This window comes from Nicotiana attenuata, unplaced genomic scaffold (genome assembly GCF_001879085.1).
Source record: "Nicotiana attenuata strain UT unplaced genomic scaffold, NIATTr2, whole genome shotgun sequence".
Classification (NCBI taxonomy): domain Eukaryota; kingdom Viridiplantae; phylum Streptophyta; class Magnoliopsida; order Solanales; family Solanaceae; genus Nicotiana; species Nicotiana attenuata.
This window is the reverse complement of record NW_017670273.1, coordinates 142,343-199,072: the sequence shown is the minus strand read 5'-3', so window position 1 is coordinate 199,072 and position 56,730 is coordinate 142,343. Positions and strand designations below refer to the sequence as shown.

The 56,730-nt window shown below is 40.3% G+C and overlaps 1 protein-coding gene and 1 long non-coding RNA gene across 3 annotated transcripts; one reads left to right on the top strand and one right to left on the bottom strand.

Annotated features, from left to right (window-relative positions):
* Positions 1 to 13,061: 13,061 nt before the first annotated feature.
* Positions 13,062 to 42,116, top strand: LOC109237088. The gene is made up of 3 exons (XR_002069596.1): positions 13,062 to 13,272; positions 30,643 to 30,683; positions 41,815 to 42,116. It is a non-coding gene; the product is annotated as an uncharacterized LOC109237088 (long non-coding RNA).
* A 9,811-nt stretch (positions 42,117 to 51,927) lies between these two features.
* Positions 51,928 to 55,078, bottom strand: LOC109237087. Of its 2 annotated transcripts, none has more exons than XM_019403345.1 (4): positions 54,885 to 55,074; positions 54,461 to 54,596; positions 53,946 to 54,010; positions 51,928 to 52,254 (listed from the first exon to the last, which is right to left on the bottom strand). In XM_019403345.1, exons 1-4 carry the CDS (start codon positions 55,023 to 55,025, stop codon positions 52,129 to 52,131), a joined length of 468 nt encoding a protein of 155 aa, XP_019258890.1. In that variant the 5' UTR covers positions 55,026 to 55,074; the 3' UTR covers positions 51,928 to 52,128. The 2 variants fall into 2 exon arrangements, with proteins under 2 accessions (XP_019258890.1, XP_019258889.1); XM_019403344.1 differs by lacking the exon at positions 51,928 to 52,254 and adding an exon at positions 53,340 to 53,859 and having other exon boundaries at positions 54,885 to 55,078.
* Between the last annotated feature and the right edge of the window lie 1,652 nt (positions 55,079 to 56,730).

The following is a 56,730-nucleotide window of genomic DNA, read 5'->3' as shown; positions in this document are numbered from 1 at the left end:
ACACCACTTGGCTCAGGCAGGTGCTCCCTTCGCTGCAGCCACATCCCAGGCCGGGGGAGGGAGTACAGACTCCCGCCGCCCGCACTCCTGAGCAGCGAGTGTAGGTTGAGCAGGCCCCAGAGGTTATACCTTCGCCGCCTGCAGTACCAGTTCAGCCCGAGGATAGGGCAGCGACTTCAGAGGATGAGCAGCGGAGACTTGAGAGGTTCAAGAAGTATCATCCTCCGATATTCAGTGGGTTAGCATCAGAGGATGCCTTGGGATTTCTGGAGGAGTGCTACCATATTCTCCGCACTATGGGCATCTCAGGATCGAGCGGGGTTTCCTTCACTACTTTTCAACTTCGAGGAGTCGGCTATCAGTGGTGGCGTGCTTATGAGTTAGACAGTCCGGACGAGGCAGCTTCCCTGACTTGGGCTCAGTTTTCAGACATGTTCACGAGGGAGTATGTTCCCTAGAGTCTTAGGGACGCTTGGCGTGTGGAGTTTGAGCGATTGCGCCAGGGTACTATGACTGTCTCGGAGTATGCTATCCACTACATTGACTTGGCTAGACATGCCCCAGCTTTGGTTTCTTCAGTCTGCGAGAAGGTTCGCCTGTTCATTGAGGGGCTTATTCACAGCATCAGATCTAGCATGGCTCGTGAGTTAGAGACGGATGTGTCTTATCAGCAGGCGGTGAGCATTGCTAGGAGGATTGAGGGTATGCATGCTAGGGACAGGGAGGAGAGGGAGGCCAAGAGGTCTCGAGAGTCGAGCCATTTTTCTGGTGCCCGTGCCCCAACTGCAGGTCGTCATGGTAGGGGTCATATGGGTCGCCCCGTTCATTCAGCTCTTCCAGCAGCCAGTGATATTCCAGCTCCACCTAGGCCTCAGGAGCCTTATTATGCATCTCCAGTCTCTAGTACGCCTCCTACACGGGGTGCTTCCAGTGGTCAGTCCAGGAGACCTGGCCCGCGCCAGTCACAACCGCCACGTCCTCCCAGAGCTTGTTTTGAGTATGGTGACACACGCCATGTGGTGAGGGATTTCCCCAGACTCAGGAGGGGTGCACCTTCGCAGACCCCTCAGCCACAGCAGGCCCCGCAGAGCTCTCAAGCTATGGTTCCAGCACCGGTTGCTACTCCACCGGCCCAGCCAGCCAGAGGTGGAGGTCAGGGAGGTAGAGGTCGCCCTCGAGGGGGAGGCCAGGACAAATATTATGCTCTTCCAGGACGTACTGAGGCCGCCGCCTCCAATTCTGTCATCACAGGTACCATCTTGGTTTGCCACAGAGATGCATCGGTTCTATTCGATCCAGGCTCCACATACTCTTATGTGTCTTCTTACTTTGCTCCGTATTTGGGGGTACCTCGGGATTCTTTGAGTTCCCCAGTTTATGTTTCTACTCCTGTGGGAGATTCTCTTGTTGTGGACCGCGTTTACCGGTCGTGTTTGGTTATTCTTGGTGGTTTTGAGACCAGGGCTGACTTATTATTACTCAGCATGGTTGATTTTGATATTATTTTGGGCATGGACTGGTTGTCGCCCCATTATGCTATTCTTGATTGTCACGCCAAAACCGTGACGCTGGCCATGCCAGGTGTACCACGTATTGAGTGGAGGGGTGCCTTAGGTCACACTCCCAGTAGAGTTATTTCTTTCCTTAAAGCTCAGCGTATGATTGAGAAAGGTTGTAATACGTACTTAGCTTATGTGAGAGATGCCAGTATGGATACTCCTTCTGTTGATTCAGTCCCAGTAGTACGGGATTTCCCCGATGTGTTTCCAGCTGATCTTCCGGGCATGCCACTTGATAGGGACATTGATTTTTGCATTGATCTGTTGCCGGGCACTCAGCCCATCTCTATCCCTCCGTACCGTATGGCTCCTCCTAAGTTGAAGGAATTGAAGGAGAAATTGCAGGAATTACTTGATAAGGGTTTTATTCGGCCCAGTGTATCGCCTTGGGGTGCTCCTGCGTTATTTGTGAAGAAGAAGGATGGTTCTATGCGCATGTGTATTGATTACCGCCAGTTGAACAAGGTTACAGTGAAGAACAATTGTCCTTTGCCTCGTATTGATGATCTGTTTGACCAGCTTCAGGGCGCACGGGTGTTTTCTAAGATTGATCTGCGCTCAGGTTACCATCAGTTGAAGATTCGGGAGCCAGATATCCCGAAGACTACCTTCAGGACTCGGTATGGTCATTACGAGTTCCTTGTTATGTCATTTGGACTGACCAATGCCCCAGCAGCCTTTATGCATCTGATGCACAGTGTATTCCGGCCATATCTTGACTCTTTTGTCATTGTCTTTATTGATGATATTCTGGTGTATTCCCGGAGTCGGGAAGATCACGAGCAGCACCCGAGGACAGTGCTTCAGACTCTGAGGGAAAAGAGATTATATGCAAAGTTTTCAAAATGTGAGTTTTGGTTGGATTCCGTGGCATTCTTGGGTCACGTGGTATCGAGTGAGGGCATTTGGGTGGATCCGAAGAAGGTAGAGGCAGTGCAGAGTTGGCCCAGACCATCCTCAGCTACATAGATTGATAGTTTCCTTGGCTTGGCAGGCTATTACCGTCGATTTGTGGAGGGGTTTTCATCGATTGCAGCCCCTATGACTAGATTGAACCAGAAGGGTGCTCCATTTCAGTGGACAGAGGAGTGTGAGGCGAGCTTTCAGAAGCTCAAGACAGCCTTGACTACAGCCCCAGTATTGATATTGCCTACCGGTTCAGGGTCTTATACTGTCTATTGTGATGCCTCGAGAGTTGGCCTCGGAGCGATATTGATGCAGGACGGTAGGGTGATTGCCTACGCGTCCAGACAGTTGAAGATACATGAGAAGAATTACCCTGTCCATGATCTTGAGTTAGTTTCCATTGTTCATGCCTTGAAGATTTGGCGTCATTACTTGTATGGGGTGCCTTGTGAGATATATACTGATCACCGGAGTTTGCAACATTTGTTCAAGCAGAAGGACCTTAATTTGCGTCAGAGGAGATGGTTAGAGTTGCTAAAGGATTATGACATCACTATCTTGTATCACCCGGGCAAGGCCAATGTGGTGGCCGATGCTTTGAGCCGCCGGGCAGAGAGTTTGGGGAGTTTGGCTTATTTACTAGCAGCAGAGAGGCCTATGGCGATGGATGTTCAGGCCCTAGCCAGCCAGTTTGTGAGGTTGGATCTTTCGGAGCCCAGCCGGGTTCTAGCTTGTGTGGTCGCTCGATCTTCCTTGTTTGATCATATTAGGGAGCAGCAATATGATGACCCTCATTTGCTTGTCCTCAAGGACAAGGTGTTGCACGGCGATGCTCGAGATGTGACCATTGTTGATGATAGAGTATTGAGGATGCAGGGTCGAGTTTGTGTACTCAATGTCGATGGGCTTCGAGAGTTGATTCTAGAGGAGGCCCACTATTCGTGGTATTCCATTCATCCGAGTGCCGCGAAGATGTATCAGGACTTGAGGCAGCACTATTGGTGGAGGCGGATGAAGAAAGACATAGTTGCCTATGTATCTAGATGCCTCAACTGCCAACAGGTGAAGTATGAGCACCAGAGACCAGGTGGATTGCTTCAGCAGATAGAGATTCCGGAGTGGAAGTGGGAGCGGATCACCATGGAGTTCGTATCTGGACTCCCACGGACTTTGAAGAAGTTCGATGCCATTTGGGTTATTGTGGATCGGCAGACCAAGTTCGCGCATTTCATCCCTGTGTGTACCACCTATTCCTCGGAGCGGTTAGCGGAGATTTATATCCGGGAGATTGTCCGTCTGCATGGTATTCCAGTTTCTATTATTTCAGACAAAGGTACTCAGTTCACATCGCAGTTCTGGAGAGCGGTACAACAGGAGTTGGGTACTCGGGTGGAGTTGAGCACAGCATTTCACCCTCAGACGGACGGACAGTCCGAGCGCACTATTCAGATTCTTGAGGATATGCTCCGTGCGTGCGTGATTGAGTTTGGAGGTTCTTGGGATCAGTTCTTGCCATTGGCGGAGTTTGCCTACAACAACAGCTATTAGTCTAGCATTCAGATGGCACCGTACGAGGCCTTATATGGTAGGCGATGTAGATCTCCGGTGGGTTGGTTCGAGCCGGGTGAGGCCAGATTATTGGGCACAGATTTGGTTCAGGATGCTTTGGAGAGAGTCAAGGTGATTCAGGATAGACTCTGTACAGCCCAGTCCAGACAGAAGAGTTACGCGGATCGGAAGGTTCGTGATGTTTCCTATATGGTTGGAGAGCGGGTTCTGCTTCGGGTCTCGCCTATGAAAGGCGTTATGAGATTTGGGAAGAAAGGGAAGTTGAGTCCGAGGTTTATTGGCCCTTTTGAGATATTGAGGCGAGTTGGGGAGGTTGCCTATGAGCTTGCCTTACCTCCCAGCCTGGCAGGGGTTCATCCGGTATTTCATGTTTCGATGCTTCGGAGGTATCACGGTGATCCATCGCACGTGTTGGATTTCAGCTCAGTCCAGTTGGAGAAGGATCTATCTTATGTTGAGGAGCCAGTGGCAATATTGGACAGGCAGGTCAGGAAGCTGAGGTCAAAGAACATTGCGTCCGTGAAGGTTCAGTGGCGGGGTCAGCCGGTCGAGGAGGCGACCTGGGAGACCGAGCAGGATATGCGCAGCCAGTACCCTCATCTTTTCACTACTTCAGGTATGTCTTTGTGCTCGTTCGAGGACGAACGAATGTTTAAGTGTGGGAGGATGTAATGACCCGGCCGGTCGTTTTTGGAATTTACGCCCCGATCCCCTATTAACTGCTTTCCCCAAGTTTATTTCTGCTACTTTGATTTGTCAGGATGTTCGATTTTGAGTTTCGGAGAGTTTTGGGACACTTAGTCCCTAAATGGGAGCCTAAGTGTTGGAAAATGGTCCATAGCCAGAACAGTGTGAAGACGGCCTCGGAACGGAAATCTGATGGTTCCGTTAGCTTTATTAGGTGATTTCGGGGTTGGGGGCGTGTTCGGAATGTGTTTTGGAGGTCCGTAGCGAATTTAGGCTTGAAATGCCTAAGGTTGAATTTTTAAAGTTTCCGGTTCGATAGTGAGATTTCTATCCGAGGGTCGGAATGGAATTCTAAGAGTTGCAGTAGTTCCGTTATGTCATTTGTGATGTGTGTGCAAAATTTCAGGTCATTCGGAAGTGGTTTGGTTAGCTTTTTTATCGAAAGTGTATTTTGAGGAAATTTGAAATTCTTAGGCTTAAATCCTTGATTAATTCGAGTTTCCGATATTGTTTTAGGTGGTTTAAGGATTGGTACAAGTTTGAATGAGGTATTAGGTGTTGTTGGTGCTTTTGGTTGAGGTCCCGGGGGCCTCGGGATGATTTCGGATGGTTGACGGAAAGATTTTGAAGTTGAGAGATTGCAGACTTTGCTGCTTCTGATATTTTCGCATCTTTGGTTTGGGGGCCGCAGATGCGGCTAGTGGTACCGCAGATGCGGATTTTTTTGGTGTCCTTCAGGTTTCGTAGATGGGGAAGTTTCACCGCAGAAGCGGTTTCGCATCTGCGGAAGAAGAACCGTACATGCGGCTCCTGGACCTCTTAATGAAAGTCGCAGATGCGACAAATGGTCCGCAGATGCGGTCCCTTGACTGCAGATGCGGATTTCTCTGGTCAGCAATATTGATTTCGAGGGTTTACTTTCAAAAGTTAGAAAAATCGAATTGGAGCTCGGGAGAGGGCGCTTTGAGAGGGATTTGAAGAGGAGATCATTAGGTAACGTTTCTTTAATCCTTTCTAGTTATATTCCGTCAATCTATAGTTAAATTTATCATTTAAATTCGGATTGGGGATCAAAAATTGAGGAAAAATTGGAAGAAACTTCTTAGACCGAATTATTGAGTTTTGAGTGGGTGTTTGAACTCCGATTTGAGAGATTTATATATGGGTGGACTCGTGAGAGTACGAGGGTTCTGAAAATATAAAATTTATCCGGTTCCGAGACGTTGGCCCGAGGGGTGTTTTGGTCATTTTACCTAATTTCGCGTCTTAGCTTTAAATTAAATAGTAGAATCAGTTGCTTGAGATGTTATTTACGATATGTAATTGAATTGAATAGATTTGGGCCATTTTGAGTCGGATACTCGTAGCAAACGTGTGGTTTCGAGTTAATTTTGGAGCCGGTTTGAGGTAAGTGGCTTGTCTAACCTTATATGGGGGACCTTTACCTTAGGATATGATATTTGGTAATTGAACGCCTTGTACATGAGGTGACGGGTGCGTACTTGAGCTAATTATTGAAAATCCAATTTTTCATTGAATATTTAGACTGAATTCTTCCTTACCTGATTTATTCTACTTGCAATTATAGCCTATGTTAGTTTAGAAAAGCATGCTTAGTTGACCTAAATTGCCTATTTGCTTAAGTTGCTTTGATTGTACTACGTGAAGCATGTTAGGCTAGAACTACATGTTGCCTTGTATTTTTGCACTCTATTTCCGAATATCTTCTTGTTGTGGCTGCGTATTTACATTGGGACTACGGATGTGGGATTCCGGTAGCTTCCCCCCCCCCCCCCCTTGTTTGTTTACTTTGGGACTACGGGCTAGATTCCCAGTAGATCCCCCTGCACATTTACTTTGGGACTGCGGGTTAGATTCCCGATAGATCCCCATGCACATGGATAGCTGGACTACGGGACGGTATCCCGGGAGATCCTTCGGATATACACATATGATGGACTACGGGACGGTATCCCGGGAGATCCGCTGGACAGTTGAGAAAAGGACTACAGGACGGTATCCTAGGAGATCCTTCATTGTTACCATTGGTATTGAGCTGTACATATTCCGTGTTTACCCCGTTCTCTGTGTATTTGCTATTGTCTCGTTTAACCTGTCTTATTTCACTGCTGTACTCATTATTGCTGCCTGTTTTCATACTATTAATTCATATTATATTGTTTAACCTCAGTAGGGCCCTCACCTTCCTCGTCACTACCCAACCGAGGTTAGGCTTGGCACTTACTGAGTACCGCTATGGTGTACTCATGCCCCTTCTGCGCATGTTTTTCATGTGGAGATCCAGGTACTTCCTCCCATGCGCATCACCCTTGAGGCAGGGATCATTTCGGAGACTTCGAGGTACATCTGCCGCGTCCGCAGATCGAAGAGTCTCCTTCTTTACTCTATCTGTAGTGTTAGCCCTTCTATCGTACTATTGATGTAGACATTTCTGGAGATTAGAGCACTTTACTGAATTCAATCTAGCTTGTGTTCTCGTGAGTTTCCGGGTTTTGGGATAGTTATGTAGGATGCTGTGATGTGGAGTTATTTATGCCGAGCGGCATTTTATATACTGTTTCTCCTTTAAATTGTTTAGTTTTGACTATTATTCCACAAGTTAGTTATGTTCCCGCATTGTTAGGCTTACCTAGTTGTAGAGACTAGGCGTCATCATGACATGTTCACGGTGGGTGAACTGGGGTCGTGACATCCAGTTGTTCAACAGTGGTTTCAATCGGAACATAAGCTTCGTTGAGGGTTTTTATCAACACTTTCTGATGCTCAGTTGAGCTCACTAGTAGAGACAAGAGCGAAACCTGAGAGGGAGACTTCCGGAGTTGGTCAATTACCTCGTAGTCGGCAGTTTTCATTTTTCGGAAGAACTCCTCGGCCTCTTCAGCACTGACGGGCTTCTTGAGTGTGAAACGCTTCTTTTTGGCTTTGTTCAAATCCTCTAAGTTGAGGTATTTCTCGGCTGGGTTAATTTCATTTGCTTCCCCTATGACCTCTTTCCCTTGTATGTCACTACCGCTTTGTTGTAATTCCATGGGACGGCAGTGGGGTCTGTCATGGGCTTCTGTGGTGCACGGCTGATAACCACGGGCTCGTTCAGCCTTGGTGAGGTTACCGGCCATCGTGCCACATAAGTCCCTTTGGGCACGTACATCTTAGGTCCTTTATTCAGCTCAAACCTTTTTGGAGGACTCAACGTCATTTGTTCTTTCCTGTGACCCCGGGGAACATAAAGAATGGCATCTTGAGGGGGTACTGCCCCTGTTCTTGTTTCCACTATCTTTTCTGCACTTTAAGGGGTAGATTTACTCTTCTTCTCCCATTTCTCTTGCTTTGCGGCAGCCCTTGGCTTCTTTTCAACATCAGCAATGGCAATGATGGCTTTCAAGGCGGGATCAAACTCCTTATCTTTGCAAATCATCCCAATAACTGGCCCGTTGTTGAGAGCCGGTAATGGGTTATTGGTCACATTAGGAATCTCTTCATCTTTCAGCACTATCCGTTTTTGCGCTATTAGATTTTCAACCGCCCTTTTGAGAGTCCAACAATCTTCAGTATCATGCCCTTCCGCTCCTGAGTGGTAAGCACATCAAACACCGTGTCGGTAGAAGGGCGATTCCGGGTTTTGCCTGGTTTGGGGTACAGGTTGCAACAAACCCATTTGGACCAGTTTAGGGAAAAGGCTAGAGTATGATTCACCAATAGGCGTGAAGTTTGTTTTTTTGGGTGGCTCTCGAGCACAGGCATTGTATGGGAAATTATTTTGTGGGTCGGGGATTATATGGAGTTTGGTGAGGAGGGTTATTTCTAGGAAGTGGAGCTCAGTTTTGGTTAAACTGTTGTTGTGGCCGAGCGTATGGTTGGGCATTCATCACCGCGTAAGACTGAGGAGCCATAGTATAAGCCACATCCTGGTGAGGATAATAATGTTGTGGGGTGCTTGGAGGGAAGTAACCTCTGGGTGGACGGGAGTTTCTCAGACCTGAAGCCGCCATCGCCACTTCTTCTTTCTTCTTTCTGTTTGCTACACCTCCGGACCCGCTTTGAATTGCTTGGGATGTAGCTCTTATGGCAGATTGACTCAATATGCGACCTGTTTTCAGACCATTCTCGACCATCTCACCAATCTTGATAGCCTCAGCAAACGGCTTTCCCATTGCAGACATCATATTCTGAAAGTAGTCAGCCTCTTGGGCTTGTAGAAAAACACTGACCATTTCGGTCTCATCTATTGGGGGCTTGACCCTGGCCGCTTGTTCGCGCCATTTAACAGCATATTCTCGGAAACTTTCCGATGACTTCTTTTTGAGATTTGACAGGGAATTCCTATCGGGAGCTATGTCTATGTTGTACTGAAACTGCCTGACAAAATCTCGAGCAAAATCATCCCACATGTGCCAGCGAGATATGTCTTGATCCATGTACCACTCGGATGCAATGCCCACTAGACTCTCTCCGAAATAAGCCATGAGAAGCTCCTCTTTTCCACCTGCCCGTCTTAGTTGATTGCAATACCTCTTGAGGTGGGCTATGGGTCTCCGTGCCCGTCATACTTTTCGAACTTGGGAGTTTTTAAAACCAAGGGGTAGGTGAACATGTGGGAACATACACAAATCAGCGTAGGATACGCTCTTCTGACCACTTAAGCCTTGTATATTCTTGAGGCTCTGTTCCATGCTCCTCATCTTCCGAGTGATTTCTTCTTGCTCGAGGTTCATTGTAGTTTTCTCCTATCCCGCGGTGAACTCATACCGGGGTGTTTGAGGGTAAGAATTGGTGGTGAAATGGGATGTGCCTGGTGGAAAGGATGGTACTTGAAAAGTAAAAGATGATGGATCAAAGCTTGGGCTGGGCAAAGTGGGTTGTGCCGTCGAGGAGGGTGGTGCAGTGAATATGTTGGAGGCCACACCCGAAATTAATGCCTGGGGGCGAACCTCAGAAGGCGTTCCGGTAAAGTGGGCTGAGATGGTAGGATATCCGAGCGGAGTGTTTGGGTAATTTATTGGGACGTTGGAAGTTCCACTTGCCCTTGGAAGTAGCTCAGGGAAGCTAGGTATTGCACTCGGTGGCTCTCTACCGTTGGACCAGGCGTCCCACATTTCCACCATGCGGAGACGTAGTACCCTATTTTCCTCAGCAGCCGTTGACTCTGATGTTGGAATGGCCGAGATCGGGCTATCCTCTGGGATAGGAATTGTTGGTAGATGACTTTCTGACGACATTTCGACACTTCCCTTGGATCTTGTAAAGTAAGGATGCGAAGCCAGATTACCACAAAACCAACCACCTTACCACAAAACCAACCACCTTAATATAGAACCTACTCAATAGCAAACACAACAAACCGGTTAGTTTGAGACAATTAACACATAGGGAATTGCACGTTGGGGTGTGATGCACCTATACAGTTAAATGTGTTTCTAAATATTTTGCAGCGGTTGCGTGTTTCATCCCGGCTTTCGTTTATCTTCCCAATCTTTCCTTTCTTTTGGCGTTTTTCACCTTTTGCTCTCTTTTGTACTTTGTCATNATTGTTTTGTTCTCTTTAAATATCCAAGTATTCTAATTATAGCTTTTCAGTGAGTATTACTAGGATTGCTTGTAAACCTTGAAAGATTACAAACGGCAAATGCTATGTCAGGCGTAGTGTAGTGCATAGCATACATCAAACTGCCAATTGCACTTGCATACTCTAATTGAGCAACTGTTCTTCCAGTATTTTCAGTAAGTTTGATGCTTGAATCATATGGAGTTTTAGACTCAACTATGCCAGATGACTGAACTTGGTAAGAACCTTATCAATGTAATGAGTTTGTGATAAAATTACTCTCTTATCACTTCTTTGAACCTTGATACCTAAGATAGTATCTACTTCATTAAAATCTTTCATTTTAAAGACTGGAGTTAGATACTTCTTAGTTTCAGAAATTCCAAGCATGTTCGTACCAAAAATCAACATGTCGTCGACATAAAGACAAATAACAACTCCATAATCTTCTATAAGCTTAGAGTAAATACATTTGTCTTCCTGATTATGTACGAAACCATTTGATAATATTATACTATCAAATTTTTCATGCCACTGTTTTGGTGCTTGTTTCAAGCCATAGAGAGACTTTATAAGCTTACAAACTTTATGTTCATTACCAGGAAGAACAAATCCTTCAGGTTGTCTCATATAAATTTCTTCACTTAAATTCCCATTTAAAAAAGCGGTTTTAATATCCATTTGATGTACATATAAATCATATATAGATGCAATTGACAAAAGTACTCTAATAGATGTTATTCTTGCAACTGGAGCATATGTATCAAAGTAGTCAACGCCTTCTTTTTGCGTGAAGCCTTTTGCAACTAGTCTTGCTTTGAAGGTTTGTATAGAACTGTCTGTATTATATTTTCTCCTGAATACCCATTTACAACCTATAGATTTAGATCCAGCAGGCAAATCAACTAAAGTCCAAGTGTTGTTAGACATAATTGAGTCCATTTCATCATTAATTGCCTCTTTCCAAAAAGCAACATCTCTTGAAGACATGGCTTCTTTGTATGTTCTAGGATCTTCTTCTATGTTAAAAAAAAGGTATTTGATTACAGTTTCTCTTTTTATTAAGAGATTTCTTTGAAACTTTCAGATTTTTATTTTCGTTTCCTGACTTATTCTGACTAACAGTATTAACCGTAGAACTAGAGGCATGAACAATTTCATCACGAGCACGAGTCTCACTTTCAATTTGAAGATGAGTTCGAAATTGTTCTATAGTTAATTTGTTAGTAGAATGTAGGATTTTCTTTCTGTAATTATTCCAGGAAGAAGGCAATTTCGAGAGAATTGCACCTATTTGTAGTGCAACAAGAATTTTCACTTCAAGATCACTTAGTTTTGAAACTAAGATTTGTAACTCATGAATCTGATCTATTATAGGCTTTGTATCTACCATCTTAAATTCAAAATACTACAAAGATAAGAATTTACCGATACCTCGTTTCTCGTTTTCATATGCAGTCTGCAACGCTGTCCAGATTTCCCTTGGAGATTTTAAGTTGGAGTACAAATCATACAATCGATCAGTCAAAGTATTCAGAATATGACCTCTGCAGAGCAGTTCATCTTCTTCTCGTTTCTTCTTCTCTGCTTTGATCGCATCAGTATCCTCCGGGGTTGGTTCTGGTAGGGCAGCCAAATATGGATCAAAGACAGAAAAGATTTTAAACGCAGTGAGTAAGAAGATCATCTTGTTCTTCCAATGAGTGAAGTTTGATCCATCAAAGCGATCCAATTTGATTAAGCCTTTCGGATTCTCAACAGTAGCCAATAATTTCTCCATAGCAGAAATAACTCTCGAAATTTGACAGAAAATATAGGTACGTAACAGAGAATTAAAGGCTTTGAGACGTGAAAGATCACTATCTTTCAAGAGTTATTGACTGTATATACATTACGGACTACAAGCCTGAAACATACGTGCAGATTGAATACTCTACTTCTGGGATGTCTTCTGTATTTATAGATAAGAAAAGGAGACTTTTCTGAAGAGACGCCCCTTTTCACGAATAGCCACAACTCTTTTTGTTAACTAAAAATTAAATTTAAATTTAAATTCAAATTTTAAATAACAAACAGTTGTTCCAAATAAAATACGAAAAATAAAATCTTTATTTAAAGATCGGACCCGACCCGCGCCCAAGTCCTAAGTCCAAGTCCAAGTCATTTAGATATATAATTAAATATATATATATATATATATATATATATATATATATATATATATATATATATATATATATATATATATATAAATACACATATTCTTCTAAATATGTCAATTGTTCATTTTATTGGACTTAATGAGCCAAGTTTTATAAAGCCAACTAAATGGCTTATGGCCATCGGTGTGGGACTCCCACATAATACAAACTACTCTAACAACAGCAATCACCCTGCGGGTTAACAGTACAAGAAAAACTCGAATTACATGGTATATATGCTACGAACAACATGATCAAGCATATGGTATCATAGGGAAGGTTGCCTTGAACGTAATAATTTTGATAATAAAGATAATAATATCAATTTCTGTCTAAAAGTTCCTACATATTAATTAACTTGAAAATGTCATGCGAGTTTATTGAGATGTATTACACTATTTAAAACTGAGATCGTACTTATAGCTTTACAGTTAGTTTGTTAGGAGACTAAGTCAGTTATGTTTCCATTAGTTAGTTAGTCAGTTATTTTTGTTAGCTTTCTTTTTGATTGAGTAGCTATATATATACAACATTACAAAGTCAATACAATTGAGACTTTCAATTCTGAGTTCTCTTCTTCTTTAATTTGTTCTCGCACATGCTCTTAATTTGGGGCTTCTTCTCCAAATCTCCATTTCCACCATTGGAAGCTCACCCCGAGCTCAATTGCTTCATTGTGTCACTGATTTTGATATGGTATCAGAGCAGTGGATGATCCGATCCATAGTTTTATACACACGGAGCTCGTGTAGATCATCTGTTGCTCGATCTACAAATGTAATTGGAGGTAATTCATTCTCTCCGCAAAATTAGGATTCATAGTAAGTCGTCTCTGTTTTTCTGCTTTATATTTCTTCAAACACTGTTGGTTCAGTAATTCTCATGGCTGTTGATGACGAAAGCGAGCACGTTGATGTGGACTCAAACAAAGAGTCCACCATTGACTCAAGAAGTCCGTTGTACATGCATCCATCTGACAATCCTGGTGCGATGTTAGTGCCAGTTCCTTTCAATGGATTGGATACAGGTCTTGGAGACAAAGTGTACTGCGTGCATTATCTGTTAAGAACAAATTAGGGTTTATTAATAGAGACTGTAAGAAACTAGATCTAGAGTCTTCAAAGTATAGACTATGGGAGAGGTGTGATGATATGGTTACCTCATGAACTATAAATTCTTTGGGGAAGGAAAGTGCTGATAGTGTGGAGAATGCCAATGATTCTGCTGAGCTGTGGAAAGAGTTGGAGGATCGCTATGATCGGACGAATGGTGCAAAGTTGTATGAAATTCAAAAGGAGATAAATAATTTGTGACAAGGAGCACTAGATTTTACTGGTTACTACACCAAAATGAAGAAATTGTGGGAAGAGTTCAGCACCTTAAGTGCAAAAACTCAGTGTAGTTGTCAGTAAACATGTGGAGCCAAAGAGAATATGCATAAAGTTGAACAAGACAGACGGTTGATTCAATTTCTCATGGGACTAAATGAGGTATATACTTTTGTTTCCATGATAGAAAATCAGTTCAAAACTACCATAAAGACCATAAGAACAGACAATGGTCTGGAGTTCACCAACACAGAAGTTAACTCATTTTTGTCGGTCAAAAAATATCATTCACCAAAAATCCTGCTCCTATGCACCACAATAGAACAGTGTGGTAAAAATAAAACATAAGTACCTACTTGAAACAGCCAGGGCACTACTATTTCAGTCAAAGTTACCTTTGAGATACTGCAGAGAGTGTGTGTTGACAACAATCTACGTTATAAATAGATCGCCCACTACATATCTTAAGAACAAGCGTCCATTTGAACTCATATACAAGAAGAAACCACTATATTCCCAAATGAGAAGTTTTGGATGTTTGTGCTACCCCAAAGTACCCAAAGTACACAGGGATAAATTTGAGCCTAGAGCTACCCCACATGTTTTCATAGGCTAACCTTTTGGAACCAAAGGGTACAAGGTCCCGAGTCTTGCTACCAAGAAAATACAAGTCTCAAGAGATGTATCTTTCCATGAGAATACATTCCCTTTTGCAATTTGTCACGACCCAAAATCCACTAAGGGTCATGATGGCGCTGGACTCCATTGTCAGGCAAGCCAACAACAAATAACTAGAAACTTCTCTTTTTAAATATCTCTGAAATCACTTCTTTTATACGTTTAAACAATACATGATAAATTCTACTGAATGAATGATGAAACATTTAAAAAGTTTAAATTTCTGAATAAACCCATAGACATCCCCAGAACACTGTGTCACAAGTGCATGAGCTATTGCTAAGAAATCACAAGTGCATGAGCTATTGCTAAGAAACAATACAATACAATACAACATCCGTCCGGAATACAAATTGGACAGAAAGTAAATACAATACACTGAAGGAGACTGTACTAGCTGCGGGTCGCCTCGAGTACTGCAGCTAACCTAGTCCCAGTATCATCCATGCTGCTACGCCCAGTAGGCCACTAGAAGTACATGTGCTTGTGCAACAAAAATGCACAGCAAGTGTAGTGTGAGTACGAAAACAACGTGTACTCAGTAAGTATCCCGCCTAATCTCGAAGAAGTAGAGACGAGATGGCAACTTCGACACTTACTAAAGGCCCAGTAATAGTATTATTAATGCGACAACTCACGATTTATTAAGAACAACAGTAGGTTCAAATGAGTCCCTAAACAGGTGAAAGTTCCTTTTTATTTAAAGTCTCCGGATTCATAATCCATTAATTAACAACTATCTCAAGTCGGGAGAGCAGATAGCAATATCAATAAATCTCAAGGCAAGCAACACAAGCATGTGCAACTCATGCCGAGGTCGTACGGCCCGATCCAGCATAAATGTAAAATGTGCACTGCCGAGGGTCGAGCGGCACGAACCATAGATGCATCTATTACCCCGCTCGCGAATCACCGATGCGACGCGGTCAAATTTAAATAAACAATCACCCTGCTCGCGTATCATACATGCGACGCAGGTACACACAAAAATACATGCTCAAACAGCAGATTAAGAGTTTATTGGGGAGCATTTATCCAAATAAAAGCAAAATTTCTTTTAACAATTTAAGAAAATGAGGTTTAATCCTCTTTAGAAATTCATTTACCAATTCAATAGGATTTAAGTAATTCATACTGTCAATAACATTACAAGTATTCCAAGTACAGCATGCTTTTGGGTCCTAGACTACCCGGACAATAACATAATAGTAGCTACGCACGGACTCTCGTCACCTCGTGCGTACGTAGCCCCCACAAATAGGAGCGCATAACCGATTGATTCACCTATGGGGACAATTCCCTCTTACAAGGTTAGAAAGGAGACTCACCTCACTCCGAAGATCCATAACCGGCATTCCACGCCCTTCCGAAGACTTGAATCGATGCTAAATACTCCCAAAACTAGCCAATGATTACACAAATTCATTAATATACGATAAACTACTCATATTAATCCAATTTATAACAATTCCTAACCCCGATCGAAAAGTTGACAAAAACGCCCTCGGGCCCACGTGCCCGGGATTCTGAAATTTTTCGAAGATAGAGTCTACCCATGAACTCACGAACTCAAATATATGATTTTCTCTTAATTCCATACCCAAAATCGTGGTCAAATTCCAAGAATATCAATTTTCTAGGTTTTCCCTCAAACCCCAAGTTTTCTACAAATTTCCATGTCCAAATCCGTATATAAACATGTATTTAACTCAAAACTAACATAAATTACTTACCTCATGCTTGGTGGTGAAAATGGCACCTCAAAGTTGCTCCAAATCGGCTCCAATGGAAGAAAATGGGGTGCCCAACCCCCGATTTAAAAGAACCTCACTGCCTCCAGCATTTCCGCATCTGCAGTCAGGGGACCGCATCTGCGAGAAATGGACCGCATCTGCGAAATGGGCCAAAAGAGCTGGGACCGCTTCTGCGGTCTCGAGGCCGCATCTGCGGAGCCGCTTCTGCGGTTCCTGGCCTGGCCTGCCCTGGGCCGCTTCTGCGATGGAAAGACCGCATCTGCGGTCTCGCACCTGCGGTCCACCAACCACAGGTGCGGTTATGACAGAAGCAGCAGCTTTAGCACTTCTCAAAATTTTATTTTCGATCCGTTAACCATCCGAAATCCACCCGAGGCCGCCGGGACCCCATCCAATCATACTAACCAGTCCCAAAACACATTACGGACTTGCTCGAGGCCTCAAATCATATCAAACAACGCTAAAACCACGAATCGACCTCCAATCCAAACTTTATGAACTTTAGAATCTCAAACTTCTACTTTCGAGGTTTAAACCCATCAAATCACGTCCGACTGACTTCAAATTTTGCGCACAAGTCATATTCGACATTACGGACCTACTCCAACTTTCGGAATCGGATTCCGACCCCGATATCAAAAAGTCCACCTCCGGTCAAACCTCTCAAAAACCTTCAAATTTCTATCCTTAGCCAAATGGCTCCAAAATGCTCCCCGGACATCTGAATTCACTTCCGATCGCGCTCCCAACTCCAGAATCACCATGCGGAGCTACTCCCAGACTCGTAATCCCAAACGGACGTCGATAACACTGAAATGCACTTCAACCCAAACTTATGAAATTTCTTCCAAAATGCTAACTTCCACAATAGGTGCCAAAACGCCCCCGGGTCACCCAAAATCCGATCCGGGCATACGCCCAAGTCAAAAATCATCATACTAACCTGCTGCTACCTTCAAATCCCGATTCCGATGTCGTTTACTCAAAATCCAATCCTAGTCAATTCTCTCAACTTAAAGCTTCCGAAATGAGAATTTCCTCTCCAAGTTAACTCCGAACTTCCCGAAATTTAATTCCGACCACGCATACAAGTCATAATACCTGAATTGAAGCTGGTCATGGCCTCAAATTGCTGAACGGCGCGCTAGGGCTCAAAACGACCGGTCGGGTCGCTACATCCTCTCCCACTTAAACATACGTTCGTCCTCGAACGTGCTAGGAACTGTGCTAGGGTTGTCTTGAATCACTGCTTAATACCTCGTGCACCTACCCGTGCTACCACAACTCAGTTGGGCACATCAGCTCAATCAAATCTAAAGATAACCTCTTTCATTTAGGCAAATAAGCCTTGGAGCCCAGTTTCAACATCCGAAATTCTTTGCCAGGCCTGCTTTCGACATATAAACACCGTATCAATCACCACACGCTGTACCAGAGCATGACTGCACACCCTTGCTGAATTCACACCATGCACCCCATCATTCACAAGACCATAACAACACTCTCTGATCACAATAGCCGATATTTCCCGAATCTGATGCTCACAATGCACCCCATGACATATATAAGTCCTGTTCCAACTCTCGTAATGCCGCCACGATGGAAAGGGGTGTGTAGAAATTCATAACCAACTACCGAATCAATGATTCACAGGGTCTATACCCTGCCAAGAACCATCACCTCTTTCTGAACCAAATAATGGCCTTTACTCTTTAATATACTTCACATATTCAGATTGCACTGATCCTAAGTCCAATGATCTCGTCTCACCCAGGAAGAACTGCTCAGGCAATAGCCACCCCCGGACATGGTCAAAAGTCTCATATGATACCACAACGTGCCAATAGGCTACCAATTTGACCGCGATACAATAGGAAAACGAACTCTGAAAAGGAAATCCAATTACCCCGCTCGCGAATCATACATGCGATGTGGTCAACATAATTTAACAGACACCCCGCTTGCGAATCATGCATGCGACGCGGGCACAAAGCTAATATAAGTTCCTCTCAGGAAAGGAGGAAACAAAACACATAAAACAGACACGGGGAACTGTACTCAACATCATACTGTTGCGGCGCACAACCCGATCCAAACAGCATACCTATGGCGGCGTGCCACCCGGTCCATACATAAAATTCACATAAGGAGGTACACACCGAGCTAGATTTCTCATTACAACAAGATATTGAATATCGGCCACAAGCACGCCATGTGCATAATACCATCCCTGGGGAGACATATAGTGCCATAAGCTACAATCTCAAGCACAACTGAGGTGCGATATACGATCTGAATCCCAAGAGCCATTTTGCTCATATAACATCATCTCTACGTGGAACCTCAACACATAAGCAATTTCCCAAGCAGTCTCACAACTCACACGGTGCAATGTTTCATTACATGAAATATCTGACGACGAAATAACACCCTGACCACTCCTCCATAAGGAGCGCATTACTGAAATGAACACGTCTGACCTGATATAGAGCCCATATCCACATTTAAATCCATCCACAGACCCCACGCTGGTTCTGATCGCACTGAACTAGGCTAATGACCCTTCAAAGGTCCATAATTACTTCCCGTTTTCTCATGACACACAAGAACAACCATCATAACCGGAGTAGTCCTCCATGGTCCACAACCCAATAAATCGAGTGCCCTCCAGGCATCCATCTCAAATTAGCAATATCACCACAATCCTCCTACTTGGTTTAACTCTTCAACCAATCAAGTGACTATATGCCACACTTATACAACCTTCCCGTGACTGATAACAGGTCTGTACATCCAGACCATCGACCGCACTAACGCTAAGGAGCGACCAAGAATCCTTAACCAGGATGCAAAGCATTTTTCACAAAACACCGATCTCAGGTGACGCTGAAGACAATACCAACTTACTTTAAACATCGGAACTACTTCCCTGCTCATCCGAGCTCGTGACATCTATGTCAACACCGAACAGCAACCTTGCTCCTCTCTTTGAATTTCGTACCATTCGCTGTACCCAACATGCCATCACACGATAGAACACGATCTTTCATCATAGATCCGTAACCACAATGGATTAATACTTCATCATATAAAACTCTTCACTTATCTCACTTCAGGAGAACCATAGCAACACACAGGTGAATTCTCATAACCGTAGAATATGCAAATCTCTAAGTAGTGGTCTAAGCTACCACAGCCCTTTCGGAGTCCGCCTATGCATAGCAGGCCATAGCAGTAGAATACTTCTGAATAACATCAATTACGACTGCCGACCAGCCTCACACGTACCGCCACAATTCACTTGCATAACTCAATCGTGCTGAAGGAACTGATCACTGCCACCAACATGCCAATTCAACTATGGCTAATCAATCTATCTTATTCCAATTTATCCTTGATTGCCTTAAAAATAACAATAACTCCATTCAACACATGACACACTCCATCCGCACTCATCCCGAGTGACCTTGAATCACGAGACCATGCTGTCTCAAATCCCCCGAACCATTTCATACCTCCCAAATGCTACACTGCAAGTCAAAGCATCATAGAACACCTTGTACCCCTTCTCATAAGCTGCTACCAAGCTTGATTCTTAACCGTATCTATAGGCTCGCAATCATTAATCACTACGCTTTGCCCTTTTGAACCCACTAGGACCGTTGCTGAGAGCCACTCGCTCTGACTTGGCCCAGAATATAATCAATCCCATAAATCCTCTAGCACATGAATACCTCCTCGGCGAAGCACCCGGCAGAATCACTTCCCTTGAAACCCACATCTATACAAGGCATAAATCCTGAATCCTTCCCCAAGTCTGAACATGGCCAATAAGGCCAACCTTAGCACGCCTCTAACAATTCCTTTGCTTGAATTACAACTTATGTTTTTTTTTCTGTAGCTGAAATAACCCATCAATATGCCAATAATCAGAAACCTCGCAAGTAGTTAACCGGACAATCCTTAATCATAGGCGGTGGGGCTCTCCCACTTAGCTTGAAGCCATTATTACACAAATTCTGGAATTCACCGGGATTCTTTATCTCTTGTTGACATAACCTTGCGCAATCAACTGCCAAAATTCTCGGTATCTTTCTGTAAAACCCCTTTTTTATACTCTGAATCATCAACCCTGTTCACACGACCGATCTCTTTGCTGTATAACCAATACAATTCTTCGCAGAAACTTCGCCAACCATGCGACCGCCGATTTGCTCACTGGATATAACCCGCCTGTGGAATTTACGTGCCGACATCTTCCAACGTTGTTGCACGGGGTACAATCACTACGACATCAATAACCCATCCTGAGTCCGAGCTCACTCTCTAGCTGCACAAGTTCATTCACCCCTCGAGGACATCAATTTAAATGTGCGGCAACATCCTTCCAATTCAAAGTTACATTGTATCCTTCTTCATTTCAAGTAGCTCCTTTCCGTTATATCAAATCTCCTGCCGCATAATAGCCCACACTTCAAATAAATCCGTAGGCCCAAATCACCAATCACAAAAAAAATTCCCAAATCACCCCAAACTCTCCCACTTTGGCGAAACTCACCTCTCTAGTCGACTACTCGACCTTTGCTTCTTATACTTGGCCTTCTAGAAATTTTAACTACCGCCTGACACTCCCCACATGTCCCTTCTCGTCCGTTGCTACTCAGTTGTTGTCTTAAATAGAATCTATCTTTGTGGCACTTGAACCCATAATTGTTGCTAACTTTACACCTTTTGGAAGATCATCTTCCTCATACCGTCGACATTAGAAACATTGATTCAATCCTGAACTACCGCACCTTGCGATATCTGATAGCCGCATTTTCAATACTACTTCACAATAGCTTACCCCAAAGGCGAGTTGTAGAAGATCATAACACTAGCGAACTTAGTACGTTCAATTAGGACAACGACACCTCATCATAGAAGAAAACTCCACCACGCTCGCAAAAACCAAGTCTCATTACTCCACCAGCCCACATCTAACCATTCTTAATCCGATTGCCTTTCCCCTGCCGGAAATAAAATACTGAATCTCTAGATTATGCACTGAGTAAACCTCCCTTCAAGTCATTAACTGCCCCGACACGTGGCAAGCATCCTACCATCACATCAATGCTGCGGAACAATCGTTTATAGCAACATGGCAACTTGTGCCTAGCCTCAGAGCTCTCAGAAGTACCGTTACTGAGCTGGAACGACAGAATATCCTTCCACAAGGCGATGATAATAGCTCAGACAACTATGCAAGGAGAAACACCTCGCACTGCATCGGTAGTACCATAACGATCCTGCCATACCCGACTTATAACCAGCGGTTCGCATCGCATAAGATTGAATAGGAAGGAATCAAAGGCATAAGCCTCCAGGGATCAAACCGCACGATAAGGAATCAAGAAGGGAAGTACTCCTAACAGTCCTGCAGCCTCCCGAGGATAAGTACAGCCGTCTCCGTACCGATCCGCGGGACTCTAGACTTGCTCATGACTTGTGAGACCCTGGGAACCTAGTGCTCTGATACCATGTTGTCACGACCCAAAATCCACTAAGGGTCGTGATGGCGCCGGACTCCATTGTCAGGCAAGCCAACAACAAATCACTAGCAACTTCACGTATTAGATATCTCTGAAATCACTTCTTTAATACGTTTAAACAATACATGATAAATTCTACTGAATAAATGATGAAACATTTAACAATTTTAAATTTCTGAATAAACCCATAGACATCCCCAGAACCCGGTGTCACAAGTGCATGAGCTATTGCTAAGAAACAATACAATACAACATCCGTCCGGAATACAAATTGGACAAAAAGTAAATACAATACACTGAAGGAGACTGTACTAGCTGCGGGTCGCCTCGAGTACTGCAGCTCACCTAGTCCTACTATCATCCATGCTGCTACGCCCAATAGGCCACTAGAAGTACATGTGCTTGTGCAACAAAAATGCACAGCAAGTGTAGTGTGAGTACGAAAACAACGTGTACTCAGTAAGTATCCCGCCTAATCTCGAAGAAGTAGAGACGAGATGGCAACTTCGACACTTACTAAAGGCCCAGTAATAGTATTATTAATGCGACAACTCACGAATTTATTAAGAACAACAGTAGGTTCAAATGAGTCCCTAAACAGGTGAAAGTTCCTTTTTATTTAAAGTCTCCGGATTCATAATCCATTAATTAACAACTATCTCAAGTCGGGAGAGCAGATAGCAATATCGATAAATCTCAAGGCAAGCAATACAAGCATGCGCAACTCATGCCGAGGTCGTACGGCCCGATCCAACATAAATGTAAAATGTGCACTGCCGAGGGTCGAGCGGCACGAACTATAGATGCATCTATTACCCCGCTCGCGAATCACCGATGCGACGCGGTCAAATTTACATAAACAATCACCCTGCTCGCGTATCATACCCTGCTCGCGTATCATACATGCGACGGAGGTACACACAGAAATACATGCTCAAACAGCAGATTAAGAGTTTATCGGGGAACATTTATCCAAATAAAAGCCAAATTCTCTTTTAACAATTTATGAAAATGAGGTTTAATCCTTTTTAGAAATTCATTTACCAATTCGATAGGATTTAAGCAATTCATACTGTCAATAACATTACAAGTATTCCAAGTACAGCATGCTTTTGGGTCCTAGACTACCCGAATAATAACATAATAGTAGCTACTCACGGACTCTCGTCACCTCGTGCCTACGTAGCCCCCACAAATAGGAGCACGTAACCAATTAATTCACCTATAGGTACAATTCCCTCTTACAAGGTTAGAAAGGAGACTCACCTCGCTCCGAAGATCCATAACCGGCATTCCACGCCCTTCCGAAGACTCAAATGGATGCACTACGCTCCAATACTAGCCAATAATTATGCGAATCAATGAATATATGCTCAATTACTCATTACAATCCAATAACAATTCCTAACCCCGATCGAAAAGTTGACAAAAATGCCCTCGGGCCCACGTGCCCGGATTCCGAAATTTTTCGAAGATAGAGTTTACCCATGAACTCACGAACTCAAATATATAATTTTCTCTTAATTCCATACCCAAAATCGTGGTCAAATTCCAAAAATATCAATTTTCTAGGTTTTCCCTCAAACCCCAAGTTTTCTACAAATTTCCATGTCCAAATCCATATATAATCATGTATTTAACTCAAAACTAACATAAATTACTTACATCATGCTTGGTGGTGAAAATGGCACCTCAAAGTTGCCCCAAATCGACTCCAACGGAAGAAAATGGGGTTGAAATGAACCCAACCCCCGATTTAAAAGAACCTCACTGCCTCCAGCATTTCCACATCTGCGGTCAGGGGACCGCATCTGCGGTCCCGCATCTGCGAGAAATGGACCGCATCTGCGAAATGGGCCAAAAGAGTTAGGAACGCTTCTGCGGTCTCGAAGCCGCATCTGCGGAGCCGCTTCTGCGGTTCCTAGCCTGGCCTGCCCTGGGCCGCTTCTGCGATGGAAGGACCGCATCTGCAGTCTCGCACCTACGGTCCACCAACCGCAGGTGCGGTTATGACAAAAGCAGCAACTTCAGCACTTCTCAAAATTTCATTTTCGATCCGTTAACCATCCGGAATCCACCCGAGGCCCCCGGGACCCCATCCAATCATACCAACCTGTCCCAAAACACATTACGGACTTGCTCGAGGCCTCAAATCATATCAAACAATGCTAAAACCACGAATCGACCTCCAATCCAAACTTTATGAACTTTAGAATCTCAAACTTCTACTTTCGATGTTTAAACCCATCAAATCATGTCCGATTGACTTCAAATTTTGCGCACAAGTCATATTCGATATTATGGACCTACTCCAACTTTCAGAATTGGATTCTGACCCCAATATCAAAAAGTCCACCTCCGGTCAAACCTCTCAAAAACCTTCAAATTTCTATCCTTAGCCAAATGGCTCCAAAATGCTCCCCGGACATCCGAATTCACTTCCGATCGCGCTCCCAACTCCAGAATCACCATGCGGAGCTACTCCCAGACTCGGAATCCCAAACGAACGTCGATAACACTGAAATACACTTCAACCCAAACTTATGAAATTTCTTCCAAAATGCTAACTTCCACAATAGGTGCCAAAACGCTCCCGGGTCACCCAAAATCCGATCCGGGCATACGCCCAAGTCTGAAATCATCATACGAACCTGCTGGAACCTTCGAATCCCAATTCTGATGTCGTTTACTCAAAAATCCAATCCTAGTCAATTCTCTCAACTTAAAGCTTCCGAAATGACAATTTCCTCTCCAAGTCAACTCCGAACTTCCCGAAATTTAATTCCGACCATGCGTACAAGTCATAATACCTGAATTGAAGCTGCTCATGGCCTCAAACTGCTGAACGGCATACTAGGGCTCAAAACGACCGGTCGGGTCGTTACACAATTGTTCCAGATGTCTTTTCTTTTTTTCTGTGCTAAAATGTGTTCCTTTTGTTGATTTTGTGGATGATGTTAATGATAGTGTCTAAGTCAATGTAGAAAATAATCCAAATGGTGCAAGTCCCATGGACAATGATCTGTCACCTATCAATATCTCACCTATATCACCTAATAACAGTCCAGTTATAAATTCTGAAAGTCACTCACCTCTAGAGTCACCTTTAACATCCAGTTTTAATGACCACTCACCACCAGTTTTGAATGATCATTCAATTCAAATTGATAATCAGAACCTCCTGCACTTAGAAGAACACAAAGAGAAATCAAAACACCTGGATACTTAAATGACTACATTCATGCTATGCCTAAACTACATTTCAATAGTTGTATACCATCTTTAAATTAATTACTTTCAAACCATCAATTTGTCTCCTGAAGCTTTAATCCATGGTAGCCACTCTTTGATGCAAAGTGTCTGTCATGATAATGACCCTTCTTCATATGAAGAGACTGCTATTAATCCTTCTTGGCAAGTAGCCATGACACAGGAATTTGAGGCATTACATGCCAATCACACATGGGACTTGGTCCCAATGCCAGAAGGAAAGAAAGCTATAGGTTGTAGGTGGGTGTATAAAGTGAAGCATAAAGCTGATGGAAGTATTGAAATATTTAAAGCTCGTTTGGTGCTAAAAGGATATACCTAACAAGAGTGAATAGATTACACAGAAACATTCTCACCAGTGATAAAGATGACCACTATGAGAGGAATTATAGCACTAGTTGTGAAGAGAGGGTGGGACATGTTTCAACTAGATATGAATAATGCCTTCCTTCATGGAGATTTGAATGAGAAAGTGTTTATGGAGATCCCACCTGGGTTAATGGTGCCTGAATTAGGGCTTGTTCGTAAGCTGAATAAATTTTTATATGGGCCGAAACAAGTCGGTAGGCAATGGTATGCCAAATTAACAGAAGCACTTTGCTCCAGAGGTTATGAGCATTCTATGCATGATTATTCATTATTCAATAGAATGAATGGGACATCTTTGGTGAAGTAGCAGTGTATGTTGATGATTTGATACTCACTGGAATAGATCTTGAAGAAATAGAACTTTTGATGAAGTTCTTACATGATAGTTTCAAGATTAACGATCTGGGAAGAATACACTATTTCCTTGGACTGGAAATTCTCTACAAGAATGATGAACTCATTATTTCCCAAAGAAAGTTTGTCATTGATCTCCTAAAAGAATATGACCGTCTCAGTTACAACGCCTTATCATCGCCTCTTGATCCAAATTTGAAACTCAAAGCAAATGAATAAGTTCCTCTATCAGATCCCAGCTGCTATAGAAAATTGGTTAGGAAGCTGAATTTCTTAACCAACACAAGATTGGATATAGCTTTCAGTGTTCAACATCTGAGCCAGTTTATGAAAGATCCAAGAGAACCACATTTAAAGTGTCACGACCCAAGTTCTCCCGCCGTGAACTATCGTGACGGCACCTAGTCTCTACGACTAGGTAAGCCTAACAAATTGCGAAAAAAGGAAATAAAATACGAAACTGGTAAGTTACGATTAAAGCATAATAAAAGAGTTTAAAATGTCGCTCGGCATATACAATACACACTCTCAAAACTAAAACAAAAACCCCCAAAACCCGGAATCTCATGAAATCACAAGCTAGAGAAGACTACATATTGTTCTAACTCCAGAATGTCTAATCAAAAGAAAATACAGGAAGTCTAAAGCTAAAGGGAAGAATAGAGAGGCACTTCTAGGTCAGCAGACACGGCAGATATACCTTGAAGTCTCTGATATCGCCTGCCTCACTGATAGAATGACTGAGCAGAAGAACCTGGATCTGCACATGAAAAATATGTGCAGGAAAGGGCATGAGTACACCACAGCGGTACCCAGTATGTGCCAAGCCTAACCTCGGTCGAGCAGTGACGGGGAAGGTCAGGACCCTACTGGTTATATATATATAAAACAAGGAAAAATAGTATGAAATGCGATAGTATAATTAAAATACTAACAATCGATAAAGAATGGAATCACAGAAAGAATATAACTTAGTACAGAGAGATAGCAACAGGGGATCCCCCAGGATATCGCCCCGTAGTCCCAAATATAAATGTGTAGAGGATCTCCCGAAATATCGTCCCGTAGTCCGAATCATAAATATGCAGGGGAATCTCCTGGAATACCAACCGTAGTCCCAAAGTAAATATTCAGTACAGGGAAATCTCCCGGGATGTCATCCCGTAGTCCCAAATATAAATGTGCAGGGAGATCTCCCGGAATACCGATCCGTAATCCCAAAGTAAACATGCAGGGGGATCTCCAGGGATATCGTCTCTTAGTCCCAAAGTAAACACACAACAGTCTCAAGAAAAGAATCTACAGTTCTATTCAAGTTCGTACCAAGAAAACAGAGATTTCTATTCTAAACATGCTGCACAAAATTCAAGTATAAAGTTTAAGTAGGTAGAATAGCTAAATCACTTAAGCAAGCTTTCCTAAGCTAAACAGTAGGCTTTTAAGATACAAGTAGTGTTCAACAAAAAGGAAACACAAATATGTACTTAATGAAAACGGGTTTGTTCCAACAATTAGCACGTGTACGCACTCGTCACCTCACGTACACGACATTCATACAACAACAATACCAAATCCTAAGGGGAGTTCCCCACACAAGGTTAGGCAAGACACTTACCTCGAACCAGCTCAAAATCAATCCGAAATCACGCTCTTGCCACGAGTATCCAACTCCGAGTGGCCCAAATCTAATCATATCAATGTCATAACGTAAATACAACTACAAATAACTAATTTGGCTAAAGAAATCGAAGCTAAGGCAAGAAAATACAAGAATGCCCAAAAATCCTTCCCGGGCCCATGTCTCGGAATCGGGTAAAAGTTACCAATTTAGAACACCCATTCACTCACGAGAACACTCATCCGAAAATCACTCAATTCCGACAACTAAAACCCAATCAAAACCCAAAAACATGGTTGGGGAACCTTTCCTCAATTCTCCCAATTTTTCACCCCAAATATGAAATTAAATGACCAAACTAAGCTTAGATTAATGGAATACAACCAAAAAGGGATTAGGAATCATTACCCAATGATCTTCTCTTCAAAATCCCCACGGAATCGTCTCCCACCGAGCTCCAATTCAATTTTTGTGTTATGAAATTTCAAACCCTCGAATTTTTTATATCTGCCCAGCGATTTTCGCATCTGCGGTTCATGGGCCGCACCTGCGGTCCCGCACCTGCGACTTGGGCTCCGCATCTACGGAATTTCATTAACTCGCTAGGCACCGCACCTGCGCTCCCTTCCCCGCAGATGCAGTCCGCTTCTGCGGTCCTTTAGCCGCATTTGCGGTCACTGGCCTTTGTGCCCTAAACTGCACCTGCGACTTCTTTCCTTGCTTCTGCAGGCCACACCTGCGGGCTCCTCATCGCATGTGCGAAAATACCAGAAGCAGCAAACTTCAGAATAGCCTAAGTCCAAATTCAACTTCCGTTAAGCATCCGAAACTCACCCGAGGCCCTCGGGACCTCAACCAAACATACCAACCAATCCTAAAACATCATACGGAATCAGTCCAACTCTCAAATCGCATCAAACAATGCTAAAACCACGAATCACCCTCCAATCCAAGCCTAAAGAACTTGAAATTTCAAGAATCCTACATCCGATACCGGAACCAACCAAACCATGTTTGATTGACCCCAAATTTTGCACACAAGTAACATTCAACACTATGGAGCTATTCCAACTTTCGGAATCGAATTCCGACCTCGATATCAAAATTTCACTATTGATCCGGAAACTTCAAAAATTTTAACTTTCGGCATTTCAAGCCTAAGTAAGCTACGGACCTCTAAAATACAATCCGAATACGCTCATAAGCCCAAAATCACTCAACGGAGCTAACGGAATCAACAGAATTCCATTCCGAGGCCGTCTTCACAATGTTCCGACTACGGTCCAAATTCTAAAGCGTAAGCTCTCATTTAGGGACTACGTATCCCAAAACACTCCAAAACTCCAAACGAATCCTCCCGGCAACTCATAGTAGCAGAAATAAATACGGAAAAAAGCAGTTAATAGGGGATCGGGGAACAAATTCTCAAAGCGACCGGCCGGGTCGTTGCATAAAGGCAGCCTATCACCTGTTAAGATACTTGAACACTGATCCGAGCCTAGGAATTTTCTTTTCCAAAGATAATGACTGCATGGTGAAAGCATACTGTGACTCTGACTGGGCATCCTGCCCAGATTCCAAGAAATTAGTCACTGGTTACATTGTCCTGCTGGCAAATAGCCCTATCAGCTGGAAATCAAAGAAGCAGGAAACCATTTCCTTGTCATCAGCAGAAGCAGAATATAAGTCCATCAGGAAAGTGGTTGGTGAGTTAGTGTGGTTGCAAAGGTTACTTGAGGAGCTCACAGTTCCATTCTCCAGTCCCATTGCAGTGTTTAGCGATAGTTCGTCAACACTTCACATAGCAAAGAACCCGGTATTCCACGAACGAACAAAGCACATTGAAGTCGACTACCATTTTATTCAAAACAAACTCCAAGAGGGCCTCATTTCTCTACATCACCTTGGGGCTAACCATCAACTTGCAGATATTTTCACTAAGGCCCTCACATGGATTAAACATTCAAGCATGCTTAGCAAGTTGGCAGTGATACCCTCACTTCCAACATGAGGGGGAGTATTGAGATATATTACACTATTTAAAACTGAGGTTGTACTTATAGCTTCAGCAGTTGTAATATTCAGCTAGTTTATTAAGAGACTAAGTCGGTTAGGTTTCCATTAGTTAGTTAGTTGGTTAGTTGGTTAGTTTTTTTTGCTTCTTTTTGATTGAGTAGCTGTATATATACAACATTACAGAGTAAATGCAATTGAGACTTTCACTTCTTAGTTCTCTTTTTCTCTGTTCTCGCACATGCTCCTAATTTGGGGCTTCTTCTCCAAATCTCCATTTCCACCATTCGAGCTCACCTCGAGCTCAATTGCTTCATTGTGTCACTGATTTTGATAGAGTTTTTTGAATTTCTTACGAAAAAAACCCTAGGTAATTTACATGCGGGTTCAAAATTACAAGATAATTTACATGAGGATTTTAAATTCCACAAATAGTAATAACCTTTGAAGGATTTTCCATCGGATTTTTGTTAGATGGAAAATTACAGGAAATTAAATTACCTGGAAATTTTCCTATATAATCCCTAGAAAAATCACCATGTAATTTTTGATTTTCTCGTAGTGATATGATTAAAATTTGATTATGGTTTCTTCCCCTGTTAAGCGTTTGATGTACATACAGATATATAATGGCTTTTCATTTGATTCAGATATTGTATATATACTTCATATTCTTATCTTTGAAATAATAATATCATTGAAATAAGAAAGAAGAGAAATATTCGAACTTGAATCTTCGATGATCTCGATGAGATTGATATTCCAATCTTTCTTCTTAGAACGTATTGATTTGACCCCATAAGCGGGACCAAGCATGTTGCCGCCAGTCACTTAACTTGATTGAATCCATTATGGATTAAATAAATCTAAGTAAATTGTAGTTTTGTTTTCCACTTAATTTATTCTCCCATATACGCCCAAATCGGTCAATAATATCAGAATCTGATAAATCGGACCAAACCGGTTTACTAATGGGATGCCCTAATACGGTACAAAAGTATATATATATATATATATATATATATATATATATATATATATATATATATATATATATATATATATATATATATATATATATATACACGAGTAATAGAGTTCAAAGTTTTGGAGTTCTCAGATAAACGCGTATAAGGGGAAACTTTTAAAACCCATGCTCTGATTATTGAGAATTCTGTATTATAATTGTTCAAAGGCGTGGGAAGTTTTTTAAAAAATAACACCGGTTCAAACATTCTGTAGATATGCCTTGGATCACGGGAATTTCTGACGGAGGCTAAGAGGTAAGCAACTAATTAGAGTACTAAATATTCGTTTAACATTTTCAACACCACACAACCCATGCATTACCTGTTATTACACTGTATTTGTAAAATAAATTCTGGAAATATAAATGAATATAAACAGTAATGAATATAAACAAAAATGACATAAACCAATTCGAGTCCACTGAATTCACAGTGTTTCCTTAAGGAATTTAATCCCCTCCTAGTACCCAAGGTTATGGATTATTTCCTCCCAGGATAGAACGAATTACACACTGGTGTAGTGGTACTTCAAACCCCAGTGTTTCAGCGAACACAAAGTTCGGTAGCAAATCACACTTACTTTTTGCTTTGTTTTGATGCTAAAAGTATGCAGAAGAAGGAGAGGAAACTCAGAAAATTGTAGTTAAAATTCTGAGCAGAATAGTGTTGTATTTATAGCCAAAGTTGGGTCTCTTCAGAATGGCTGTTTATGCAAAACGCCCACAACATAAATGCCATTACATAAATGGCCATTTACTCAATAATAAAGAGGGAAAATAAAGAGGGAAAATTGAAGAGGGTAGTTACTTTTCTGTTACCAAAACAGAAAAACGGATTGGATTTAACTATTAACAAATAAATTTGGTCCAAAAGGTTAATCAATCAATCGATCATTTGACCAAATCCGAATCCGAATCCGAATCCGAAGCCGAAGCCGTAGCCGAAGCCGAAGCCGAAGCCGAAGCCGAGCCGAGCGAGCGACGACGACGACGGCGCGAGGCTTGCCTTCTTCTCAACTCTTTAAGAGCTAGAAGAAGAGCAATTGCTTATATACCCATAAAAAACCTCTTCCTCTTCCAATATGGGACAATGCCCATTTGCCAAGGGAAGGGGAACTTAAAATTTCACTCAAAAATTTCATTTCCCTCCATTTCCTATTCACCCTCTTTTAAGTATTTAATATATTAATTAAATACCTTAAAAACCCAACAATCCCCCACATGAATGGGGAATGGCTATATCACGGAAGTATGCATGAAAAACTGTGTGATTCACAAGTAAGGATTAATTGCATCTGGATAAGTAGGTTTCCCTTTGAACTTTCCGTAGTGAACTTATGTCGGATATACTCGATCAATCGGTAGATTTGATATCTTTGAACCGTCGAACTTTAGTGTATACCTAGACAACCACAAGTCACACAACCAACCCTTAACCGTCTTTGGTTCTCATTGTTGTGTTCGTTTCAGCCATGAACACCGCCTGGTTTCATAAGTGCGTAGAGAACTGGCCTTACAATGTTCTCCTTGAAGCGGCTAACACTTCACACTTACATAGGTGATTCCTAAACGTGTCATCCCGTAGATACACTATTTGATATACCCCGTATCAAATTTAGAAATCATTAAAAAGCCTTAATGCTTTATCCTTGGTACTGAACATTGTCTCATCACGAGAATGGACCAAAAGTTTAGTTGACAATGTTGAACCGTCATAAATGACTTTGTTTGATCTCCTTGAACCTAGATCTTGGGATCTCCAGTCTTCTAGGTAGAGTTACCGCCACTATGACTTGTTCTCGGCCACAGTCCCATTCCCCTTGATGACTTCTCAACTACCTCTCTAGTTAGGCCTTTTGTAAGTGGATCCGACACATTATCACTTGACTTTACATAGTCAATCGTGATAATTCCTCTAGAGAGTAATTGTCTAACGGTTTTATGTCTTCGTCGTATATGGCGAGACTTACCGTTATACATAACGCTCCCAGCCCTTCCAATTGCCGCTTGACTATCACAATGTATGCATATTGGTGCCAACGGTTTGGGCCAAAATGGAATATCTTCCAAGAAATTCCGGAGCCATTCAGCTTCTTCACCGGCTTTATCCAAGGCTATGAACTCAGCCTCCATTGTAGAGCGGGCAATACAAGTTTGTTTGGATGACTTCCAAGATACCGCTCCTCCACCAATAGTGAATACATATCCACTTGTGGACTTGGAATCAGTTGATCCGGTGATCCAATTTGCATCACAGTATCCCTCAATGACCGCAGGATATTTATTGTAATGCAAAGCAAAGTCCTGGGTATGTACTAAATACCCCAAAACTCGTTTCATGGCCATCCAATGAGATTGGCCTGGATTGCTCGTATATCGACTCAATTTACTTATAGCACAAGCTATATCTGGTCGTGTACAATTCATGATGTACATTAAGCAACCCAACACACGAGCATAATCCAATTGTGATATGCTCTGGCCTTTGTTCTTTGCTAATGCAAGATTCACATCAATTGGAGTCTTTGCAACTTTAAAGCCCAAGTGCTTGAATTTTTCAAGTACTGTCTTAATATAATGAGATTGTGACAATGCTAGACCTTGAGAAGTCTTATGGATCTTAATTCCCAGAATTAAATCAGCAACTCCCAAGTCTTTCATATCAAACTTGCTAGTTAGCATACGCTTAGTAGCATTTATGTTGGCAATGTCATTACTCATTATGAGCATATCATCCACATATAAGCAAACAATGACTATGTGATTTGGAACATTTTTAATGTACACACATTTATCACATTCATTTATCTTAAATCCATTTGACAACATTGTTTGGTCAAATTTAGCATGCCATTGTTTGGGTGCTTGTTTTAATCCGTAAAGGGACTTAACAAGTCTACAGACCTTCTTTTCTTTACCTGGAACCACAAACCCTTCAGGTTGTTCCATGTAAATTTCTTCCTCCAACTCTCCATTTAAGAAGGCCGTCTTAACATCCATTTGATGAATTTCAAGACCATAAACTGCAGCTAACGCTACTAACGTTCGTATGGATGTAATTCTTGTAACTGGAGAGTATGTATCAAAGTAGTCAAGACCTTCTCGTTGTCTATACCCTTTGACCACAAGTCTTGCCTTATACTTGTCAATAGTACCATCATCTTTTATTTTCCTCTTAAAGATCCATTTAGATCCCAACGGTTTGTTTCCAGGAGGAAGATCAACCAATTCTCATGTATGGTTGTTTAGTATGGATTCTATTTCACTATTGACCGCCTCTTTCCATAACAATGATTCCGAAGAAGACATAGCTTCTTTAAATGTTTGAGGCTCATTTTCCAATAAGAAAGTCACAAAATCTGGTCCAAATGAAGTAGACGTTCTTTGACGTTTACTACGTCTTGGATCTTCTTGGTTAAGTGTACTTTCTTTTGTTTCTTCCCGAGGTCGTTTAGATCCTTCACCAATCGACTCACATTCCTTTTTATACGGATATATATTTTCAAAGAACTCAGCATTATCTGATTCTATAACCGTATTATTATGAATGTCGGGATTTTCTAATTTATGAACCAGAAATCGATATTTGACCAAATCCAAATCCGAATCCGAATCCGAAGCCGAAGCCGAAGCCGAAGCCGAAGCCGTAGCCGTAGCCGTAGCCGAAGCCGAAGCCGAGCCGAGCGAGCGACGACGACGACGGCGCGAGGCTTGCCTTCTTCTCAACTCTTTAAGAGCTAGAAGAAGAGCAATTGCTTATATACCCATAAAAACCTCTTCCTCTTCCAATATGGGACAATGCCCATTTGCCAAGGGAGAGGGAACTTAAAATTTCACTCAAAAATTTCATTTCCCTCCATTTCCCATTCACCCTCTTTTAAGTATTTAATATATTAATTAAATACCTTAAAAACCCAACATTACCATAATTGAAGCCCTCCAACTTTCCCATAAGAACAAACGGGGAGAAATTAAAAAATAGCCAGATTTACCACTGGTCGTTGAAAAATAGCCAAGTTTCAAAAGTCATCGAAATTTAGCCACTTTAAATCTGAGCGAAAACACTGTTCAAAATCCGGAAAAATACGCCCGCAAATTTTACGGGAGTTCCAGCATAAGTATGCTTGAACTCCCGTAAATTTTACGGGAGTTCCAGGATAACTATGCTGGAACTCCCGCAAATTTTACGGGAGTTCAAGCATAATTATGCTGGAACTCCCGCAAATTTTACGGGAGTTCCAGCAAGTATAATTGTCCATTATAATATACTGGAGTTTGGAGCACTGGTGCTCCAGTCTCCCGCAAATTTTACAGGAGTTAGCAAAGTATACCGGTCCAGCATAATATGCTGGAGTTCGTACACAAATGCACCAGAACTCCCGTATATTATACTGGACCGGTCCCTGTTGCAGCAAAATAGTGGCTATTTTTCATTGACTTGATAAACGCTGGCTATTTTTCATTGACCAATGTGAAAACTGACTATACCATGATATTTTAACGAACAAACGTGCTGGGCATAAAGCTAGTATATATTCATTTGTCTCATATTTTATGTCAAACATTTTTCTTTTTAAATTGCTTTAAAAGGAATGAAATCTTTTTCTTATCGAATGTAAGATGGAAAATATCATACATGTTAACAGTAGTCTCTCCTTTCATTTTATATAACTCTCTCTCTCTCTCCTTTTTAGTCTATTTTAATAATTTTTTATATTTAAAAATAATTTAACTTACCATTTAAAACATGATTTTATAATCACAAATCTATCATGATATTTTAAACAATATCACTGGTTCAAACATTCCATAGAGATGCCTTAGATCACGAAAATCTCTAGTACTGGCGGAGGCTAAAAGGTAAGCAACTAATTAGATTACTAGATATTAAAAAGTGAAAACTTCTCACTCTAGAAAGTAGATGACTATACCACCCATTTCCACTGGCATAACCACCTCAATCCAACCCAAACTACCAGATATTCCAACCAATACTATGACAAGCGTGAATCGATCAAATGATCATAATCCTACTCCCCTAGGAGACTCTCCCTCTTTCAAAGAAATACTACTCACCGGACCCCACTCTAACCTAATAGCACTAAAAGGGGAGATGTCTTCCCCAATGACCATACACCAAGAAGCGGAATTAACAACATCAGTAATGCATGACACGCGATTGGAGGAACCTGTAAAGGAAGGCTACTGTATTAGCCTATCACCAGATGATCTCCGGCGAATCTACCATCCTTGGAAATATTCAGTCATCATCAACTCTTAGGTAAACGAATTCTACACCACTACCTAAAGAGGAAAATCCAGGACTTGTGGAAACTTTCCGAAAACATTCCATCAATTGACCTGGGTGCAGACTACTATATTGTGAAATTCTCTAAGGAAGAGCATATGGTGAAAGCTTTACAGCAAGGTCCTTGGTTTATTAATGGCTATTTTTTATCAGTTCAAATGGGAAGCTAACTTTGTTGCTTCTGAGGCAAAGCCTCTCTCTACGGTTATATGGGTCTGTTTTCCCCAGCTTCCTACAGAATTTTACGATAGTTTAATCTTGCAAAGGATTGAAAACACGATAGGAAAACTATTAAAGGTTGATGCATGCACATCTGCTACTCTTAGGGAAAGATATGCAAGGCTGTGCGTGGAAATCCCCATGGATATTCCTGTTAGTCCTGTATTTTTATTGGCTCCCATAAGCAAGACATTTGCTATGAAGGAGAAAAGTTCTTGTGCAAAAATTGTGGGAGATTAGGCCATGTTGCCCCTCAATGTCATTACTCCATTAAAAAACAAAGTGCCAAGGCACCAGTTATCCCCACCAATCTTGAAAATACACAAAAGCAAGAGCAGGAGCCAATGGAGGACGACTGGAAAACAGTCTCCTTTGCCAAGACAAAAAGGAAGCTTACACGATCTTCTACAACTTCCACTCATAATCAAAATGTCCCAGGTATAAATGTCAGAATTTATGATGCTGATACAGATAAGTATCTCAACACTCAGAAGCTTAATTACGTGGAAAAATCTACTAGTGTTCAATATGGGAAAGATAAAAGAAAAATCCAAACCACTAATGAGCCGTTTTTCCCTAAATCTAATTTGATTAACAACCAATTCTCTAGTCTAATGGAATAGCCCATGGTTTTGGAGGAAACCACCTCTCCTAATTCTGATAGTATCCCTTCCTCCCAATGCATGCCTACTTTGCATGACACTTTGCAATATCTGAAGCCACACGTGGCCAACAGCATGCAACCCTCTACTCTTAGCTCACAATCATTAACTAAAAATCCTACTAACAAAAATCATTTGCTTAATCATCAACCTCTTAATAAAATAAATTCTAGCCTTAATAGTATGGATTTCTCTCCAGCAAACACCCCATGCACTGACATTATCTTTCCCGTTAATTCCAAAGCTCCTCTATCTCCACCAGCCAACGAGCTCTTTGAGGTATGCCAAATGGACACCTCTCACGACCAAGTGTCACAAACAAAATCCTCCAAGGATCTTGTTAACTCCCTTACTCTTCCCCAATCTGACCCAATGCAAGTAGAAAGTTCTACTATAAAGTTACCTAGGCAATTGTCTAGCACCAATCCCACTCGTCCAAAAATCCTTAATATAAACTCTGCCACTCAAAAAAATGCCAAGATTACCAATCTCATCGAGGAGGAGAAACAGACTTCTTCAAATCCTTTGTTACCAACACCTCCCAACAATGAACAACCTTCCTCCACTTCCCCCTCATCTCCCAGAGGCAACAGTTTACTACACCTCTCCCCCACTTCCCCAAAACTACCAACCCCTATCTTGGCTAGAAGCAGGACTGACGGGCCATGCAATCTCGTTCAATATGGACATCAATGGCCAGGACACGGTCCTTATAATCCAGAGCACCCCTTACCTTGCTCAACTAATATCGGAAGGGATGAGGCTAGCCATGAACAATTACATGAACCAAATATGGATCAACAATGTCCTACACCCCTTGGCTCTAACAATGAATCAAAATCTGATTCAAACCATGCAACAACAATGGAATCTTCCTCCCCAAGCAAACCCTCAAGCCCCATAAAATCCACCAGTAGAGCTTCCATTCTTCCTACCGGAGGAGCTCTCTCAAATCAACCCCATTTTCATGCCCTGGGACATGCATGCACATGCAAATGCCTAGAACAACATCCCAATGCAGATGGGAAACAATCCACCTCCCAATGTGCAAGAACCAGTAGAAAATCACCCAGAAGAGATGGAAGAAATAGATCCTCTACTTATGGAATCGAGTGTGGAATTTGCAAACCTAAACGAAGTAAAAGTACTACTATTCAAGGAGATGTTGAGCAAGAACTTCATACTGCCCTCCTTCAATATTCAAATGCTCAGTGGACATAAGGCCTCCACGGGACCCAACTGTGGGAACCATGCAGTGATCTTGGTTCCATGCCAAAGGAGGACCTCAAACTCCAACTTGGAGGAGGAGGAGATGACTGTCAACCCACCCCGCCAACCAAGAATGATGAGATCCACTAGAATCATCTTCTGAAATGTCCGTGGTGCTAACAATGACGACTTTCGTCGTAATTTAGGGACCTAGTTAACACTCATAGGCCTTGCTTAGTTGCTCTCCTTGAAACCAGAATGGCAACGCATGGTTCCCTTCTTAATGATTTCAATTTCTCTGAGATGATCGAAGTTCCCTCTGAAGGCCAATCTAGAGGAATGGCCATTCTCTATGACCATACCGTGGTCAGTGTTCATAATTTCACAAGGAGGGGTCAAGAAATTCATGCAATGATAGAGGTACTTCCCTTTGGCTTTACTTGGTTATTAAGCACTATCTACGCTAGTACTAATATTCATGCTAGAGATTCTATGTGGGAAAATCTTATTAATATTTCCAATAGCTACAAGGGAGGATGTTAGTGGGTGGAGATTTTGATGACATTACTATGTCATCCGAAAAATTTGGAGGAAGAACTGTCAGTATTAATAGGACCTCTAGGATTTGGAACTTTATTAACAAATGTAGACTTATGGACTTAGGTTATAAGGGTAGCAAATTTACGTGGTCCAACCATAGGAAAAGGTTTAAGGGTTTAATTATGGAATGACTAGATCGTTTTTTAGGTAATGAAGACTGGGCAAATCTTTTCCTTAATGCCACAGTAACCCATCTTTCAAAAACTTACTCTGACAACAATCCTCTTCTCTTAAACCTTAACTCCTTTACTCATGTAACTCTTCGTAAACCCTTTAGGATAGTGAATATTTGGTGTACTCATCCTGATTTTGTCAACTTAGTTCGTCAAAATTGGCTTAATCATAACCTCTTAGAAGCCACTCACAATTTTACTACCAACATCTCCAAGTGGAGTAAAGAAACTTTTGGTGATGTCTTTAAAAGAAAAAAGAGAATTCTGGCTCGCCTTAAGGGTATACAAAACTCCCTCAATTATACTCATAGTTCTTTTCTCCAAAGCCTAGAATCTTCTCTGAAAAATGACTTCAATAATATCCTTAAACTAGAAGAAGACTATTGGATACTTAGATAACGAATTTCATGGCTCAATGATGGGGACGCAAACACAAAAAATTTTCATATAAGTGCCTCTAATAGGAGAAGAAGAAACCATGTTAGCTTCATTAAAGATGACCAAGGGAATTGAGTTGACAATCATATTGATATCCTTACTCATGCTCAAAATTTTTTGAGAATGCTTTCACAACTTCCCACTGCTTTACAAAGAAATCGGATATTTTCAGTGGCCTTGTTAGTTTTGACTCCTTTGACCTCTCACCACTAGACAAGCCGCTTTCAAAAGGTGAAATTATCAAGGCTATCTTTTCTTTTAAACCTTACAAAGAGCCTGGTCCAGATGGTTTTCACCCATTCTTCTATCAAAAATACTGGAAATTTATCGAGCCTAGTGTTACTTCCTTTTGTCATGAAACCTTCACTTCCTACCAAATCCCTGCCAACATTAATTCCACTTATTTGTGCCTTATCCCTAAAATACACAATGCTAATAATCTTAGGAACTTCCGACCTATAGGATTATGCAACACCAGCTATAAAATCATCACTAAAATTATAGCTAATAGGTTAAAACCATTCCTAGACCAAATCATCAGCCCCTTCCAATCCAGCTTTCTAAAAAATAGAAGAGCTAGTGATAATGCAATCCTTATTCAAGAGATCATCCATAACTTCAAGAAAAGCTCCAGTAAAAAGAATAGGATGATCCTAAAAATTGACCTAGAAAAGGCTTTTGACAAGTTGGAATGGTCTTTCATATGTAGAACCCTTAAATATTTCAAAATCCCTCCTAACCTGTCAAAATTAATCATGTCCTGTATCACCACATCCAGTATGGCTGTTATTGTGAATGGTGCAAGGAGTGATTTTTTCTACCCTAGTAGAGGTATTAGACAAGGTGACCCCATATCTTCTTATATTTTTATTCTCTGCATGGAAATGTTATCACGTTATATTAATTTTCAAGTAGACATAAGATGGGATCCAATTACCTTTTGCTCAAATGGCCTTCCTCTATCTCACCTTTTTTTCGCAGATGACCTAACCCTTATGAGTCACATCAATCAAAAATCTTGCACTTCTATTAAGTCTGGCCTTGACATGTTTTGCAAGTACTCCGGTCAAAGCATCAACATGGCCAAATCAAAAATTATTTTTTCCAAAAACTGCACCAAAGACATTAAAGTTGCTACCTCTAGTTTCTTTGGTATAAAGAGTAGTAATTCTTTTGGAATATACTTAGGATTCCCCATACTGGATTCCACTCCAAAATCCAAAGACTTTCACTTCCTTATTGATAATATGCGAAGTCGTCTAGCAAATTGGAAAATTAATTATATTAACATGGCAGGTCGTACCACCCTTACATCCTCAACCTTTGCTAGTATTCTCAATTACGTAATGCAATATACCCTTCTCCCAGAAAAAATCCTTAAAACCATTAATACACTTCAAAGAGATTTTATCTAGGGATCCAATGATTCTAAAAAGAAACTACACCTCCTTAAATGGGATACAATTACTCTAGAAAAAAACAAAGGTGGCCTTGGCCTTAAGAAAGCTAAATCAAAAAACCTTGCTCTCCTAACAAGCCTTGCTTGGAGATTCCTAAACTATCCTCACACCCCTTGGGCCAAAGTCCTCAAGCAAACATATATATCTTCCCCTACTAAACTCAATCTTTTTGTTGGAAAAGTATCCTAAAAGGTTGGCACTTTTGTATAAAAGGTTGTTTGTGGCATATAGGTCATAACTCCTCCCTTGACATTTGGGATACAAAATGGATTCCAAAAAGCCCCTATCTTAGGAATATCATTAAGGGCCCTCTTACAAAAAAAGATTGCTCTATTACCATTAAAGACCTCATCACTCACAACACTTGGTCATTAGATAAAATCTCTCCAGTTCTGCCAAACAACTTAGTTGATAAAATTCAGTCCATTAGCTTACCAACATAAAGAAACCATGACTTCTTGACTTGGGAACCTAATAGCAATGGATTATTCTCTACATCTTCCTGTTACAACCTCATTGAGCCCAACGAGACTCCTTCGAAAAACTTTAGTTGGATCTGGGAATCTCAATGTCCCAACAAATTAAAATTTCTCCTATGGAAATATTATCACAATAGACTACCTTCTAGATCCTACCTTCATCATATAGAAATGAATGTAGACAAAATATGTACTGTATATCGCCAGCACGAAGAAGACATCCCCCATATTTTTATTCACTGCATTATGGCAAAAATAATTTGGCAATCCCTGAACATCAGTACTAACTGGCCTATTTCTGAGGATAACCTATGGGTAGACAAATTGAAAAATTCTAACTCGTCCATTCCTTCTACATTGCTTACTTGGTCCCAATTATTTCCCTTTGCAATTTGGAATCTCTGGCTAAATAGAAATAATAACCTCGAAAACAATACTTCTAACCGTGTTTTAATCTCTTCCGTTGTTAAGCAAGCGATTGAATTTGCATTACTAACATCTAGAGAAAGCTCTCCCTCAAAAAATATTATTTGCAACACTCAATGGCACAGACCCCGTGCTGGTTGGTTTAAGCTAAATACAGATGGAGCTTTCCACCAGACTCGCGCAGGAATAAGAGGAGTCATAAGAAATAACGCAGGAGAATGGATCATGGGATTCCAACAAAGAGTCCAAGCTGTAAATTGTACACATGCTGAAATTCTAGCTCTGGTAAAAGGCCTAGAGTTTATCTCTCAACACAACATATGGCCTCGTGAAATAGAAACTGATTCAACACAGTTAATTGATCTTTTAAAAGAGGGCAACACCTCTTACGATTTTTTGCTACAATCATGCAGGTACTTGATCTCCCAGAAGGACAAGGAAGTGGTGATCCGGCATAGCTTTAGACAAGGAAATGAAGTCGCTCACCTGCTAGTCCAGGAAGGAGCCAAGAAACCAATGCACTATGGTTTAGTCTGTTATGTTGTAACCCCTACCTTTGTTGAGTCCAGGATGCTGGAGGACAAGGAGGGTTTTTCTCCAAAAAAATAAATCTGTTTGTGAAAAGTAACTGTAGGAAACTTGCCAATCTTGGTAACCTAAATGCCATATATGGCCTTTCATCCTTTTGTAATGATTCGCTGGATCTTGTAATGGACGTTACGTAGTCTTACCAATAAAATTATTCCAGTTTCTCAAAAAAAAGAGTACTAGATATTCCTTTAACATTTTCAATACCACACAACCCATGCATTACCATAATTGTGAGTCCTCCCACTTTAGAGGCGGCAGTTTGCCTGTGCACAGCCATAAGAACAAACGTGCTGGGCATAAAGCTACTATTTCATTTGTCTCATATTTTATATCAAACGTTTTTCTTTTTAAATTGCTTTAAAAAGAATGATATCTTTTTCTTTATCATATGCGAGATGGAAAATGTCATACATGTTGAATATAGTCGTCTTTCCTTTTCATTTTCTTTAACTCTCTCTCTTTTTTAGTCTATTTTGACAATCTTTTGAATTTAAAAATAATTTAACATACTATTTAAACTTCACGACATTGACTTTATAGTCACAAATTGATGTTTTAACTTCAATACCACACAAGAGGAGGGGTGATTTGTGTGGAGTCCAATTTTTGCTTAAGCAGATTATGGAAGGATCTGGTTCTTCTAAGAGTTTCTTAACCTACTATTGCTGAAATAGTAAATGCGGAAAGTAAAGAACACAAGTATTTTACGTGGAAAACACCTGGCTCAAAAGGTGAAAAAACTACGACCTACTTCCCAGTAGGATTTCTCAAACTCTCCACTAAATCACTGAGCCAAAAACTACATTTACAAAAACACTTTTGTAAACCTAGGACTAACTCTGATCCCTTGTAGCAAACAGCCTCTAACTGTTGCGACAACTTCAAGTAAACTCTAACTTGAATACTCTGAGTACCTATTATAATTGCCTCTAGATAAAGCTGAAAGGTACAATATGAAAACACCTACTACAATTGAACCAGAATAAAAGACAGACACTTGGAACTGGTTCTTCTATCTGGTTCATGTAGCTTCAGGTTTGCACACTTGAATCACACACGAATTGCTTACAAAAATACCTTGCTATTTTGCTCTCAATTCTTGTTTAACTTCTGCATTTGTGCATTACCTGTAAAGTGAGAACATCCTACAATTTATAGAGTTAGTAGATGAAGAAATAACTAGAGTTCTAATGCTACTCTTCCTTAGTGGAAGAGTTGTAGTTGATCTCAACTTCTAACTCCTTCGCTATCTTGGATAGTGTTCTCTTTGAGTAAGGAGTCCTTCTCCTTATCAATTATGCAACCTTTTCGATCAGGAGATATCAAATATACCAAGTTAAGCTCATATCTTCACGTGCATCCCACATACTCGAATCTACCCGTTTCTATGCACACAAGGGATGGACCTGATTCATGCCTGGCTTCCTTTGTTAATCTTCAAAAATAACCTTCACTTGGGCCAAAAAATGTTCCCATTTTGATAATGATAAACTCTGTGCTTTTATAACCTTAGGCCTTGTTTATACTTAGCTCAACATCAACATAATGTTAGAAATATTTTTCCTTTTTATCACTTATCATCAAAGACCAAGTACATTAGGTGATAAACATCACTGTTCAAAGTATAAAGCACAACCTTTTCCCCTGTTTTAGAATCATCAAAAAGTTGCATAAAAAATGTGAGATAACCAGATTTTAAACTTACTCATGGCCACTGGGGCTACTTCAAATGCAAACATGGATTAGTCATCATAGATTAAGCTAAGAACTTTAACCATCAAAGAAATATAAACAAACAGTTAGAGCAAAAAAGGTGAATTTCATTGATGATTGATAAGATTCTACCAAAAAGCATAAGAAGAAATAAAAATACTGAAAACATGGGCAAAAGAAACAAAAAGTCCCCAACTGGGTCACTGGCTGATCTACACTAGGCTAGGAGGCTTAAGGCTGAGAAGAACTAGGTGTTTGGTTTTTGGCTTGGAGGAGTTTCAGCATATATTGAAGAATGCCATCATTCTTCTTTTTTTCTCTTGCCAGCTCAGTTCTGAGAGCATCCCTCTCAGTCTCTACCTCAGCCAACCTCTTCTTCAGCCTCTCAGTCTCAGCATCCTTAGCCCGACTTTCTTGCACTAACTCTCGCACCTCGATATTCACTGGTACCTTCTTGGATGAACCAGTTTCTTTAGGAGTGGCATGGACTACATAGTCACAAGCAAGCAGAGTATTAATCCCAAAGTGATTCTTGCTTATACCAACCTCCCACTTCTTTATAGGTACCTTAAAATGTGCAAGCACAACTGTGAGAATGAAGCCATATGGAATGACATGAGTCTTGGAGACATTTATAACCCTATCAGTAGGTCCGCGAGGGTTTCCTGCTCAGATGGAACAGGTTCATGTATATTTTTTCCAAGTTGAACCAACCCCTCAGCAGCTTCGCCAGACCCACTTCCCCCTGTTTTGCTCACACTCTCTTTTATTTTAGTAAATTCCTCTCCCCAAACAACCATTGCACCAGTTTCTTTTGTTAGACCAACAGGAGTGGGTGAAGAATCAAGCACTCTTTTACCCTTTCCCCTCACAGCACTCCTACCACCATTGCTCTCTTTTTCTTTTCCCTTTTTGTTTTTACCACCAACTTCTCCAGATTCTGTAGTCTCAACACTTGCTATAGACCCTACTAGTACAAATCTATTCTCCAAATTTGCAGCGACTTCAGAAATTGTCTCAGGAGTAACTTTTGGACCAGAAGATACTTTTTCAGTTTCGGAAGAACCACTTTCTCCCCCCTCAATAGCAGACTTTAATGAATTTTCAGATTTCTGGGATTCCTCTTCCCTACTCGCCTTCAGTTGTTCGTTAATTTTCTTAATCTGCTCTCCACCAGCAACAATCTTGCGAGCCATCTATTTTACTCTTTTCTTAGAGGTTGGGATTTTGGAAGGAGTGATAGTGGGTGAGAAAGTTGTTTTAGGTGGTGGTGATGAAGGGTTTTCAGAAGTGTTGGACATTTCTGTGCTTGGTTCTGGAAGAGAAGAGAACTAGATTGTGTTTGGGAGATGAAAAAGAATGAGAGTTTTTGGCGGCTTTAGATAGATGAAGTAAGGAATACACTAAAGCTAATCAATTTAAAGAGGAGTAATTAATGGTGTAACGACAGTTTTTCAGACTCTTAGAAGTCTAATCAAACTGAAATTCAATTTTGCAGAGTCATTGGAGTGTATCCCTAAAATCTAGGTACTTCAATTCGGTTGGGACTCTTTTGAATGGAACTGGTTCACTTGTAACAGATAAGTCCAAAAGAGTTTGGAATTAGGTAGGAATCTTCTCATGATCCAAATATAATTATTTCAAATTATGCATAGTGTAGAAAATATACCTATTTTACTTGATGAACCAGGTTCTTCATTGAAAATTCTCTCATGCAAGTCTAAATTTTCCAAAATAGAGAAAATAGCATTAGAGATTAATGAGTCATTTTAGCACATGGCACAGGAGTATACTATCGAAAGTATGAGACTGAGCAAGATTTAATCTACTTATACACAATTTATAGACTTTCTAACCAAAAAAATATTTTTTTTAATTTTTTTCGTTTAACTTTGAACTGGTCCTTTTAGGTGATCTTAATAATCCCTAATTCTAACCTGTTCCTCTCAAAGTAATCTCTACTTAAGGCTTTTCTGAAGATGTCAGTTATTTGCTTGTCTGTAGCACAAACTCCACAGTGATCAAACCTTTCTCATAGTTGTCCCTAAAAAAATGGTGCCTAACTTCTATGTGCTTAGTTCTCTTATGATGAACCGGGTTCTTTGTCATACTAATGGCACTAGTATTATCACAAAATATAGGGATACAACCAACATCAATTCCAAAGTCCAATAGTTGTCGTTTGATCCATAGCAATTGAGCACAACATGAAGCAGTAGCAACATACTCAGCTTCAGCAGTAGATAGGGCCATAGAATTTTCCTTTTTGGTAGCCCATGACACAAGACATGAACTAAGAAAGTGTGCCATACCTGAGGTACTCTTCCTATCCACAAGGAAACCTGCATAATCAACGTCAGCATATCCCACTAGGTTAAAATTACTACCTTTTGGATAACAAAGACAAAGGTCAGTTGTGCCTTTCAAGTATCTCAATATTCTCTTGACAGCAGTCAAGTGGGACTCCTTTGGATTTGCCTGAAATCGAGCACAAAGACCTACGTTGAAAACAATGTCAGGTCTGCTAGCACTGAGATGTAAAAGAGAGTCAGTCATTCCTCTATACAACTTCTGATCAACAGATGAACTAGGTTCATATATAACCAATTTTGTGGTTGTTGCTATAGGAGTATCGATTTCTTTTTATTCTTCCATTTTAAACCTTTTAAGCAACTCTTTCACATATTTCTAGTGATGGATCTTAGTTCTATTTGAGTTCTGTAATTTGTATGCCTAAAAAGAAATTAAGTTCACACATCATACTCATTTCAAATTCACTCCCCATTAGTTTAGAAAATTCCTTACTTAGTTTATTAGTAGTTGCTCCAAAGATTATATCATCAACGTATATTTGCACTACTAGGAGGTCATACCTTGTTCCTTCAAGAATAAAGTGTTATCAATTTTACCTCTCTTATAGCCATGCTCAAGCAGGAATTTTGATAATCTTTCATACCATGCTCTAGGAGCTTGCTTGAGCCCATAAAGTGCCTAGTCAAGTTTGTACACATGATCAGGACACTCCTTGCTTTCAAACCATGGAGGTTGCTTGACAAAAATTTCTTCCTTTAAATAGCCATTGAGGAAGGCACTCTTGACACCCATCTTGTGAAGAGTGAATTCCATGTAAGCAGCAAAGGCTATGAGGAGTCTTATTGGTTCCAACCTTGCAACTGGAGCAAAGGTCTCATCATAGTTTATGCCCTCCTCTTGGATATATCCTTGAACCACCAATCTTGCCTTGTTCCTTATAACTGTTCCATCTTCATCAAATTTGTTTCTGAAGACCCATTTTGTGCCAATTGCTGATATATCCTTGGGTCTTGGTACCGGATGCCAAACTTGAATCCTTTCAAATTGGTTGAGTTCATCTTGCATTGCATTTACCCAGTATGCATCATGCAAAGCCTCAACAACACTTTTAGGTTCAATAAGAGAGAAAAAAGCATCAAAAACACAAAGGTTCTTTAATGAAGATCTGGTTTTAATTTCAGAGATTGGATCAGTAATTATGTTCTCAATGGGGTGAGAACTTTGGTACTTGTAAGGTTTCAAAACCAGCTGGTTTCCTCTAGATATTTCTCCAATGTTTTGTTGTTGAGGAAAAGGTTCATGGACAGATCCCATTGAGGTATGAGATTCAGTTCCTCTTTGATCAGTTCCCCTTGTCAGGTTGCCTGAATAGAAGAACCTGTTCCATCACCTATTCCTTCTTCTGGTGCAGCTTCAGCCTGGGCTGTGACTTCATTTAAATTTTCTTACCAGCCTTATTGCTTCATCTGCATGTTCCCGTCTCTCAGAAAGAATGTTAGTTTCATCAAAAACCATATGTACAATTTCTTCTACATACATAGTTCTTTTGTTGTATAGCTTATAAGCTTTACTATGTGAATAATATCCCAAGAATACTCCCTCATCACTTCTGGGATCAAACTTACCTAGGGAATCTTTACCATTGTTGTGCACAAAGCACTTGCATCCAAATGCCCTAAGATGGGATATATATGTGGTTTTCTCCCTTTAAGTAACTCATTAGGAGTCTTCTCTACAAGAGGTCTGTTCATGCACCTATTTATGATGTAGCATGCAGTATTTACAGCTTCTACCCAGAAGCTATGGGGCAGTTTACTAGAAAGAAGCATAGTCATAGCCATATCTTCAAGTGTCCTATTCTTTCTTTCAATTACTCCATTTTGTTGTGGAGTCCTAGGAGCAGAAAAATTATGATCTATGCCATGCTCATCACAAAATTCAGCAAACTTAGCATTTTCAAATTCAGTTCCATGGTCAGACCTAATTGATGCAAGTCGATTACCTAGTTGTTTTTGAGTTTTTCTAACAAAAAGTAAACATGTCAAATGCTTCATCTTTCGATGTTAAAAACAATGCCCAGGTAATCCTAGAGTAATCATCAACAAGCACCATCACATATCTTTTACCACATCTGCTTAATGTTCTCATTGGACCACAGAGATCCATATGGACCAGTTCCATCATTCTGGTGGTGCTTACCACTTTCTTGCATTTAAAAGAGGATCTTACCTGCTTTTCCCTTGCACAAGACTCACAAACTTTGTCTTCCTTAAACTTGATGTTAGGTAGCCCTATCACCAGGTCCTTGGAGACTAATTTGTTGAGTTGACTCAGACTTTCATGTCCAAGTCTCTTGTGCCAAAGGAGGGGATCATTGTCCAACACACTTAAGCAAGTGAGTTCATTTTCTGAATGTGTGGAAAGATCTATAATGTATATATTGTTTACTCTTTTTCCCTGCAAAACAATCTTGTCAGTGGTTAGATTAATCACCAAACATTTGGTAGAGGTGAAAGCTACCAAGTTACCTCTATCACACAATTGTGATACACTAATTAGACTGTATTTTAGGCTATCTATCAAGTAGACATTCTCAATAGAGTGAGAATCTGTCTTACCTACCTTTCCAACCCCAATGATCTCACCTTTCTTCCCATTTCCAAAAGAGACATTTCCTCCTTTGAGGTCCTCAAGTGAAAGGAACCGCTCTTGCTTCCTGTCATGTGCTTTTAGCAGCCACTATCCATGTACCATATTTGGCAGCTCCCCTTCACTTGGACCTGCAAAAGGAAATAAGGGATTAGTCTTAGGAACCCAAACTAGTTTGGGTCCCTTTCTATAGGCAAAAGGGTGAATTAGATTCTTTTTGGCCCAACCTGGCAGCTTATTTTTCCCTTGAACAAATATTTTATTCTTTTGACTAGCCTTTTCTTTAGCAGTACATTCACTTTTATAGTGACCAGTTTTACCACAGTGTGTGCAATTTTGTTCTAAGGAAGTGTGAGGTACTTGCTTTTGGGATCCCACTTAGGTGCAGGGGTCCCGTAGCCAAGTCCTCTCTTATTGCTACTATGGTGTTCATGTAGCCATGAAAGTGCGTTGGAGGACCTGTTCCATTTACTGGTTCTGTCTAGATCGTGTTTTGGCCTTGATTAGACCCTCCTTTAGGACTCTTATCTTCTCATCTCTTTGTTACAACTCATCTTTCATTTTTCCTAGGTTTTCTTCTAAAGTGAGTTGTGTGTGGTCAGCTTTCTTTTTACTTATTCCTAATTTCAGTTTTAAATTTTCAGATCTAAGCTCTAGGACAATGGTGTCAAGTTCATGAACCTAGTTCGTCAACACAACATTTTTACTGTCACTTTCACTAGCCCTAAGTTCCAGATTTTTGCACTAATTAGCTTTCAAAATCACACACTCCTTAGACAACTGTTCCTTTTCATTGTCTATAAGTAACTCAGATAGCCTTTCTTTAGACAAAAATTTAATCTTGTCTTTGAGATGAATTACACTTACCTCAAATTCCTCATCAGTTTCTCCAATGGCCATAAGTGTTTGTTCATCTCCATCTTCATCATTTGAGCTTTCATGTGTGCTTTCTCCCCAAGCAGCAACCATAGCCTTTGTTGATCCTTTGTTCTTCCTGGGTTGAACCTGTTCCTTCTTTCTGTTTCTTCGTTCAGCTCTTTCCTTCTTCATTTTAATTTCCCATTGAGGGCAGTTCTTGATGTGGTGACTAGTCTTCCCACACTTATACACCCCTCATTGGTTTTCTTTTAAGAACCCTTGGTTTGCTATAGATTCCATTTCTTGGAGGACCCTTTCCTCTCATTAGGTACTTCTTGAAGTCCTTTGTTATCATGGCCATTTCATCATCTTCTAGTTCAGAACCTTCAGTGATTCTGAGTGCCAGACTCCTTTCCTTCTTGGGTACATCCATCTTCATGGTTTTCCTTCTAAGTTCATAAGCAGTGAGATTTCCAATTAGCTCATCCAACTTCAGAGTGGCAATCTTCTTTGATTCCTGAATGGCAGTGATTTTGCTCTCCCAAGTGACTGGTAGAACCCTTGTCAATATCTTTTCAACTCTATCTTCTTCAGGGATAATCCTTCCAAGAGACTTAAGTTCATTTGTCAGTATGGTGAACCTTGTATACATCTCCTAGATGGTTTCCCCTTCCTTCATGGTGAAATTCTCATATTGGCAATACAATAGTGTTCCTATGGACCTCTTCACTTGAGGTGTTCCTTCATGAGCCACTTGCAAAGTGTCCCAGATTCCTTAGCAATGGTACAACTTTGAAATCTACTGTACTCGTCCGAACCAAGTCCACACACAAGCCATTTCTTTGCCTTAGCATTCTTCTCCTATTTCCTCAAGTCCTCAACAGTGCAGTCATCTCTCGTTTTTGGCACATCTACTCCTTCAGCATTCTTCTTCATGGTAGCTAGGGGACCATCAGTGACAATGTCCCATAGCTCATAGTCTTCTCCGATGATGTGATCTCTCATCCTATTTTTCACCAAGAGTAGTACTGGCCATTAAAGAGTGGTTGCCTAGCAGTGGATTGCCCTTCCCAATTTCCAGGTGGTGCGCTCATCTTGATCTGTTCCTAAGGTGTTAGCTTCTTCAAGGATAACCTGCTGTGATACCAATTGATGTTTTAACTTGAATACCACACAATAGGGGGTGGGGGGTGATTTGTGTGGTGTCTAACTTTTGCTTAAACTGATTATGGATGGACCTGGTTCTTCTAAGTGTTCCTTAACCTACTATTGCTGAAATAGTAAATGTGGAATGTAAAGAACACAAGTATTTTATGTGAAAACACCTGGCTCAAAAGGTCAAAAAACTACGACCTACTTCCTAGTAGGATTTTTCCAAACTCTCCACTAAATCACTGAGCCAAAAACTACATTTACAAAAACACTTTTGTAACTAGGACTAACTCTAATCCCTTGTAGCAAACAACCTTTAACTGTTGCGACAACTACAAGTTAACTCTAACTTGAATACTCTGAGTACCTATTACAATTGCCTCTAGATAAATATGAAAGGTACAATATGAAAACACCTGCTATAATTGAACTAGAATAAAAGACAAACACTTGGAACTGGTTCTTCTATCTGGTTCATGTAGCATCAGGTTTGCAAACTTGAATCACACACGAATTGCTTACAAAAATGCCTTACTATTTTGCTCGCAATTCCTGTTTAACTTCTGCGTTTGTGCATTACCTGTAAAGTGAGAACATCCTGCAATTTATAGAGTTAGTAGATGAAGAAATATCTAGAGTTCTAATGCTACTCTTCCTTGGTGGAAGAGTTCTAGTTGATCTCAACTTCTAACTCCTTCCCTATCTTGGATAGTATTCTCTTTGAGTAAGGAGTCCTTCTCCTTATCAATTATGCAACCTTTTCGATCAGGAGATATCAAAAATACCAAGTTAAGCTTATCTCCTTCACGTGCATCCCACATGCTCGAATCTGCCCGTTTCTATGCACACAAGGGATGGTCCTGGTTCATGCCTGAGCTTCCTTTGTCAATCTTCAAAACTAACCTTCACTTGGGCCAACACAAATATATCATGATATTTTAATATCATATGTTTCAAATTTTATATTTTTCCTCTTAACTGCCATTCCAATATATGAAATGAATTGGAGGGAGTAACATAAATTTATATGTGTAAAATGAAGAAAGCTGAATAGGATAAATTATTTATGTTTTACTATGACTTAGTAGCATATCCGTAGTTCAAAACTCAATGGATTATCTCTGTCAAAATGTAATATGACTAGCATCACTCTTATATTTTATTACTTGGGATGTTGTATGGGTACGATTCTGCATTATATCCGCGGCAATAAAATTAACTTTATCATGGAATAAAAAGAAACGGGCTTGTAGAAATATTTAAAATGCAACTTTATGTATGATTTCTATCGAGCCAAGTACATAAGTAGTTGAATGAAAAATATATCATGGTATGATCAGTTTATTGAGCTAGGCTACCACTGAAAAGATAAAGTGCTTTTAATCATGCTCTAATAGTATATATGCAGGAAACAAATAAATGTGGATAGAAGCTGACACAATTAATTAGTTTCAATTGTGAATGGGCGATTTACGGTGTGGTGGATCGTAATCCATCTCTATAATGTCTCCATATAAATTCTTATTTCCAGTCTGGGAAGCCACTGCCATATCATTGGTTGCTGACCATCTTTCACCCTACAAAAAGCATTACAGTTTAGCAAGAAGTCATATCAACTCAATAGTTTTCAAATTTTAATATCATCTAAAGCCAACATGATATACACTTGAAGTGAATTTCCCTTTTAAACTTTTTTTTAGGTGGGTATGCATCCATTACTGCAACCAGGTAAACGTTTAAAAATATCGTTTATTTTAAAACGAGAAAAAAACTAAAAGCCGGAAGCTGTTAAATATAATTGTAATTCAAAATCAGTAAAAGCTGAACATAAANATAATTCCTCCCAGGATAGAACGAAAAACTATTTTGTAGCGGTACTTTAAATTAGAAAACTTTGATGAATTCAAATGAGAGAATAAATCACACAATGCAGACTCTATTTGATTTTATTAATATACAAACACTTCTGTAATTTTTCGTTATATAAAATGATAAACAATGCCTCTGTATTTATAGGTGTGTAATTCAAAAAGTGTCTTTTCTATTTCGCATTCGCTCCTTTTTAAAAGAATCCAACAGGAGCAACTGAGTAAACTAGGAAGTAAACTTTTGGAAGCATTGGAAAACCAAAGAGAGGATCAAAAGTTTAGTAAATACATGATGCCCTTATTTAAGATCGTATAAACAAGGGATTAAGTTGTATACACCAACGGTGTAAAATCTTCTTATATTATTAGTGTATATTATAAATATCTCTTATAGTACATAAGTTACCAAATTTTTCAGATTATCTTTTTTTTTTGGGGTAAAATAAATAAAGATGTTAAATTTATGTAAGTAGATTTTTCATATTATCAATCAAGACTAATCATAATAACTTACGTATAAATGTATTTTAAGTGAATGATTTTGCAAATATTTTTTTACACTATCCGTTCATATAAGTTAAAATCTATAAACAATATACGGAGCTTGCCACATCATTGCATCACAGAAACGACGTAGGCGATTCTTTTGCTAAGTACGATCAAGGATTCCATGCACCACACATCTTGTGGAACTGTGAGGATCTTAGCAGTGACAGAAGGGACTGAACAAACTTGACCAAATGTCATGTCCATCTTGATGGAGTATTTTAGACTAAAAATGATCGACATCTATGCACGAGGACACAGGAATCCTTTTTGTTTAAAGAAACCTTACAATATAGTATTGCTTCCTCTGTTACAATTCCGAGATAACTAATCTCGAGATTAGTTATGCCGCAATTTTGTCCCAACCAAATATGGATAAACTCATCTCAAATTTAATCCCGAGATTAATTATCCATTATTCCTTGTACCAAACGAGCCCTTAGGACTCGTTTGGTACGAGAAAGAAGAGATAATTAATCTCGGGATTAAATTTAAGATGACTTTATCCCATAATTGGCTGGGATAAAATAGCGGTATAAATAGTCCCGTGATTAGTTATCTCCGGATAATAGTGTTCTTTTATCCCTATGGAATTAAAGATGGGATAACTAATCTCCGGATAATTATCCCTGGGATATCACGTTTCCGACCAAACGACCCCTTAGTATCTAACTTCAACGTGCCCAATATGGCATTTTCAAAGGGAAAAAAAAAACGATGGCTGACTTGTCGTTCCCAGTTGAAACATGAGGTAAAAGACGACTCCATCTGCCGTACAGAAGTTAGGAGTCAAGAATAGTCTGTCAACCTCAATATGGAATAATATACTTATAAACACTTTCTGCAATTATTACCTTAGTTTTTAGTGCCTTGAGCAAACGTGCGTGGGGCAAAGATGATGGAGAAATCATTTCAGTACCTGCATGTCTAATCCCATCAATTACTTGCAAATCATACTAAGGGAACAGTAGAAAGGAAAGCAAGCCGAAATGATTCTACATTTGTACCACTTGCAGTTGTGACAAGGTTTAATCAAAATAAACAGAGAAAAAACAGAAAAGGAATTAATTTCAATTTTGATTGGGGATGTTAAAATGTTATGGCCTCAATAAACAAAATATACGTTCAAAACTTCATAAAACTTTCATGTATTACTGCATTCTCCAGGATAAGGAAACCATTCAAATTTAGAAATATAATAGAAGTAGCATTGATTCGAGAACGAGTAAGCTTTAGCATATGTGTGCAATGAACAACATCTACCTATAATTTTCTTGAAAAACATAAATTTCTCGATGTTTTAACTGCCAAAACAAAAAGATAACCCATTAAACACGATGGAAATGAAGGGAGTAATGTGAAAGAACACCTGAAATTGTGCCTTTATTGTCATTCTTTTCCTTGTGAAAAGCTTCTATTTTTTTGACCTTTTGAAGGTCCGCAATTCCTCTAGGAGCGTTTTCTACACGGGACGAATCAGTGCCCAAATAAATCTCTTGTGCAGCCTGCATGCGTATAAATTTCCAAGTCAATAATAAAAAGACAACCAGGTGCACAAAGTATTCCGTATTCATGCAAGGTTCGAGGAAGGGCCGCAACCCAAGGCGTGTGATATAGACGGCCTACTCAAAGGGAAACATTAGTGGCTGCTTCCACAGCTCAAACCCGTGACCTATAGATCACACATAGACAATTTTACGTTGCTCCAAAGTTCTCCTTCTTTCCATGTTAATAATGTTCCATCAAAAGAAAATTACAACATATATAGTTTCAAATCATGAGCTGAATTATACCTTGTTATTAGCTGGAAGACGTAAATAATGTGGCATGAGCTGTGACTTGCGAGCAATACAAGGATGGTTGGGAAAGTAAAAGATGATGACGAAGAATAAGAAGAAGGAAAGATAAGATGTACATGAAAATAAAAGTGGCATCGTAGTTGATATTATTCTCTTCAAAGGGTGTCGATAATGAGGAGATATGTATAATGTTTTAGCAAAATTTATAATGGAGGAGAATGCACAAGAGTTAGATACTACGAGGTAGTGGCGGATTCAGAATATAAATTTAATGAGTTCAATATTTAAGGTTATTAACATTAAATCCGTATATTTTTTAAGTTATGGGATTTATATTTACTATTTTTTATAATTTTAATAAATTTTATATATAAATTTATATTTTATCTTAATAGTTATGAGTTCAGTTAAAGTTGTAATTATAATACTACACTGCTAAACTGTGCAAAAGAACGTGGAAATTTCAATGTTTGATGAGACGTATGAACAAGTTATAAAAGAGTTAAGGTTGGCCTACCTTTATGTCTCCCCACCACCTTCGTTAGCTCTCCCAAATTACGTCCCATTTATTCTTCCACAATTTATAAGAGCTAGCATAAAAGCTGTCCAGGGCAAAGAAATTGTCGCTATCATCGAATCTAACATTAAACTGTCACGTCAACAGTAGAAACAAACAGTCATACCAGTTGATCTTTAATTTAATAACCACATAGACATTTTTCTGTATTTTTTAACACCTTTTTTTATAATGCTTTCAGGGGTAAACTGGTCCAAGGTCAGAGATATAATGACTTGTACGTAGGGACGGCAGTGAGCGTGTCGGGACGGGTGCGCGGCGGGTTGAGACTTAGACCCCTTTCAGATTGGCTTTAAAAAAATAGTTTTTCAATAGAAATAGTTTTTAAGCTAAAAAATAATAAGTTGGGATTGTCCGACTTATTGTTTTTGGCTTGTTTTAAGCAGTCTTTAACTTACTTTAAGCATTTTTTTTGACTTTGCCAAACACGAAAAAAATTAAAAAGAGCTTAAAAGCTGATTTGGCCTGTTTAAAATCCAATCCAAACACCCTCTTAACCCACATAAATTTAAACCCGCCTCGTTCTGCCCCATAAAAAATAAATCATTTTGTTACTTTTGCTAAAACACACAAGTTTAATCACTACTAGAAAACTGGTAGAATTCGTCAACAGAATACCGATCGAAATCGGTCGGAAAGAAAAACGACTGAAATCGGTCACAAATTAAGTAAATTGGTCGCAAAAGTCAAAAAAAATATTTCTGGCAACGGTAGTGTTCCCACAGCAAATATATAAAATTCCGACAGATTTCGGTTGGAACTTGGTCAATATTTGACCAAGACCTGGTCATACTTGTATATACTACTAAAAAATCTAGTTTTAGCGACGGACAAATTCTGTAGCTAAATAGAGAAATCCGTCGCTAATCTCATTTGGCGACGGATTAGCGACGGGATTATCAAAAAATTCTGCTAGCTACGGGTGATTTAGCGACAGATTAGCGACGACGTTCGTAGCTAATTCCAGCTAAATAATTTTTTATTAAAATTTTTCAAAAATTCCGACAGATTTCGATTGGAATATTATGCTTTCCCGCCCAAAGCAATTGGTTTTTAATATAACAAAAATTATATATATATATATATATATATATATATATATATATATATATATATATATACATATATATAATTTACCAACCAAAATAAGTTATAATTAAATATTTCCGACCGAATTCGGTCGGAAACACAATTTTAAAATAATTAAAATATAAATTTAATAATATTACCGATCGAAGTCGGTCGGTTTTTGTCAACCTTTAT

Bases quoted from the DNA above. Each gene is read 5' to 3' on its own strand.
- LOC109237087 (XM_019403344.1), bottom strand. From the start codon at position 55,025: ATGCCACTTTTATTTTCATGTACATCTTATCTTTCCTTCTTCTTATTC. The intron at 54,597-54,884 runs GTATAATTCAGC...ATACGCATGCAG, and splicing joins GTCTTCCAGCTAATAACAAG to GCTGCACAAGAGATTTATTT. The intron at 54,011-54,460 runs GTGTTCTTTCAC...TTAGACATGCAG, and splicing joins CAATAAAGGCACAATTTCAG to GTACTGAAATGATTTCTCCA.